Source organism: Mytilus galloprovincialis, chromosome 12 (genome assembly GCF_965363235.1).
Source record: "Mytilus galloprovincialis chromosome 12, xbMytGall1.hap1.1, whole genome shotgun sequence".
Classification (NCBI taxonomy): Eukaryota; Metazoa; Mollusca; class Bivalvia; order Mytilida; family Mytilidae; genus Mytilus; species Mytilus galloprovincialis.
The window spans coordinates 15,475,174-15,547,262 of NC_134849.1; the positions used below are offsets into that span (position 1 = coordinate 15,475,174).

The following is a 72,089-nucleotide window of genomic DNA, read 5'->3' on the forward strand; positions in this document are numbered from 1 at the left end:
TTGTCTTTACTTCCGCCCCCTGCAGTATGGTTTGGTTTATATTGAAGTTTATTTTATGTTTGTGAAACACTAGTTAAGTCCTATGTTGGAAACAGTAACTAAAATGTCAAATGCTGATTTTTCATTACTTTCACCCATTTACCTAGTTTCTTGTTTATTCCTTTCGGTGATTGGTTATGATATCAACCATCACACAGAGGTTAATGAACTAATTAAACTGATATTCTTATAAAGTATTTTATACTTACCTTCCAATATACACAAGACTGTTTCATCCTTTAGGCTTTCACACACTTCACTGTCGTCGCATGGATTTCCAACACATGGGTCAAAATATGGATCCTGTAAAAGAAAAGTTGACCAAAATATCACATACATTATATATAGCATAATTTATTTTCAGAAGTATGCCCCAATCCTTATTAAACACCCACTAACACTTTCCAGGGTAAAACTATATACTATTGAAAGAGTAAAAAACTCGACTACATTAAATAAAACTCAGACTGAGCAACACGAATCCCATCGATAAACCAAAAACTCGGGCTGATGGCCTGTGCTCAGGAAGGATAAGCAGATCTTCTCAACTATATCTATGCTTCTAAAACTTAACACCAATATTAAATAATCAATTTCAATGTTGACGTGTAACATGTAAGTAGCACAGAAAACTCTTCATGGAGGAAAAAAAAAGGAAAATCGCAAAAATACTAAAAATTCAAAATGGAGAACCTCTTATCAAATGGCAAAATCAAAAGGATAACAAATGTCACATTTCTGACTTGGTACATATACAGGCGTTTTCTTATGTAGAAACTATTGGATTATACCCTTGAAATATCATGCATGCAAAGTATGAATGGAAGCGTTTGCATGTGCGAATGATTTTAAAGATTGCTTTTCTTTCAAAATCAAGAGATTCCCCTGATATTAATCTGAATATAAATCGCAATACGACAAGATGTAAATCTTTGGTTGATAAGTAGAATCAGATTAATACGTGATTGTTTTTTATTAGTCTCTGGCTTATAATTTAGCTTGATTCCCTCCTATAAGCAGAGTTTTGTGACAAAAAGTACTTAAAACATTTTATTAGCTTATACATCGAGAAAATAATCTGCTTCATTGATTTGTTTTTTTTGTCAAACTGAATTAACAATAAGATAAAAGTATGTTATGTAGAATAAAATGCCCTACATTTATACGACAGATCGCTATAATATAAAGAGCCTGCTATTAATAAATGGTCTTTTTTTTTTTATATCTAAGGCACTTAAGAAACATAATTTTAGTAGCCATTAGGTTATAAAATTATAAATACGTTCGTATACGTTTCCGTTCATTTCACCCATACTTTTTAATCAAATTTTATGTAATTTGCGCTGTACAATTTTTGGAAGATTGACTGAATATAGGAAGTGTTAATTGTTCAAGTTAAGACATAAAAGTCAAATTACTAAAGTCTTCAATACAAAAAGTAGTAAAAAAATAGGGAACCCATTCTCCTATTAACTGTGTGGACACAGTATTCCTACATTCAGTTGTACCTGCAACTTTAGTTTTGTTATTTTCCCCGCAATAATTTCAATACGATTAAAAAAAAACAACGATCCATGTAATAAAGATATATAATAAAACAACCTAGATTAAAAAGGTGTTAATACATACATCTGTAATATTGAATACACGGGACATATTTCTACTATGAATACGTCTGTACTTATTTCTGTCAAATATACAATTTTTCAAACTAACGCCATTAAGACGAGTGCTAGTAGGCATGGTGAGGGAGACATCTGCCATTTTCTAAAAATATTGCACCAATAGGTATTTCATTTCTTTTTTTATTTTACTTTCAAGCTCGAGTTTAGAAACTTATCTATTACATTATCCGTATAATTACCGTCTTCTCACACACTTATATATAAACGAGAAATGAAAAAAAAACTATAAAAAAACCCAAACACGTCCTGTATAAATGAAGAAAAAAAAAACATAAATAAAAACATTTTCGACTTTTGTTTACATATAAAACAAAAGTACCACTATAAATTATGAATAAAATTATTCAAAAGGACAAGAAAAGTAGAAATCCCGTTAGTGGGAATGGAAATATCACATATGTCATCTAAATGACTATGAGCTTAAAGTAAAATTTGTTTGAAAATAGTATAAAAAATATTATCGTCATTCATTGTGTTGATTGCATATCTGGAGATAACATTGAGTTGTCTTAAAAGAGGGACGAAAGATACCAAAGGGACAGTCAAACTCATAAATCTAAAACAAACTGACAACGCCATGGCTAAAAATAAAAAAGACAAACAGAAAAACAATAGTACACATGACACAACATAGAAAACTAAAGAATAAACAACACGAACCCCACCAAAAACTAGGGGTGATCTCAGGTGCTCCGGAAGGGTAAGCAGATCCTGCTCCACATGCGGCACCCGTCGTGTTGCTTATGTGATTACAAATCCGGTAAATATTCTAATTCGGTAGGTCAAATTCATGAAAGGGAAGGGGATTGTAATTACGACGTAAGGAACATATCCGATATCATTGGTGAAACGGTTATTCCATAACGGTCAACCAACTCGTGATGGCGTCCGTAAAATTTACGAAGGGATGATTTCAACTTCACCATTTGGAACTCTTGGTTTAATAGCTTCCTTGTGAGCAGTAACTCTTTATCAAGAAAATCATGATAGGAAATGCAAGCACGGGAATATCGTATCAATTGGGAGATATATACCCCGTATGCAGGTGCTGCTGGAATGTTGATACTAAGAAATGGAAAGTTCACAATTGGAAAGCTGAAATCATCTCTTTTGTCGTAAAGTGTTGTCTTCAACAGACCTTCATTGTCAATTTCTAGATGTAAGTCAAGATATGAAGCCGACTTAACTGTATCTGTAGTATCCTTTATCTCCAATTCGATGGGATAGATGCGTTCAACATAGTCACCAAATTTTGAATTGTTTAGTGAAAGAACGTCATCTATATAGCGGAAAGTAGAGTTAAAGGATATTGCTAACTTCTTATCTTTCTTCCTAAGAAGTTCCTGCATGAAGTCAGCCTCATAATAATAAAGAAACAAGTCAGCAAGTAGAGGGGCACAGTTTGTTCCCATTGGGATGCCGACAGTCTGTTGAAAAAGACGTCCTCCGAATGTAACAAATATGTTGTCAATCAAGAAATCAAGCATCTTGATAATATCGGTTTCAGAGAATTTTTTGTTTGAATCAGAGTGATTCTTTACAAAGTAGGATTTATCCCTCCCTAAGACAAGATACTTGTATCTACATTGGCCATTCTTTTTTATGAAGCAAAGTAATACCAATTCTTTTAATTTGTCTTTTAGTTTGGAATATGGAATACTTGTGTAAAGAGTAGAAAAGTCAAATGTTTTAATACTGTTACAAGATGAAAGAGAGTTAGATTGTATGTACTCTAAAAGATCTTTGGAATTTTTAAGTATCCACATCTGATTCACGCCACCTCTAGAATAGGCAGTTTCACAATAACTTTGAAGCCCGTCTTTGATTGCTGATAAAATAGATGTTAATAATTTAGAAAGGGGTTTCGTGGTGCACTTGGAAGACCCAGCAATATACCGTTGTTTGTAAGGACACTTATGTAGTTTAGGTATCCAATACAGTGATGGAAGATCCAGTTCTTCATCTTTGGTTGAAATACCAAAGGAACAAAGAACAGACCTATGATTATCCAGGATTTCCTCTTTGGTAAGTGTCGTGAAGGTATATATTGAGTTTCCAAGTGAATTGTCAATACCTAATTCGTTTATCAAGCAATTAATGTAATAACTTTTACAGACAAAAACGATGTTATTTGGGGCTTTGTCTGCGGGGACAACAACATATTTATCATGGAGGTCGGATAGGTGTTTAGCAACATTTGGGTCTTTAAAGATTGACGTAGCATGAGCATTGATGGACCCCTTCAGTTACTTAATTCTGATTTGTATTAACGACCTCACTGCCTTAATCCATTCGGATAGAGTGTCTACGTCTTCCTTCTCGCGCTTAGCCCATTGTCTGGCATAATCCTCGACTGAATCCATCAAAATTTTAAAGTTGTATTTCCAATTGATGGATTTAGGCTCAGGATATTTTGGATCTTTCGATAACACATTTCGTAGAGAAGTGTTATTAACAATGTTAAGGTCACCGGTAATAACGTGACCAGCAGGATTATATGTGAATTGGGAACTAGCACAAGTGCAATCAGGAGGTTTAGACTTGAAGTCGTCAATATCGAGATCCTGCAAAACGCGTTTGTAATTGAAAATTTTAGTTTCAATAGGTTTGGTATAGGTATTAGAAATTATTGGTACAGACTGGTCTTTGAAATAAGGAGGTATTTTCGATTGAACTAATTTATGATGAAGGATTAAACTGTTTACCTTTGGTACGATTGAAAACTGTACGTAGACATTAATATATCTTTTTTATCGTTTATAATCTTTTTGGTTTTAAGTTTGACTGACGTCAGACAGAATAACTCTTTACTAATTATTTAAGGGTATCACAAGGGTATCACAATTTTCGTATATCAAAACATATCAATTGTTACCATGAAACTTTGTATTTTTAAGATTTAACCGTTAACGTTATGACTATCCACATTGAAGTTATGGTCTGATATTAAAATTAGTCAATGAAAAAGAGAATATAATAATAATTAATTTGCCTTGTAAGGATTTTATTTACCTCCATTAAAAAATTTGCAACTCACCGCTTTGTAACGATGAATCTCAGCGTAGACATAACCAACCACATTTTGGAAATAGCCTTCGGAAACATACATTGGTTTCAAATTAAGTTCACATCTATATAAGGGAAGATCTGTTATAGTTGTAAGAATGACATCGTTTCCGCCGGATACATTTTTTAAAGCATGCCCTTGGTGATATGTTTTCTAATGTACGATAAGTAAATCCACGTAGTTTAACATCTCGTTTATCTAGATTTATCTGAAACGTTCCTGATGTACATTGCTCAGCAGATGTTTGGAGGAGTTTATAAAGTAACAACAGACCTTGATAAATACCGAGACGCATAGTTTACAGTCACGATTCTAGTAGATATAAAAATGAAGATGTGGTACGATTGCCAATGAGACAACTCTCTACAAGAGACTAAAATGACACAGAAATTAACAACTATCGGTCACCACACGATCTTTCGAAATGTGTCCTCTCAAATATTCAAATATTAAAACCGTGCCTGAGACTGCATATATATATTTAGTGATAGTCTGCAATATACAACCATTAATTATAAATCAAGTTGTCATATGCAATTACAATCATAATTCCTTTTCAGTATTAGTTAAACAATATCTAAAAGAATAATTAATTACACGGAACCCCTTATTACTTTGTTTATAATAATACTGATTCGAGTTGAGATCTATACATAAATAGGTCAGTAGATTACCACATAAGATATCTTTGACGTTCAACATATATAGGTGATATGCTTACTGATGCAATGCACTAATCATAACATGACGAAAGCACCCGACAATTAAGCACACGTTTGCGATACATTTGATGGATTTAAATATCTTTATTGTTTAGTCAATTTAAAAGCATTTTTAAAACGTTAATATGGGGACGAAGTCCCCAATAACAGTAGAAAATTCAATAAAAAAAAAAATTCGGGAAAATTTCCCGAATTTTTCATTGTACTAATGAACTCAAAATCGTTCAAACCTTTTTTTGTTGCCTTTTTGAAATCCCGGACCGGCGCAGAAATCTACAATGTACTTCCTTTTTCCGGTCTCGTTTGATTGAAACTTTTAGTATTTAATATATATTTATCGGTCTAGTATAAAATAGGAAGGAACGCAATACCAATTTCATTTTTAATAATTGTTTGATATGAAATAAACGTTACCTGATGAAAGCGTTTCTTTGTTTACATTGAACTTGACGTCATAACTAAAATAACGTCACAACGTCACAACTAAATCCGTAACAACAGAACCAAAGTCGGGAACGTTACGGTATTTCCGTTTCTTTTAATTTAAACATGTTTGAATTGAAATAAAAACTAATTTATACAAACTTCGTCCCCATTCACAGTTTATGCCTGCCTCATATTAGATATTTTATCATTCTAAGCATCTGTTGAATATTGCACTTCAAACGAGTTAATTGACAATCAGATATATCTCAATAACTAATCTCGTTATTTTTATAAATATTTAAATACACATTAATGTATTTTAAAAAGTAAAATCACAAAAAAACTGAACTCCGAGGAAAGTACAAAACTGGAAGTCCCTAATTGAATGGCAAAATCAAAAGCTCAAACAAATCAAACGAATGGATAACAACTGTCATCCGCTTGGACAATAGTCAATCAAAACCGAGCGAAGATAAATCTAAAATCAAACATATTATAATGTGGTTTGCTTATTTATTATTCGGACATGGTTTTGAAATAAAAAAAAACGTTATATATTTTGTATAATTAAAAATTTGTTGTTCTTTACTTTTTAACAGTACAGTTATGGTTTAATGAATTACATTTTGAAGTTAATATGGCATAGTATTTCCATGGAACTGAATCTACGAAGGTTTGAAAGACAATGTAAGAAAACTGAAAAGATGATCAAACAGTTGTATATAGAGACTCTTTGTATTTCTAGCAAATTCGTAAGACTTGTAAAAAACTTTATTTGTTCAAAAAAGTCTACCCAGTCTGATCAAACATGGCTGTGTATTTACCTTACCCTACAGAGCCACTTACCCTTTTAAACAAGCGTTTTATCGCATGAGTTCAAAACTAGTATCAAGAGAAAGTACTTTTGATTTGCTCTTAGTAACTACAGACTTTCCTAATATACAAATTTACATTCAAGGAAGTGTATTTTTTACATAAAATGTTGGTTCTTGATAAGTGGTTGTTTTGGTTTAATGTATGCAGTTTAATTTTCTATACATAAACAGAACAGTTTGCCAATGAGACAGTCCATCAAGGACCAAAGGACCTAGAAGTTAACTTTAAGTTACCGTTTTGCATTCAACAATGTGCAACATATATTAGCAGCAAAGTCAGCTATAAAAGGCCCCGGCCTTAATGTATAGTGATTCAACAAAGAACAGTAATGGCCTGATTTATGGAGACAAAATATTTAAAAATATACCCCAAAGCCCTAAATTAGTTGCTGAATCGGTTGTTTAGTAGCAAACATGTCATGCCTGTTCAGGACGAGAATAAGTTAACCACTAATACAATAGATAAGTTTTGTCCCGTTTGAAGGTCGGGTATATTTTAACTGTCACTGAGAACAGAAGGTCAACTGTCAACTTTGGACAAATCAAAGAGTTGATGCAGAGTTCTCAACGTGCAAAGTGCGAGTTACTCTCTCTTTGTCTCTTAAAATATTATATAGAGTTCAACATCCAAATTCTGATCGGACGTTAATGCGTACATATACATCCCACACAACAAAGAGGACGGTTAGGCATGGGTTTCAAGTATTAAAAATGTTTGATGTCACCAAATACTTTCCATAACAGGGACAGTGGTGTACAAAGCATTATAACCACAAACTGTAAACGTCAATTGAAAACGGATCATCTCATTACCTTCGAATATAGTAAGTTCGAATAAAGTAACCACGAAAGAAACAATGTAAAATGAAACAATGATAGCAAAAGTATCTTTTATTTTCCCCTTACAGTAAACTACTTTTTTTCTGCTATTTTAAAATGAATTACAAAATAGTTTATTTCGCTTGACAGTATTTGTCACGCATAATTATGATACACCTTTAATTTACACTAATGTAAATAAATTTTTGAAGGCTTAATTTGTTAAAAACAAGTTAAACTCGTCGCATGTTGAGTTGAATATCTACCATCTCATCCGATTCTGACAATTTAAACAGAGAGAAAGCTAATTAAGAATCTTAATCATCATAATGACTGAATTATAGGAAATAAGTATAAAAAACTTAATTGCAAGCATATTGATTTTTTTTATAAATAATACGAATTCCTAAATTAAAATATTGATTTTTCCTATCGCTTCAGAGGTACTTATATCTGGTGGTTATGCTACACAGTAAAGATATAAAGTACAAAAAAGTCAATGCCACTAACACCTAATACAAAAATGTATCTCAGATCATATCGCTTAAAATTTCAATTAGTTCATGTTCCTAATTGAGTGAACTGTTACATGACCAAATTGGTATCAAATATTTGTTTTGTTTGGAGAATTTAATGAATATGTGAATGTTAATGTGCAAACGGGGCATGGTGTGCTTTTAATACATAATTATATATTCTTATTTCAATTCAAAACAAAATACCGTATATCTGAATAAAATATTGTTTATCGTATTTGTTTTCTCTTTATCAAATATAATGATAAGGAGATGTGAAATATATGCCCATGAGACTACTATCCACTTCATGTAATAAGAAGAGGATTTAAGCAATTTAATGCAACCGTGAAACGTTCAACAATGAGAAAAAAAATCATACCGTATAGTACGGTACAAAAAGGCAATCAGGAAATACACATGAAACATTTTTATTAAGAAAACCAACGGTCTATCTAATTTTGTTTTTTTCGAAAATCAAATATGACAGACATGGAGAAACAACAACCACAGAACTACAACATTCTGGGTTGGGACAGACACATACAGAATGTGTTGGTGTTAAACTTGTTTGTGAGCACTCCATCATCCCCATACCCTAATAGTGGTATAACTGCATAACATGAGACCAAACTATAAAAATCAGTAAAACAGAAAACCCTGGTGTACTAGCTTTTCAGTAATGAAGAAGTATATTTTATTAAAATCAAAATACGTTGTTACGTATAAGAGTACATCGAAAAAGTTGAGATATATAAACACCAAAGATATTGAACGTCAATATCTAAAAATTGATTATTAACAATAGGAAATGAAACATCGTCTCTTTTATTATGAATGTTGGTATTAAGCTTCCCGTTTAAGATATAGATATCAAGATCCAGAAAAGATCAGTGTTCATTGTTAGTATTAGCTTTATTTAACGTCAGTTTGGCAGGACAAATATCTTTAAATGATATAAAAACAAGTTGAATCACAACTGAGAGTTACAATGAACATTTTCCTAAGATTATACACTTATGTTTTAATACGCATATTTATGTCAGACAATTAATATTTTAATCGGTACTTACAAGTCATGAACTAACGAAATAGGAAAATTTGATTTTTAAACGCGCAGGTAAATACAACCTTTAAAAATATCTTGTCATATATATAGTGCGCAGCTTAGCTAGCTATAAATAAAGGCAACAGTAGTATACCGCTGTTCAAAACTCGTAAATCTATGGACAAAAATCAAAATTTGGGTAACAAACTAAAACTGAGGGAAACGTATTAAATATAAGAGGAGAAGAACGACACAACATTAAAATGTAACATACACAGAAACGGACTAAACATTAGACAAAATCCGATGAGAATAACAAATATATCATCAAAACCAAATACATGAATTTGGGATAGAAAAGTACCGTGACACGTCTTATAGTAATGTGAATTCACACTCAAATATAGGAGAAAAAAACGACACAACGGAAACACAACGTTAAAATGTTACACACACAGAAACGAACTATAATATAACAATGGCCATTTCCCTGACTTGGTACAGGACATTTTTATAGATAGAAATGGTGGGTTGAACCTGGATTTGTGGCATGGCAAAAACCAGGTTGAATCCACCTATGTCTACATAAGAACATGTCTATACCAAGTCAGGAATATGACAGTTGTATTCCATTCGTGATGTGTTTGAGCTTTTGATTTTGCCATTCAATCATGAACTTTCCGTTTTGAGTTTTCCTTTGACGTTCGGTATTTTTGTGATTTCAACTTTAACATTCCATGCAGAAAAAATAGAAAAGATTGGTACCAAAACAAATGCAGCAGTACATGGATTTAGATATGTTGGATGATGAATCCCATTATGTCAGAACGATAAATTTGAAGCAAAGATTCTAATTATCAAAACGCATAGGAAATATTCTAATTCCCGTTGATCATATCCCAGAATGAATGTGAAAGACATATAAAAAAAAATCCACACTGACAATGGCTAATGCAATACTTTACTATATAGAGATTTAAAATTTCTTCAAACTTGAGTTTATCGACTTCCCGATATTATACAGTTTGTTGTGGGGTCATGCTGCGGCACTTGCATTGGTATATATATATAGGACACATGACCTTCTGGAATCACACAATAATAATCTGCTCCGATGAGTGGTGTCAAGCATTTTCTCATGTCACTTTAAATTAAAAGGGAACGTCTCCATTTTTTTATTTTTGCAATGTTCTAAAATTTCGTTATTGTGTCGAATCAAGCACGTCTGAAAACTTGTTTAAAAGGAATGTGCATCTGCATTAGTTGGATTGATATCACTTCCCAACTGGTTTTGTTCAGCCAATACATATTCGAATAAAAAAAGGAATTTGCGTCCATTTATTATTGCTTACTGTTTATGTATTGAAAAATGTCGAATATAAAAGAATAAAAAAATCCATTTAACAGATTAACTTTTCTCAATGACAAAAAAAAACACATATTAAACGCTGCAAACATATATATTATCACAAGCTGATGTGTATAACTTTGGTAGACTATCTGTATCGAACATATTATTGAGAAACACACATAGTTTTGATTCAATACATGATAATTAACACTAGCAAACCGCTACAAACATAGCTTGATCACAAGCAGATGTGTAATGTTTGAATGTTATCTGTATCGTACGTCTAATGAAACATTACTATGATATATTAATGATGAGCATTTTCTAATAATGACATTCATGCTATTAATTGACGAAGCACGTATATATGTGTATTGTTTAATTGAGTGCTTTTAATATCGTATTTCCTTTTTAAAATACTGTTGTCTGGAACATTACACTTTGGTATCTTATTTTAGCATGTATCTACTTTGTAAATAAAATATTTTATTCTTCAGTTAATCAAATATCATTACAACATCAAAGATCATATTTCGCTTGCATTTAGTCAGTCAACGGACACTATATTATTAACCATTGTTGATATCACTACGGACATGTTCGTATTTCGATATAGTATTTCACGGATTTTAATTTTTATTTACTTCTTCATATACCGGTGTACTAGATTCATCAATGTCAAAAGTCCGGTTTGAAGTTGATGTTGATGTTGTATTTGTATGTTTTGTACTGTCAAGGTTATCGTATGTTGTCGTTGAAAAGTTCACATGGCTGGTGTCTTCATAATCCTGAGTATTCGACTCTGCAAAAATGCCCTTTGATCTGTAAAAAAGAGGCACATAAAGGTACAAAAAAGAATTAAATGATCAAATAAAAACCAATTAAAACAACTATTTGGATATTCAAATGTGTGTGATCTGTTTCGATTATTATTAAATGGTGAACTTGAACATGTACATATACTGAAACCGAATTGATGTTTACAGATTCATTTGTTCGCTTGTAGTCATTTATAGTCAACTTCGCGATTTGAAGATTGAATAGATGAAGTGAAATGAGAAAAAAATCAAAATCTTGTTATTTTTCTATATGCGAAAGAAACAAAATGTAATCGCTCACGAACATGGCTTGGCTTCCAGTAACACATACAAACTCAAGGATAACTTGACAGCGTATTGTATCCTTTGGATAAATGTATCACTCCTTATGTTTTATATACAAGTTTAAGTTGATATATATTCATTTCGAAACAGTGTAGCAATGATATATACAAATGTCGATTTTTTATCAGCGAGTCAGTTACTCAGATGACGAAACATTTATTATATCATCTTGGGTTGAGTTTAAATCAGATTAAATACGTTCATAACAATGTAATTAAATTATGTGAGTATGTCCTGTATTATGTACAATAATATAAATACAAATAGTAATCACTACACTAAGAATATGATATTGATAGTCTCTTGATTTGAACAGACACAAATATGTGAAGACATGTCTCACAAGCAATAAGATCATACATATTTATTTTTTATATGCATAATTTTTGACAAAACATAATCTTTCAAGTGAAGATTTAAAGCATACACTTTTAACGAGGAATTGACTATAACAACTAATTCACCCAATTATTTTTCAATTTTTAAAAATAAATCATCTGAACATATCCTTAACCAATGCAATAACAACACATTATATATAACTGTTTTGGTGTCAAAACGGTTGTACTCACCTCACTTTACATACAATCAGCACAACTAACACAGCAATCATAGAACATGCACCTAGTACTCCACCAATCACTGCACCTGTTGATTCAAATATATAAACATATTATAACATTCTTTGTAGGGAAAAAATAACTCTCATCTTATTTTGAAACAATAAATATATCCTCCTCACACATATGTACTACCGTTTGACTAAAAATACAATGTGTTTTGATAAAGATGACATAATTTGTATTCCTATATTTTTTCAATTGGTCTTAATGTAATATCCTAAATATGTTAAGGAATATGATGTATAGTTGCGACAAGTTGAAGTGTTAAATTTGTGCAATCGGTTTAATTCTTTAAATTGAAGGTCTTATAATGAGAATTATTATATCATGTTATATGCGTTGCTATGAGGTTCGTATGGTTTCAGAGTAGAAATAAAAGGAATAATTTATAATACAGTTATTACCATAACTTGAATATTTAGCTTCATCTGTATGGCATTCATTTCTTACTGTAACGAAATCTGAAGAAAATAAAGAATGGGTATTCTGTATTGATAGCTTTCATGCAATCATTAAAAAAATAGATTATCAAACTGTTTATTACATTGTTTAAATGCATACAATATTTTCTTACTGAGTATTGAAAATCATATGAGAATATAATCTTTACAGCGCTTATACTGTTTAGAATATTGATATTTGTTTTCATCAGTTGCGTTTAAAGAATTCATGTTAATAAAACTGTATTTATACTTTTCAAGATGAAGATTAGTAATCTAGGACTTAATTTCCAAACGTATTTTAGACAATTGTATGTCTTAAGAAAGAAATTACACTTGACCGGATTAGAAGCATCCGTGATAACTTGTTTAAAAATGTGTAATTATCTTTCAATTCCTGTAGTTTTAAGAGAAAATTTCTCGCAAAGGACAATGCATAACAAGTGTCACCAAACGGCCCTATTTTTCGTGAGTGTGTATGAATCCTTAAAACCCTGTACAATTAAAATATAAACACTTTGGAGTTATTTAATGCCCAAATTATGCCACTTTGTGCAAATATGGACTTGTTGAAATTTCTAGCAGAGCCTTTCTGAGTTGCTCAATTTTAGGAAATATGTCATATCAATTCACAGATTTAGACACTTCTGTAAAAATGTCTCAGCTATGACATACATCATCATGCATATTCAGGTTTATGGTGTGGACAGTGAAATCAATGAAAATCTTATTTGAAATGTTGCATTATTTTAACAGACAAAATAGTTAATATGTGATCATTTTGATATTTAATTAATCGTTACTGGGCAATTATTCTTTCAACGGAACTAAACATAAATCCCTATTTCTCAACTTTAGATACTAAGGCCATCAATGAAATGGACAACTTTTTTATGATAGGTTTGGTTTTAACAAACATAGCCTTCGACTTAAATTCAAAAGTTTTTGCACAATCACTCTCCTTTTTCTTCTTTTTTGAGAAGAACTTGATATGATATGGAATTTTTTTTATAAAAACAGTTGTTTGCATCATGCCTTTCACGTATACTGATTCAAGCTTTTTGAGTAAAGAAGGTTATTTTCAAAAGGAAATTATCATACTAATATTTATAACTAATTTAAAGCAATACTTAAGCGCTTCCTTAAGTTGTCGATCTTTTGTGACCGTTACAGATTATTCGTTTCAAAGATGATGTTTATTTTCCCGAAAGTGACCTACAGAATTATACTTATACCCGGACAGTAACTTAAAACAATACTTAAGCGCTTCCTTAAGTTGTCCATCTTTTGTGACATTACATATTATTCGTTTCAAACATGATGTTCCTTTTCCCGAAAGTGACCGACAGAATTGGACTTATAACCGTTTTGTTTTACTAACATAGGCAACACGACGAGTGTCATTTCACATTTGAAGCAGGAGCTGAATACCCTGCCGGAACACTTGATATAAAACCTCAGTTTTCGGTGGGGTTCTTTTAGTTTGCTTGTCTTTAATTTTCTATGATGCAATTTATGTCCTAATTAGTATTTGTTTCTTTTTCAGTCATAGAGTTGTCAGACTATTTTCGACATATGAGTTTGAATGTTCCTTTGAAACCTCTCTTTGAGACTGCATGTTGTACATTGAGGTCTTTTGGTTGTATGATTATTTAAAAGTAACGAATAATACACATCTTTATATACTCGGACATATTTCCCCAAATAAGAAACAAAAATGCTAAATCATCGTATTAAATGCAAAAGTATATAAAAAAAACGAACTCTAAGGTAAGTTCAACAATGGGAAGTACATACATGTACCAGTGACAAAAGCCTATATAATCAACAATGGGAATAAGTGAATAAGTGAAATACAACTGTGTTTTCAATGTCAAGCTTAATGTTTTTTCCGAATAAGATACTGGTTAACTGGTTTTAAAGCTAGATAAACTTCCCACGTGAACATGTTATATAATAATTGTCTATAGTTCAAAAAATTAAAACAAAATTGATGAGCAACACAATCACACTTATTACGTGCATGTGATTATAATTGGGATTCACCAGCCAGAACTCAGTTAACATTTTTCACGGAAAAACTGACTAAAATTTAACAAACATTCAAATGATTCTAACAAAGACGCCAACAAACAGGTAATCAACAGAGAATCCCAGAACAAAGTTATGATATAACTATCAGTTTTGGTACATGTAGGGTGCATGTAGCTTAGTTTTTTTTATGTTGTTTGTGTATGCTATTGTTTGTTTTCCAATTGTTTCCTTTATTTAGCCACGGCGTTGTGAGTTTGTTTTAGGCTTATGATTTTAAATGTCTCTCTAGTATCACTCGCCCCTCTGTTATATACATAACATAAAATGATTTGTGTTTTACCTTCTTTGCAAGTTAACCATTCTAGTTTTGCAGAACAGTCACGACGATGCATAGTCAAAACATTTTCTCCTTTGTGATCAGATGTGGTAATGTGTGCAGATAGGCATAATTTTGGTGATACTGCCCGGTCACCTAAAAGATAACCTTAGTTGACTATAAGTAATATGTAAAAAATAAAGATAATACATGCACAGATGTATAATCATAATTTATACTATAAGAGCACATAAAGATATATTCAATTCGAGTCTTGAAACGGTATGAATATTTAAAAAAAGAAATTTAACAACAATGTTGGCATACGATATATGTGTTTTCTTCTTTTAACACATTTGACATCCTTAATTGATGTTATAATTTCTTTGTTAAACATATTTGTTCACCATCGACCGAGACACATGATTTTTTGTAGCTCACAAGTCTTTAGTTTTAAACCGAAAATCCGAAGTTTGTTCAGAATCTGCTGATTTACACTCCCGGTCTAGGACCTAACCGTGTTTTCATCGCGACAAGCACGATTTACAAGGAATTAACGATGCGTTAAAAATCATTTCAAGGTCACTAATTAGTCATGATGTTGAATGATTGAAAGATAAATAGAAGGAGCTAAAATTTATTTTGATTCAGGAAGTCAAAAGTAAAAAATAAAACTTCACATACAAAAGCAAGGAAACACAGGTCATATCACGCAAGAACACACCAAGGACCAACGATACCAGCTTTCGACAGGTATTATGTACTGCAATGTCTATCATGATATGTAAGTATTCATAGGTCAATACAAACTTCGGAATAGAAAAAGTATGGAAGCAAATAAGGAGTATATATCCTCAAATTGTCATCACAAGTTTCTTAATTGTTTCACTTAATTAATCGTCTTGACTAATACTGACATGTTAAAAAAGTTTCACTAGTTCGGTTTTACTAAGAAGTTATATGTGAAATCATACAACGGGCAAAATGTTCATCTATTCTTGTTACTTGTTGGTAAGATGAAGAAGATTTATTTAGATGCGTTCGCAAAAATTAGCGATTAGGAGAAAAAAAACCCAATCCCCTCATAGATGCTCATAACGATTTAAACTGTTAACTATTATAGTCAAACTAATACTGGATAGTTATTTACCCAATGTTAGTTCAACTTCTATTTCTTCTCTGAAAACATTTGTCCATGCTGATGGTGTAAATGTTGGACAAGCGTTCGAACTAAGTAATAATTTGTTCTGATTCCAACAATTTTTAAAAGTTTGGTTCTGTGGACGACCCCATAATTGTCCAAAGGACGACGACATACCATCTTCTGAAATTCCATCCATATCAATTGATCAATACAAATGTCATAGTTGGATAACGATATAAAAGTTAATAAATAAGTTCACAAAAATATAAATATATACAAATGTCGAATATACCAATGCAATATATCATTTAAAGATACCAATCCTTGTTGATAAATATTCTTTATGAAAACACGATGCTCTTGAAGTACAGATTCTACGTAATGACGTTGTTTATTTTCTAAATTAGGTGCTAAAGTGTTCTTCTTATTTGTCTTTGTATATTTACAACACAGTTACTGTTTGATTTAATTTGTTTTCTTTATCCATTTGAAGATGCTTTTTATTTATAAATTCTTCCATTGTATAAATGTGATATGGATTTTGTTTTGGTATTCTTGTCTTTCATATTTGCATTATGTGCTTCGTCTATAGAGTGTATAGATGCCGCTTTGCATTGCATGTGTCTATATAAATAACGTTTACAATTTAACACAATGTTGAGTGCTGTATCCCAATTTTTGACATTTTGACTTATTAGTTTTGTTTGCTTTGTTCTTACATTGTTAGCATTATAATGGAATGATAAGCAACTATCAAACAAGTAAGGATAATCTACCTTCAAAATCAGTTTTGATCCACCATTTTTTACATTAGGATTTGCATGTTCAAAGTAATAAATATGACAGATTAGTTAGATCTATTCGTGTTATTTTAATTTGCCATTTGTTAAGGGACTTTCTGTTGACCATTGTTACATTATAGTTTGTTTCTGTGTATGTTATGCTTCGCTGTTGTATCTTTGTTGTGTCGTAGTTCTCTTATATTTGATACGTTTCCCTCAGTTTTAGTTTGTAACCCGGATTTATTTTTTTATTTTTTCTATCGATTTATAAATTTTGAACAGCGGTATACTACTGTTTCCTTAATTTTTGTGTATTTTACTTTTATTTTTTTTTAAATATCACGCTGTACGTACGATAACTATAGTTGTTAAATAGCGTTTGAAATTAAAGTTGAGATTCGAATTATGTATACAAAATAATAGGTGCTAATAGAATTATCAATTTATGTCATTTGAAGCAATTTGTTAAACGTTTCAAGACTAAGACTATCCTAATTTTTGGTCATACGCGTTTCTTTTGAAGTTAATTCCAGATATGCGCAAATTGTAACTTTCTTCTTTCGAACGCAATTTGCAACAAACTTAGCAGCATAAGATTTAAACAAAATATAGAGTTATGTCAAGTCAGAATCAACATGAATGTTTATCACTCACATTCAATCGAAATTTCTTTGTATGGAGTGCAAAAGGGTAAAAGTGTGGAAATGGGTATAATTTTATTCCAAATCAATATCATGTCTAAGCACCACATGCATCGATTGTGCATTGACACGCACTCCAGATGCCCTTAGTGAAAGTACTACTCATGTGGTCGAAATAAATTTGTCACGTGTTAAAGCGAAGACAGAACTCTTCCCTTGTCGATGGTTTTTATCAGGGTCTATCAGATCTCGGCCTATACTTTGCAGTTCTGTTTATAGATACATGTTCAATAGTCTCCAAACTGTTGATATATGCATATAAAAGCGATCCATGATGTCAACAACTCTCATTCCTGCATCAACTATTTCAATAGGTAGTTATTTTCGGGGAGGCGCCAAATCAACCAGCCGGAAAAGTGCGACTGTTTAAAAGTGCCCAGAGATTATATCAATGATGGGTAAAACAAATTTCAGAAACTGCTGTTTTATTTTTTTGATCAGTTTAAATTTGGAACTGTACACAAGTGACACACACAAAATATATAAGATGTGGTATGAGTGCCAATGAGACAACTCTCTATCCAAGTCCCAATATCTTCTAATAATAATTCCAAAGTATTTTAAAAGTTAATTCTTAGAATTTAGTAGGTATTGTCGGTCAATTTTTAACAAGTATTTTGCTTTACAAAAGTCGATACAATGATATGGATTGCATATCCATGAATTAAAGAAAAGTTCCGTACACATGATACAGTACAATAGAAAATAAACAAAAAGATACTTTAAAATTATATGTGCATAATGGGTATTCTAGACGACCAAATACAATCATCTTAGAAAATTAGACCGGGGATACCAATTTTGGACAACTGTCAATATAATGGGTTCTTCAGATAATGTCAACGTTGGGAACTGTGGGAATACTAATTACCAAGTTTTAACTGAGAAGCAATTATTCAGGTGTTTAGATAGAAAGTCGAAGACATACGCATATACTGATTTCGAAGTACGAGCGCACAGTATATATTTTTTGTTTATTGGAATTTTGTATGACTTACCGCAAATACATTCAATATCAGACATGCCTTTGCAGTGTTCTTCATGCATAACTATCAAATCTGGAGGGATGCAACTCAATGTCGAACATAGACCATTGTTTGCGAGAGATGATGTTATAGTACCATTATAAACTACAGGAAGACATAAAATATAAACATAATAAATGTTAACAAATTACAAAAGATGATGTTCAACAACATCGAAGAATTATCCGATATTTGCAAAAATTGAGGCAACAATATTTTACCATAGTTTAAATTTCATATTTCAATTTGGAATTTCTTATTTTAATATTTAAAAAAAATAAAAATTAACTGGACAGACTTATTGAATATGTCGCCTAATTCCTAATTGTAAACATTTAAAACAACGTGTCCAGTATTAAAACTGTCATACCTATAATTTCTGCATACACATATCTTGGATGTAAGTGCAATGTACACTCTTCAAAACAAAGCAAATAAAAAGCATGTCGTCGACCTTTAAAAAAAGTTATTAGTAAATTTCATCTTTTTTTTCTTGTTCGTTTCGAAAAAAAGAGCTGTGTTCCTTCAGAACATTGAATCTGACGTCAACGTAAAAGTTTTTCGTATGGGCGCACTATTTAAAAAAAAATCGCAACTATTTCTCATACCAGAGTAAAATATCATGAATCTTAATTGTGATTTTGGAAATTAGAACAAAGCCAAGGTTGTATATATTCTGCATTGAAAATAGAAATGGGTTTTCAATCCTTCCGGTAAATGTAGAATTTTGATTTGAAAAAAAAAAAAAAAATGTTGGACAATGTTGTATGTATAGATTGCCAGCATTGAAAAACAAATTTGTTTTTAATCTTTCCGGTATTAGTATTTTGTTTTTAAATGAGAAATGTTATGTTTGATCTTATTCTCGGAACAATCATTTTTGTCATAAGTTAAATTTACAAAAAGTTTTAAAATAAGTTGTAAACGCAGTAAAGTCTGATTTTAATTTATATATACCATATACTGATTTTTCATATTTTCTTGCCTTCAGCTTCGCCGAGATCAAGCGAAATCTTTATCGTATTATAAGACAATTTGAAATGAAACAAATGACAAAAGAAAATATTAGTTTTGCTTTTCGAGTAAATACATGCACATATAGTAAATCTAGAATGTATATTGGATGTAAACAGACTTGACAGTGTTCCCTTATAATTAAGATTATGTTGGTCATGTTTTACGGATAGTCCGTTTTGACTCCCAAGCAAAACAATTGGATCGACCCATTTTTATAAAAAAAATCTCCACAACCCCTAACCCATATAGTTGATACACTCATTTCTTTCAATACAATTGTTTGTGGGACAAAAGACTAACAGTATCGTCTAACTCAGTGTTTCGTCAAGAACACGATGATTTAGTATATACAAATGATCAAAACATTGATAACTGTCTTATGGATTCTAATAAAAAATAAAGCGAAAGTAATAATGAAAAGCTGTAGTAGTGTTTTTAAAAACAAATAAATTCACTTTTTTTTTGCTTTTGATCTCAAACAAATTTGCTAATGTTTTTTCGCCATTCCCCACATTTTTCTCCATTTTTCATTCTGGGCGTAGGTTCTATTTATCTTCGTAATCTACAATCGGAGAAGATAAACCGACAAATAAAAAGATGGCCGGATTTTCAAAGGGTGTTTGGTCATTATCAATGTTTCGAAAGAACGAAACCAGAAAATTGTTAAATTTGTAAATGATAGATCGGTTCAAGTTCCTAATTGTGACTTTTTGTATTACTATGGTTCATAGTTTACATGCAAGGCATCCATAGCAGGAAATATCATAGTTTACCCTGTTGAGTTAATTGTCTTCTTCCTTTGGTAATTTGAATTCATTTAGGATTTGTTTTACCTTGGTTTATATTTTCTACTAAATTGATTATGTTTTAACATCCGAACTTACTAATGCCTTGTTCCTGATTTATATTAGTTTAACTCCCTTTTCGACATCATTTAGGATTTCCTCTTAGGCTTAATACTATTTTTCCTATTTAAGTTAGAGCCGTTTAAGGTCCTGTGGACTTATACAGTTTACTCTTCTGTCAAAGTTTGCTCATTTTTCACGTTCTAATTGTATCATCCTAGATGTAAGCCTGTAATATGATAACTTGAAAGATTTTACTGTTAGTATCTATGAAATAGTAGATGCATCAAACATATTGAAAGGTAATATTTACATTATAACCAAAATATTCAGTTGAACATTCTTTATTACACAATCCGGTCGACGATACATAGAACACTTCAGTTGGTCGAAACTGGAGGAGAAAACAATCTGAAAATATACATAATCGTATTAAAGTTACTAAATACACGACCTCGAGCTCTTGAAAATATTCTGATTTAATAACTAGGAATTAAATGGGAAGATTCATCAATTGTTTTGCTTTCATGAATCGATGTCAAAGTTACCAGGATCATAATTTAACACGCCAGACGCGCGTTTCGTCTACTTAAAATCAGTGACACTCGAATCATAACAGTTATAAAGCCAAACAAATACAAAGTTGAAGAGCACTGAGGACCAAAAATTCCAAAAAAGTTGTGTTGAATTTGATTAAAAAAATCCCTAGTTTTTCGAAAAAATCTAAGTTTTGTAAACAGGAAATTCATAGACATGACACTATAATTGATGTTCATGAAATACGATCGTGTAACTTTAGCGTAGATTAATTTCGGTTAACATAACAATCGTTTAACCATCTTTCGTGCCGAAATTAGGGTTGGTTTATTTGTTATAAAAGTCAAAACTCCCTCGAATACTGAATGATATAAAATGATTTCCGACATATGACTTTTATTGTATATTTGAATATTAGGGGAAAGTAGAAACTGCACCAAACTTTCTATTCTAAATAAAACAAAAATAGATACGAGTATATCAATATGTAAAGTACTGATTAAAGATATCTAAATGATAATGATAAACACAAACTATACATGTTTATTGTGGATAACTCATGAGAGATTAAAACTTGCTGTGTCTTTCAAAACAAACATTTGATAAACAAAAGTCTATACAAAGCAGTTAAAACAGGTAATTTATCAAATACATCAAGCTAATTTAGCTTGAATATCGTTTAAAAATAACTTCAAATGGAATACTAGGTTTACTTACCAATTATCTCTATCCAAGGAGTTAACTGTGTAAAAATACCCAATCCTGTCCAAAATTCTTGGCCATGTAATTCTGACAATTTAGTCAAAACTAAAGGATCATTTTCTATACCGGCTGCGCCACACTTATTAATTGCTTCTATTGCTGTTATCCCCGCCGGATATTTCTGTAGGTCAAGTGAGTGACATTTTTTATTTGAATAAATTAACGAAGAATGCAATGTACTTAAAACATGAATTGGGAACTCACGGACTAGTATCGATATAATGTTTAGGAAATACCCATACAATACGCAAGATGTTGTTTGGATACTACACCAACGAATATATATCTAACTTAAATCAGACATTTAATTTGAAAGTGTACGCTGTCTTGCTCAATTGTGCTCTATATAGAAGTTATTTGAAAAATTACCTTTGCATATAAGCTCAGATCGAAATACGCTTAATTAGTTATCAAAGGTACCAGTATTATAATTTACTACGCCAGACGCGAGTTTCGTCTTCATATCACTCATCCGTGACACTCAGATCACAATAGTTATTTAGCCAGACAAGTACTAATTTGAAGAGCATTGTGGACCCAAAAATCCAAAAAGTTGTTCAGAAATATACTAAATATTTATATAGTTAACGGGAACTTATGCACATTATACGTTCAGATGACGTACACGAGAGAGGTCTATGCAGAAACATGAATAGCATGCATTGAAATAAAGTTATAAGTCTTTTAATTGTGTATTTTAAATCAAAACTTACCTTTAACCAGAAAAAGACATAAAAACACTATTGTCCCTAAACTTTTGAATCGTAATGGCATTTGTTATTTTGTTAATGTCTTATCAAATGCTTGCAAACAGGTAGTATTGCTATGTATCAATAACATTCTTTCTTAGTCATGTGTATATTTGTAGTTTCATTTATCTTCATATTATATTGTAAACACTTCCTCGATTGTATTACATAAGATAACAGAACATGTGCGTATTACATCAATTTGTAGCCGATGGAAGTATAAATTTATCGGGATTGATATACACAACAAATAGTTTACCGGGGCATATCATAAAATCATTGTGATAGATAAAATATGTAGAGAGGGTCGATCGGAGTTTGACATATCAAATATACACGTACGTGTCAATTAATAAATTGACAGCTAGTTCAAAAATCTATGACATCTTGATAGCTTATCTAATCATTTTTTGTTAAGATGACTTACTGATACGTTATAAGGCTGTAACCATTTGTTGTTGGAATTTAAATTTAAGACCCTATTTAGCAATACAATTCTTAATCACGACTAAATATTTAAGCATATGAATAAATTCTAACCTTTTATGTATTTTAAAGGTAAACAGAATCAAAATATATCAAATAGTAATGATAAAAAAGTAACTATTCCATCCGATGCTGACGATAATATGCTGTTGTTTTTTTTTTTTAATGTTTTACTAATTTCCCAACGAGTGTATAAAATAAATTGTTGCACCAAAGTAGGTAAAAATTGACAGATCTGTATTTCAGTAACATTTGTTTTTTTTTATAACTCTCTTATCAAACACATTATCTGTTAACAAAACTCTGTTCGTTACCGGTTAATAAGTTAAACAAAATTTTGGAGGATTGCAACACAATTTCATATAGCAGTCCTAAGTATGAAATTGTTCAAATTATTATGGCATATTGTTATTCTAAATTATTTCCCAAAATTGATCGCCCTGAAGATCATAAAAAACATTTTATTAAAATTAAGTATGTCAATAAAGGCTTTGATTTTGTAAATATTGCCGGAATATTTAACGACCATTCTGTTAAAGAACAAATTCTTGGATATTTTGACAATACTGAGATACCTCTTATTTGTAATATTTACAAGAAATCTACCCGGAAATTTGTGTTTAATTATAGTCAATTGTGTAAAGATGTTAATATCAGTGAAAATACACCTACTTCATGTAATTGCAGTAATTCCGAATATATTTATGGACCCATTTCCCATGTTATAACAGGAGGAGATCTTAACATCGTTCAAGACCGAGAGTTAAAATCATTCCTCAGTAAAGGACCTTAATATCGTCCCCCGTCTATTATTAATTGGAATGAGTGTCGTAATATTATCCACGACTCACTCGATACTTACTGTATGAAATGGATAAAACGGGAAAAAGCTGACAAAAAATCTTTAGAATCTTTTTTTTATTCAGTAATGAAGATAGTTGATGTACGTATTCAACATTTTAAAGAACATTTTACTATTAACAATAACCACAATAAACCTATTTCCCGTATCAAACATAAACTAACAGAACTAGCCAAGGAATTTGTTTTTGTCCCGGCCGATAAAGCTGCTAATAATATTATTATTGTTTGACGTAAATTTTACATTAAGGTTCTGAAAAAGGAAATCACCAATTAACCAACATTCCAACTGACTCCATTTTCAGAAAACGAAATCTATAACAAAAATAAACTTTTAGCCACCGCTTTACAAGCAGAACCAAATACAATGAAAGTCCCAACTATGTATTGGCTTCCGAAGCTACACAAAACCCCTTACAAATATAGATTTATTTCGTCTTCAAGCCATTGTTCAACTACTAAATTGTCTATTCTTCTTACCAGCACACTTGGTACAATTAAAAACCTGATAATAAATTGTTCAAATAAGGCCTTCGAATAAATTACTTTTGGAGTGTCAAGAACTCGTTGGCAGTATTTGATAAATTGCATGCTTATATTGGTGATTTTGAATCTGTTCAAAGTTTTGATTTTTCTACCCTGTATACCACATTGCCTCACATTCTCATTAAGAAAAAATTCACACACCTAATTAAATGGCCATTCAAAAAATTAGAATGTGAATATATATGTTCAAACTCTTTTAGGTCAGTTTTTAGTAGCAATAAACAAAAAAACTATGTTAATTGGACATGCTTTGATACTATATATGCCCTTGAATTTTTACTAGATAACATTTTTGTTCGCTTTTGGGATTCTGTATATCGTCAGATTATCGGAATTCCAATGGGGACTAACTGTGCACCACTTATTGCGGACCTGTTTTTGTATTGTTATGAGTTACAATTTATGACAAAAATAAGCAACGACCCATCGAAACAACATCTGATAAACAAATTTAATAATACTTTTAGATATTTGGATGCTATTTTGGCTCTCAATAATGACGACTTCAGTATGTATATTAATGAAATTTATCCTGTTGAACTTACTTTAAATAAAGCTAATACTAACAATGACCACTGCCCTTTTCTCGATCTTGATATCTATATCACTAATGGAAAGCTGAATACTAAAATTTATGATAATAGGGATGATTTTTCATTTCCTATCGTTAATTATCCGTTTTTAGATGGGGACGTTCCCTTGTCACCATCTTACGGTGTTTATATATCTCAACTAGTACGATTCGCTCGTGTATGTAACAATGTTTTAGATTTTAACGAGAGAAATTTATGTATTACTGAAAAATTATTACACCAGGGTTTTCGATATCACAAACTAGTCAAATCATTTACTAAATTTTATCATCGGTATAAAGACATCATTCGTAAATATAGCTCAACATGCAGACTTCTAATACGTTCAGGTATTTCACATCCAATTTTTTATGGAAATATTCTTTATAAAGCACAAAGGTGTCAGTATTCACCTCAGAAACTTACAAAACCTTTGAATAGACTTATTAAGAAGGGATATAATTACGATACTGTTGTCAAGTCATTAAAGATTGCATATTTTGGCGTTAATATTGAGTGACTGATAAGGTCTTTGCATCGGAACTAAACACATTTATTCTAAAAACAGTTGTTGGCATGACACGGGTTATGTTCTTCTCATATATGTTATGATGGTATGATACTAAACCCCTAACGGGAAGGACTGTGCCTGATGTTCATATGATGAAATCATAATCTTTCAGTCAGTTTAATTGAAGTCTGGAGCTGGCATGTCAGTTAACTGCTAGTAGTCTGTTGTTATTTATGTATTATTGTCATTTTGTTTATTTTCTTTAGTTACATCTTCTGACATCAGACTCGGACTTCTCTTGGACTGAATTTTAATGTACGTATTATTATGCGTTTACTATGCGTTTACGTTTCTACATTGGTTAGAGGTATAGGGGGAGGGTTGAGATCTCACAAACATGTTTAACCCCGCCGCATTTTTGCGCCTGTCCCAAGTCAGGAGCCTCTGGCCTTTGTTAGTCTTGTATTATTTTAATTTTAGTTTCTTGTGTACAATTTGGAAATTAGTATGGCGTTCATTATCACTGGACTAGTATATATTTGTTTAGGGGCCAGCTGAAGGACGCATCCGGGTGCGGGAATTTCTCGCTATATTGAAGACATCTTGGTTACCCTCTGCTGTTGTTTTTTATTTGGTCGGGTTGTTGTCTCTTTGACACATTCCCCATTTCCATTCTCAATTTTTACAATTCTATAATATTTGCTATGTTGCCCTGTAATAATCCTACTACTCTTTGAATCTATTATGGTTTTGTGTTCATCCACTACAGTTATTGCTGTCTTCTCAGAAGTTGTAACCATATCTTTAACAGCATCACAATTTATGCTGAGTGCATTTTGATAATTGAGGGTTATACCTCTTACTTTGCATACAGTCTGATTTCCATCACCATAAGGTTTCTGCAATTTGTAAGTGTAGTTTTTAGGGCCGAAAATTAATGTCCGTGATATTTTACCGAGTAAAGTGCAAACATTTATGTTGTACTCCTAAATTGAGCTATATCATTTAAAAGAAAAAGCATTGAATTATCTCTTAAAGATAAATCCAGCTGACAAAATCTTACGTCGGCGATGTGACGTGGAAGTGAGGCGTCAAAGTCAAATAAAATAAAAATAAACCTTTCAAGGTGTCATAACTAGATGGACTAGGATTATAGCTGTTATATGAGATCACTGCAATGCATCTAGATTGGTACCCTTATCCTGAAATGTGACGTATCAACATTGGTCGCATCATCGGAAAAGTAAGACGTGCAACGTCTATTATAGCAGTCCAATCAGTCTTAGTTTTATTATGGAAAAAAATGTATGTTTTTAGAGTACAAAAAATGTAATACTTAAATTTCAATTAATCATTCATCATTGTGAACTTACTTAGTTGATTAGTTTAATGACGCATTCCCGAATTATCACCAAGAACTTGAATTGAAGAATCAACAGACACAGCCCCAACTTTATAATTCACCTCAAATTTGACATACACGGTTATATCAGTACCAGCATCTATGACAAATGAGACGAATTTAATTTTGAATTGATCAAATTCCCCCACCTTAGCAGCAATACACTTACTTCACCTGCAATGGGATATACATTTCCCATCTTTTTCGATATTCAAGAACTTGCTCTTACTCAGAATTTCATCGTCAACAGTGTCTCAGCAGAAAGTTGATGAACCAGGGGTGTGTCAAAGAACATCCCGTCTATTTTTTCAAAAGGTTCATTGGAATGTACCAAGACCTTTTAAGTATATATTCTGTATCAGCTTCACAAATAATACAGGATGGTTTTGAAGTATACATTCTGGATACAGAAGTTGCTTAATAACGTGTTATATTATTCTTTTTATGTGTCTTTATGGATAAAAAATTTACAGTTAAGTCTGTTTTCAATGCCATTCATTTGACGTTGCTCGGTGCTTGTTCATACCGTCATTGTGTTGTTTGTTTTTTATAATTTCGTGTTCACATCTTTCATTTTTGCTTATGTGCTTTTATGTATGCCTTTTGGCGTTTCGTTTATGCATATGAGGTGGCTATGTGCTTGTATGTCCTGTTATTGTGCTATTGTAAAACATTTTTTTTATAAGTGTTTCTCGTGTTTGCTTTTATGCTTTGTCTGTGTTCCTGTTTGTGTTTCTTTTATACATATATGACGTGTTTTTATGGTTTTACATCCTATCATTGTTTATCGTTATTTTACTATCATGGTAAATTTGTGTAATTTATCTAAATTATGTTGTATCAAGCATTCTGATACATTTTTGCGCCTGTACATATGATGAAATCATAATCTTTCAGTCAGTTTAATTGAAGTCTGGAGCTGGCATGTCAGTTAACTGCTAGTAGTCTGTTGTTATTTATGTATTATTGTCATTTTGTTTATTTTCTTTGGTTACATCTTCTGACATCAGACTCGGACTTCTCTTGAACTGAATTTTAATGTGCGTATTGTTATGCGTTTACTTTTCTACATTGGTTAGAGGTATAGGGGGAGGGTTGAGATCTTACAAACATGTTTAACCCCGCCGCATTTTTGCGCCTGTCCCAAGTCAGGAGCCTCTGGCCTTTGTTAGTCTTGTATTATTTTAATTTTAGTTTCTTGTGTACAATTTGGAAATTAGTATGGCGTTCATTATCACTGAACTAGTATATATTTGTTTAGGGGCTAGCTGAAGGCCGCCTCCGGGTGCGGGAATTTCTCGCTACATTGAAGACCTGTTGGTGACCTTCTGCTGTTGTTTTTTATTTGGTCGGGTTGTTGTCTCTTTGACACATTCCCCATTTCCATTCTCAATTTTATGAATATGTTTCATTTCATTTAACACGTTCCTATGCAAACCGCAAACATGTGTTAATCACAATGAGAAAGCGTCATTTTGCCATAGGGCAGCATTATAACAATGTAAAAACAGTAAGTTCACAAAGTCAACATTGGCACTACGATTTTGATATATCATTTTTAAAATCTTTCCTAAATTCATCAAATTCAACATAGAAAAACAACTTTTGATATAACTATTAATACAAACTGAATTCTTTTAAGGACATCACATTTGGAATGAAAAGGAAATGACCCATCAAGCATGCATTTTTAGTTTTTGGATGTTAATTTTGGTCACATTTTAAATAATTTGTATCAGTTTTTAATATCATTAACTTTGGCCACCAGCTTAGATCCAGAAAGTTCGAAGGAAGTATGATGATTGCCGCCATGGGTTTTCGTAAGCTTTACGTAAATAAAAACCCACAAAAACATCATATTCTGACAATCTATACGAAATGTGCTGCATTCGAGCGAAGGTCGGTACTTTTGCTATTTTACCTTTTTTGAAGTTAAAAATTACTTCATTGAAAGCGATTCGTTTACTCAAGATGAAAGGTTTTCGAATAAAAATTATGACCATTTTTGATAAAGTTTAAATTCAAGGTCATAATTGGCTTAAATTAAAAGAAAAACACAACCGTATCGAACGTGGTAGATTATTTACTCATCACTTACAATAACAAGAATGTGTCCACAGTACACGGATGCCCCACTCACACTATCATTTTCTATGTTTAGTGGACCGTGAAATTGGAATAAATTCTCTAATTTGGCATTAAAATTAGAATGATCTTATCAAAGGGAACATGTATACTAAGTTTCAAGTTGATTGGACTTCTACATGTACTTTATCAAAAACTACCTTGACCAAAAACTTTAACCTGAAATTTGCAATATCATTTTCTATGTTCAGTGAACCGTAAAATTGGGGTCAAAACTCTAATTTGGCATTTAAATTAGAAAGATCATATCATAGGGCATATGTATACTAAGTTTCAAGTTGATTGGACTTCAACTTCATCAAAAACTACCTTGACCAAAAACTTTAACCTGAAGTGGGACAGACGGACAAACGAACGGACGAACGGACGAACAGACGGACGGACGAACGGACGGACGAACGGACGCACAGACCAGAAAACATAATGCCCCTCTACTATCGTAGGTGGGGCATAAAAAATGACACGCATTACAGATTTGTGAGAAATTCAAAGCTATCAGCAACTTATAAAAGCATGTGTTTAAGATTAAGATATGCCTAATACAAACTCTATGTCGATTTCATTCTGTTCAAACTTTTTGTGTTCATTTAAATATAGAAACCAATCAAAATATATAGGAAGGTGATTTAGGAGATAACTGTATTGTATTTTAAGCTCCGACGGCATCAATTGGGGATTTGATGGTCGCAAATTAAGTTTACTGGCGACGCGTTAGCGGAGACAGAAAACGGGTATTTGCGACCATCAAATCCCAAATTGATGCCGTCGGAGCTTTAAATACAATATTGTTATCTCCATTCTAATGAAAATGACAGAAAACAACGTTAAAACATGTATTTAAAATCTTTCATATGCCGTCTGCGCTTGCGCGTACGTCCCATAGCATCAATTGTCAATTGATGCCATGTAAGAAATTCACGTTATCCAATCAAAATGAACGTTACAAACGTTGTTGCATTAGAATTTGTAATTTAATGACTTCAGCAAGTTCTTTTTTTGTTAAAACTAGGAGTAGATGAAATTTTCATTTATTCTTAAGAAAGGAGATAGAAACAAAATATTCTTTGGATGTACGATAGATACTTTCTCATAGAGGACAGCAATTTTCAATCTGATAGTGTCCTCAATAATTGTAAATATTAAGTACAAACACCTTCGATTGCATGTAATCTGATCAATAATTTATAATTACACAAAAGGTTAACAGTGGACCTTTAAAATAAATTTCTGCCGAAAAAGATCTTTTTATTTTGAAAGGTTTGCAATAGTTTTGTATGTTTTCAAAATAGGAATCAAATAAATATTTAAGAAATGAATGCGGTTAAGATGCTTTGTCGTATATGTTAGCGTTTTTACGAATATGACTGTCATGGTTTTCATTTGACATATCATCCCCTTCGACCACGGAAAACGAATGGTCATACAGATTGTTTCCCTCATTGGACTTTCTGTTCCCGAAATCTGAGCTATCATATGTTTGAACCTCTTAATTTCGCGGTGCATCATGGCTATGATACGCATTTACGTAGGGACAAATTCTTCGATTGTGTATATCATGTAAATGATCATATTCTCCATATCCTGTATCAGTGTAGGTCGCGTCTGTATTTTCCAGTTTCCTTAATTTATTCACGACAGCATACACTGATGTATTGGCTCCACTAAGCCCATAGATTTGGTTTGATAATGACACTGCACTCGTTCTATCTGATGTATTATTAGAATCTTGGTATATTATGTTTGAAAAGTGTGTCTGATTTGTGTCTTCCTTTACAGATTTGGTTGTTTCCTTAAAGATTCCCTTTGATCTGAAACCAAAAGTTTATTTTATATTGAATATATTTCGCAGATAAAATGAAGACTAAATGATACAAATACCGAGTCAAATATTTGCTTAAACACTTGCATAGTATAACCACATTCAAATGGTCTGTTATATATATATTTACAGTGTATTTATTTATAGTCTCTGGTCCAAAAAATTTTGACAATGAATCAAATTTTTGTATAATGAAGATATAATCCTTAATTTAACTTGACTCCCAAAATATATCAATTTACAGCAAGTTTCAATGAAACACTTTTGGCATTTAAATGCCGTTACCGACGTTCTGGCTACAGCGTTGGTAATAATAGTTTACATTACAATTAATGTAATTAACAACACCTCATTTGGAGTATATATATATATATATATATATGTCATCAATGTCATCACATTTCAACGTTTGATTTGATAAATCTGGTGTGTGTTTTTCTTCTTTCTGTTAACGTTATATTAACCTATACGTGAGTATAACATCTTTATAATGTTTTCTATTGAAATCCACATTTTGCTTACACTGTTCTTCATTTGTTTCTAATGTTCAATGTAGACTTTATACAGGGAGCAGTAAAAAAGGGTTTCAATGTTCCCTTACAAGAAAATAGAAGTAAGCTTTGGTTTGATGTAAATATTTTAAATCGATTTCATACCATACGACAAATATACAAGCCTATCTTAGATAAGCAATACATATACCAATCTATCTCCTATAATATTGGCCATTTCCACTATAGTATTGTGTTACTCGTGCAATATCTTAATATGTAAACATGTGGTGTAAACATAGTTTGAACTTAAGTTGTCGTTTGTAATTAGCAAATATGCATTCAATACTGCTGATACAATCCGCGCATTGTAAAAGTTAACAATACGAAAGGTGACCAAATCATGTTCGGACGATGTCCAAACGATGTGCGTTCTCTTCCCGAACACGTAAGAAGATCGTCAAAAACCTTACGAGAATCAGAAAATGTATGCAAAATAAAAGGAAACAGTTTGAGGCGTCGATATGAAATTTTAAAGAGGCATGTAATATTTGTAGAATTTTACCAAGCGACGCTGGTTCGATCAAAGTTTTGACGAATTTTTATATATCCCTGGCAATCTGTGGTTTATATCAGACTCTGACATTAAGGGGAATAAATACCATGTATTATAACATTCAAATCTTTGTTTTGTAAGAGTTCCAAACTCTATAGGCTTTTGGCCTTCTACATATATATATATATACAACTCGTCTAAACATCAACCCAACAATGTTAGATCTGTAAATGTGCTTACGCAAATTTTTGGTTCTTCCCTCGCCGGGATTCGAACCCCATGCTACTGTGATATCGTGACACCAAATCGCCTGCACTGCAGCCGTCCAGCTAGACCACACGACCACCTGGGCTCTATATTTATTTATAAATCGTGTATCTCATATAAGGCCTCATTTATAAAACAATATACATGTATATTTGGATCAAAGAAATAGTTGGCGAAGGTGAGGAAATGAAATGTTGCCCTTTCGTTTTATATTGCAGGGTTTTCCGTAGAGTAATGATATAAGTGGCAGATAATACATGTAAAGTAAATTTCTTGCATTGGTAAACGTTTAGCAATCAAGATAAAACGTTCACAATCAATATTTTACGACTAAATTCGTTTTATATAAAATAGATAGTTCACGTCAATTTAACTGAGGGTATTGTTTCGCTTAATTTTTGATAACATTTTATAAGATTTAATTTAAAATATTATTAAAACAATGATTCAAAATAACAAAAAGACATTAAAAAATACGCAATAAATTAAAATATCTTATTTGATTAATTAACAATCGGAATGTTTCCAATCGATACTGTCCAATCTAATATAGTCAAAAAGGGTGAATAGGGGGCATAAATATGGTCACTACAGGTCATCGTTCAGCTGGCAGTACAAAAACCTGGCCAAAGTGTGGATTCCGTTCAGTTGTTTGGAATATACAAATACGCAGCCAACTATAAATCAATACAAACTAATAACAATTGTTTTTACCCCGCATTTTTAACTCGAAATAATAATTGAAATATCTTTCTGAAATAAAATCCTAACATATAGCATACGCTTAGAAAAACGATATATATGTATATATGTATATAGTTATCGAAGGTACTGTGTTTTTAATGTAATATGCCAGTTGCGCGTTTCGTCTACATCAGACTCATCAGTGACGCTCAGATAAAAATGGTTAGGAAGCCAAACAAGAACAAAGTTGAAGAGCATTGTTGACTAAAAATTATAAAAAGTTGTGCCAAATACGGCTAAGCTATCTATGCCTGGGATAAGAAAATCATTTGTATTTCGAATAATTCATACTTTTGTAAAACAGTGAATTTATAAGAATGACAATATAATTTGACTACTGTTAATTCATTTTTGTTTTGTATAAACAAACACAATTTAACTTTTGAATAAAAAAAAATGTATTTTAGTAGCTAACCTTTTAAATCAGACTTTCCGTAAACTCATACTATTACCCTAATGACATGTGCATTCATTTTTACTTATACATATTGTCTAAAATAGTTACTTACCTTATTTTACAAATAATCAATACAGCTGATACGAAAAGAATACAACATGCACCTAGTATTCCACCAATCATTGCACCTGTTGATTAAACAAAAAAATACATTTCAACCAGCAATTTCATTTTTTCTCCATAAATGTTGAATTTCAACCTTTGAGATATTTTTAAATGTTTTACCCACAAAATTATTTTCAAATAAAGAAATCTTTCATGAAAATAGTGAATAAACCTCACCAAATTTTTTTTTTCAAATTGTACTTTTAACAAAAACAATTCAAAATTTGGTGACTATGTGGAACGCATCTATCCAATCGAACTAATAAAGGATACTACAGATACAGTTAAGGTGGCTTCATATCTTGACTTACATCTAGAAATTGACAATGAGGGTCGGTTGAAGACAAAACTTTACGACAAAGAGATAATTTCAGCTTTCCAATTGTGAACTTTCCATTTCTAAGTAGCAACATTCCAGCAGCACCTGCATACGGGGTATATATCTCCTAATTGATACGATATTCCCGTGCTTGCATTTCCTATCATGATTTTCTTGATAGAGGTTTGCTGCTCACAGGGAAGCTATTAAACCAAGAGTTCTAAATGGTGAAGTTGAAATCATCCCTTCGTAAATTTTACGGACGCCATCACGAGTTGGTTGACCGTTATGGAATAACCGTTTCACAAATGATATCGGATATGTTCCTTACGTCGTAACTACAATCCCCTTCCCTTTCATGAATATGACCTACCGAATTAGACTATTTACCGGATTTGTAATCCCATAAGCAACACGACAGGTGCCACATGTGGAGCAGGATCTGATTACCCTTCCGGAGCACCTGAGATCACCCCTAGTTTTTGGTGGGGTTCGTGTTGTTTATTCTTTAGTTTTCTATGTTGTGTCGTGTGTGCTATTGTTTTTCTGTTTGTCTTTTTCATTTTTAGCCATGGCGTTGTCAGTTTGTTTTAGATTTATGAGTTTGACTGTCCCTTTGGTATCTTTCGTTCTTCTTTTAACACCAATGTATACGATACAAAAAGACAAAACCCAATATTTAATGTAACAAAAACTTCCGCTGACGAAAATTCTGGTACGAGACATGAACTAAATGTTTGGTGGAGTTCGAGTGGGTATTTAAGATGTTTCATAAAAGTCATTTGTACATATTTTATTGATTGACTATCATATAAAGAAAAGTAACAATAATGTGTTAAATTAACTGCTCCACTTTAATTTGTTGATTTGCTAATTAAAAAGGCATTTAAAACCAAAGACTTTAATCAACACATATTTCGTTAAGCATGGGTCTAAAAATACGAAATCTCAATTTCGTCGAGGTAAACATATTTCCGATGCATTTGTAGAAAAACTGGAAAACAAATTTACATATTCCGAAACGTAGTACATGTATACTGGTGTTATGTTAATAACAATCAATTAAGAACAATAAAGATGCTGTTTTTTCATTTTTTTTTCGGGTATAAATTGACACGTGTATTTAATTATATAATATCATTTGAACAGTATGGTAGACGTGTCATACATGTCTCGATTTGCACAACGTACAACTTAATAATATTGCATACAATCCACAAGGTTGTGATAAGCTAAGAATATCAAAATAAGATAAGTATGACGTGCTCTTTTTGCTTTATAACCAACAGCGTGATACTATTTTCGATATATTTATATTTATCGCAGACTTAGAGATGTACATAATAATGGCTGTTAATATTTACCTACAACGGAAAATCCACATGTATTTCAACCTATGTGCAATCTCTAACATGTATAAGTATACTAAGTTATGTTCACATTATATTAGAGAACCTGCAATCCTATCATAATACATAATAACATATACCAATGCATCAGATCTGTTCAAATAAATAGAATAAAAATGAAACAACATTATACGAATTGATCTTTGCGCAATATCTTCAAGTCAAAACATGACGTCATACGAATGAAAACGGTAAAGTTGAAGATTATTCCGGTATGTGTACGCTTTAAATTTTAATACTATAGCATTAAAATGCATTTTTGAGTAAGATTTTGTTTCATTCTCTTATCAATTTCATCATTCGCACTATCACGGATTTCAGCAAGTCAACATGGCAGCTCACTCCTTTGTCCTGACATGTCAACTGAGGATCAGACAGTAAATAAAAGTTATCGAATACAATGTTTAAGTTAAGAATTATAAGGATTAAAAACGTGTTTTGTTTTTGATGAGTTTTGTTATTTGATTTTGCCATGTGATTATGGACTTTCCGAATTGATTTTCCTCTAAGTTCAGTATTTTTGTGATTTTACTTTTTCCTGGATGTTATCTTAAAAAACGGGTCAAGTAATCCTTAGATTAATTTGAAATGCGTAGCTTTTATCTTACAGGAGACTAATTAGAATAACCATGCATATGCATACAGACAACGGTAGTAAATACAGCAATTTTATCTGCGCTTCAGCTTTTCAAATAATCATATTTGTTCTTTTATAATATTCATTATAAGCGCAAGCCATGAAATTGTTACATAACTTTACAAAACGCAGGATTATATATACACTTTGCACAATGAATGCCACTAATCGAAAATGATCTGGTAATCATCAGTAGCAACTGATGTTATCAACGTTCTTTGAAATTACAATATCTCTGAATCTAGATATACGAGAGAACATGTACTTTTAAAAGATAACATGAATAATTTTTACTAAACAACATCTTGTTGTTTTCAATGCACCAACCAATTGATGTTGATTTATCTTCATTGTTGTTTTGATTATTTCTAAAGTCAGTCTCCCTAAAAGTCTTGCGTGCTGCAAATGACAAAAAAAAAATGGTGTATAGTGACGTTTTTTTTACTAATGATTATAACGTAATAAAACAAATATAATTTCAAAATTAAGAAATTTAAATGATATGACAAAAGATACATATACTTATAAAAGGACATTCAAAGTAGATACATTTTACGGGAATGTTGGCGTTCAGAAGGCTTACTTTCATTTTAGTGTTTTAATTATTGTCTCTAAAGATATTGAGTCAAAAAAAATCTTACCTGTTGGACTAGTTTTATGGCTTGAAGATGTAATCAATGGTTCTAATGATGTGCGTGCATGTGCACCCTTGCTCATTTCTAACGTAAATAGCCAACTTTGTGTTATAGTTTTGGTATTGATGGGACCTGTCATGAACAAAATATATACAATTTGATCAAAACTACACGATGAATTGACAAAGCTTAAAATGAAACACAAATAAACATGATAAAGATACAGGGGATAAGCAAATTATATAGTAGAAAACAATATAGACAGTCTAACTGATATTTGGCATATCAAGCGTTAGCGATCGACTGCTCTAACTATCAGAGAATTGTTGTTCTATATAATTCTTTGTCAATTTTATCAACGTAGGCTTTTTTATTATAGGAATTACTTGCCATTAACTGCATTTTAACACAAACGTAGGAAAACTGGGTTTTCATTTCACTTGAATTGGATTCCAAGTATATTTTATTGCAGTATCAATTATTGTGTATTATCATTATCTATTTTTAATGTTTTGTGTATAACCATAAATTACATTTCAGTTAAAGTAACTTATACTTACCTTGGGTATGCAGACTTTTATTACCCTTTGCAAATGTTAACGACTGGCCTGGTGAAATGTTTATTTGTTTATCCTTGCTCGTGTCTATGGTAGTCAACGTACTCTTTGTTATAGTTTCTGTTACAGAGGAATCTGTCATCGAGAAAAGTAATATAAAAAATATACTTACAACCACTGAACATGCTGAAAGATCGATAAAATACAAACTGACCGACAATTACATAATAAATGAATAGAAATGGAATTGAATATTCTTTCAATAAGTAAAAATTGAAGCACAGGCTGAAGCTACCAATTGAACATATCTAGCGTTGCTTGGATTTTTTTCTTCAGTGCTTAAAATTAAATTGTCAGATCTAGATTTAATACGACATTCGATAAGAACCATAACACTGAACCGTATGAGGCATAAAGGGCTACGTGAAAAATTTGATCGACGAATGAAATGCCTATCAAAAGAGCAACACAATTTGTTCCTGCAAGAATGTCGATTTAAAAATAGAATCACCATTAATTGAAAATGTATTGTCAATATCACAAACCTAACACCATGACAATATCATCTGAACAGAACTTGTCGAAACAAGATTGTGTGCATTTAAGGAACTACGAGGGATTTAATTTGTTTTATTCAAATTTCTAAAAGATAAAAAGAAAAAAATCCTTTTTTTTAAATAGGTGTCAAGGATGAAGAAATAGAATGAAGTGTAGTACTAACATTTCAAGATGAGGTTGGCTAAAGTTGTAACACAACAATACCTTAATTTCCCCTATTTAGTTGCACCCATAGTTTCTGATTACATTTTATCTAAAAAAATGTTACCTGCTATACCCCCTCTTTTTACATTTTACATATAATGTGTTTGTTTTGTTCACACATCGTTGACAATATTGTGGAATTTCATGCGACGGTCATACATGTAAGAGGTTAAGTTCGCTATAACACTTAGTTTTATTTACCCATTTGTTTACAAGAACATGCGTGTAGCAAGCCAGTAATATGACAGTTTCCTTTCGTTTAGTGCGTTTGAGCTTTTGATTTTGCCATTTGCTTAGGTAATTTCCTTTTAAAATTTTCCTCGGAGTTCTGTATTTTTTCTTTTTAGACAAAACACAATTTAACTCTTGCTAGTTTTCTAAAAGAGGGACAAAAGATACCAGAGGGAGAGTCAAATTCATAGATAGAAAATAAATGACAACACCATGGCCAAAAATAATAAGACAAACAGAAAAATAATAGCACAACGTAGAAAACTGAAAACTAAGCACCACGAACCCAAACAAAATTGGGGATGATGTCAGGAGCTCCGGATGGGCAAGTAGATCCTGCTCCACATATAGGAGCCGTCGTATTGCTTATCTTATAACAAGGAATAAGGAAGGGTATTCTAGTTACGACATTAGGAACATATCCGATATCAACTGTGAAACGGATATTCCAAAACGGTCAACCAAGTCGTGATGGCATCCGTAAAATTTACGAAGGGATGATTTCAACTTCACCATTTGGAACTCTTGGTTTAAAAGCTTCCTTGTGAGTAGCAATCCTCTATAAAATAAATCATGATAGGAAATACAAGTCCGGGAGTATCATTTGGGAGATATATATTCCGCATGTAGGGGCTGCTGGAATGTTGCCACTTAGAAATGGTAAGTTCACAATTGGGGAGCTGAAATCATTTCTTTTGTCGTAAGTGTTGTTTTCAACCGACCCACATTGTCAATTTCTAGATGTAAGTCAAGATGTGAGGCAGACTAAGTTGTATCTGTAGTATCCTTTATCTCTAGTTCGATGGGATATATTCGTTCTACATAGTCACCAAAATTAGCATTATTTAGTGAGAGAACATCATCTATATAGCGGAACGTACAGTTAAGGGATATTGCTAACTTCTTATCTTTCTTCCTTAGAAGTTCATGTATAAATTCAGCCTCATTTTAAGAAAGAAACAAGTCGCCAATTTGAGGGGCACAATTGGTTCCAATTGAAAGTCCGACAGTCTATTGAAAAACACGTCCTCCAAACGTAACAAATGTGTTCTCAATCAAGAAGTTACGAAATGAAGCATTTTGATAATATCAGTTTTAGAGAATTTTTTATTTGAATCTGTTGGATTTATCCCTCCTCAAGAAAAGATACTTGTATCTACGTTCGCCCTTTTTTTTAATGAAACAAAGTAATACCAACTATTTCAATTTGTCTTGGAATGGGGAAAACTGTAAAATGTAGAAAAAGTCAAATGTGTTAATACTATTGCAAGATGAGAGAGTCTTATATTGTATGTATTCTTAAAGATCTTTAGAGTTTTTAAGTGTCAACATCTGATTCACGCCACCTCTAGAATAGGTAGTTTCACAATAACTTTTGAGCCAGGTTTTGATTGCTGATAAAACATATGTTAATAATTTAGAAAAAAGATTTCGTGGAGCACTTGGAAGACCCAGCAATATTCCGTTATTTGTAAGGACACTTTTAGTAGTTTAGGTATCAAATACAGTGATGGAAGATCCAGTTCGTCATCTTTGATTGGAACTCCAAATGAACAAAGAATAGACCTATGATTATTCAGGTTTTCTCTTTGATAAGTGTCGTGAGGGTATATGTTGAGTTTCCAAGTAAATTTTCAATACCTAATTCATTTATCAAGCAGTTTATATAATGATATTTACACACAAAAACGATATTGCTTGGGGTTTTATCTGCGGGGGCAACAATGTATTTATCATGGAGGTAGGACAAGTATTTTGCAACATTTGGGTCTTTAGAAATTGACGTAGCGTGGGTATTGATAGACCTAAGTCTAACTTAAGCTTCTTAATTCGGATTTGTATTAATGACGTCACAGCCTTAACATGCTTAATCCATTTGGAAATAGTATCTATAAAAAAAAAGATGTGGTATGATTGCCAATGAGACAACTCTCCACAGGAGACCAAAATGACACAGAAATTAACAACTATATGTCACCGTACGGCCTTCAATGTCTTCTTCCTCGGTACTATCCCATTGCCTGGCATAATGTTCGAGTGAATCCATCAGTATTTTGAAGTTGTATTTCTATTCTAAGAAATGAAGCATTTTATAGTTGTATGATGCGACATTATCACCATGATAATGCACGTATGGCTACATTGCTGATGATGATTAAAGTTACAATATTATAACAAAATGTATCAACAGATGAAGTATCACTAGAAAATCTAAAATCTATAGAAACTTCGACAACATTTGATATTAAGATGTGTCACAGGTATTTAGTTCTAAAACAAGAAAACAAAACAAACAGTAAGCAATTGGTTATGCTATTTAATAAACAGAAATAAAACAAAACATGTAATTTCAACCGTTTGAAGGAACTGAATTAGATTGAAATTAATTTCTTCTAGTTGTCTGCCCATAGACCGTTTTTTGTATTCCCGCGCTTCATGGAATATAGCCATTCAACACGACAGGGCCGACTCGACTAGACGTGTTTTTCAGATATAGTAAATAGGGATTCCGATACACTTCATGAAGAAATATCTTTGCGGACCGTTTTAGACGCAGTTAATCGTCAAAAGCAGGATATTGACACAAAAATAAGCGAAAAGATAAATAGTTTGCGCGACGAAATCCATGGTACAAACCAGAGTATGAAGTCTCAAGTTAAGAAGTTGAAGTCGGACTCCAAGTACAAATGGCGTAATGAAAGTAACAAAATTCAATTCAATTATAATACAGAAAGCATTGAAGATTAAACCCATGCTATTTGGGCTATTGACAATGGCAAAGTTGATAATGCTAGAGACATTGTTGCATCCTGCACAAATAGGCTTAAATATAGAAAATCGCAGAAACTTCTGATGTTCGCCAGTACGAGGCAAACCCAATTGCTAGCGATTCTGAAAATGATCCCAAGATTATCAGGGCTGAAAACAGGGTCATTAGGTAGAAAAAAACTAAGAGCAAACCAGAAGCTTAACAGCATCACATTCATGCCACCGCTTGCTCTAGCTTCAACTCTCAACAGCCCTTTCGAGGGTCCAACCGTCTTGGTATGGAGGTTTGCCGTATGCCCAGGACCAGTACGCTGGAAAATCTCAAAGGGGACCATGCTTCAATTGTTGGTCGTACAAATACCGGAGAGTTAACTGCCCCTTCAAAAACAACAAGACAGCAGCATCACACAAAAGAAACTAGCTTTGTAAAAGATGTATATAATTTTGACATTAGGTCTTTAGATAATGAGTATGCTCAAAATTTCTCACATGATTATTACGAATATGAGCAAGATGGTACTGATATTATTGTTAAGGGCAGGCTGAAGGACATTATACAATTTTTGATAAATATTGGTGCTTATGACTATATAATTAATACTATAAGACATGGTTATAAGATACCATGTTATTCTATTCCTCCGTCTACGTATTTGTTCAACAATTTATCAGCTTTGAAAAAATCCGATTTTGTACATACAGCTATTCAAGATTTATTACATAGAGGTTTAATAGTTCAGTATGACAAACGACCCTTTGTTGTTAATCTACTTACTGTATCAGTTCAGTCTAATTTAAAGAAAAGATTGATACTTGATTTGTGAGCGGTAAAAAAACATTCATGGAAACCGAGCATTAAATTCGAGGACATGAGGAGTGTTCAACAGCATATTAAATTGAATTATTCCATGTTTAAGTACGACGTTCACTCAGCTTATCACCATATTGACATTTTTGAACCACACACAGAAGACTTAGGTTTTTCATGGATCATCAATGGCTGTCCTACATTTTTCAAATTTCTTGTTTTACCATTTCGTTTGAGTACAGTTTGTTTTATTTTAACCACACTGACAAGGCCGGTTGTAAAGAAATGGCGATCTGAAAAGTAATTGTGGGAACCTACTAAACATTCGGTTTGGTTAGGTAAATTTATTGATACAGAAAATGGTTTTTACAAAATACCCGATAATAGAATAGATAAGATGATAATTCAATTGATGACATTATATCTTGTTTAACAGGGCGTAAAAGCGTGTATGTGAAAAAAGTTGCATCTGTTGTAGGTCAGATAATATCTACATATTTAGTTATTGGAAATTTTGTTTATTTAATGACTAAACATTTAACTATAGACGTGAACACATCTGTGTCTTGGTATTCTTATATTAAAACTTCTGAATCTAGAATTTAACAGTTACAATTCTGGAAACTGTATATTAGTGAAGTTAATGTAAACATTTTTGTGTTGATGAATTATGTCATAGTATTATCTACATTGACGCTAGTGATACAGGTTTTGGCGGTTATATTGTAGAAACACCACAAAACATTGCACATGGTATGTGGGTTGATTCAAAACGTAGTAATAGTTCAACTTGGAAGGAACTTTCAGCGGTAAAGAAAGGTTTGTTGTCCTTAATTAACATTATATCCGGAAAAAAGTTAAATGGTTTACAGATAACCGAAATGTTGTAAGCATTGTAAGCAAAGGAAGTACAAAAACTATTTTACAGAATATAGAGTTGGATATATGTAGCGCATGTTTGAAGTACAATGTCAACATTGATATAGTTTGGATACCTAGGAAACTAAACGAAAAAGCTAATTTTCTTAGTCGTATCGTTGATCATGATGATTGGGGAATATCAAATTACATTTTTCATTTGATAGAATCTTTATGGGGCCCGCATTATTGGTTTGCTTCAGATGACAATTTCAAGTTACTGGTATATTTTTCTAGGTTTTGGAATGAAAATTCTTCTGGTATTGTTGCGTTCACAGTAGATTGGTATGGGGTTAACGGTCTTTTGTACCACCTGTATTTCTTATACCACGTGTTATAAATTACATGAGACAATGCAACGCTGTAGGTACATTGATTGTTCCTTGTTTGCAATCCGCAAGTTATTGGCCTATGTTATGCCCAAATTGGGGCGATTTCAAAGATCAAGTTATTGCATATGTAGAATTACCAAGCGGTAAGGAGTTTTATACTCATGGTAAAAGCAAGAAGGCCATTTTTGGTAATACTGATCTTACATTTAAGATGTTAGCTTTGAGTCTAGATTTCAGAGGATAATACTGATATGTATGAAGGTTGTAAACCTATTTTGTTTATTAAGCTGTTTATGCTTATCTGCATTTTACAGATTATATGTTAAAGGCTGTGTCAGTGCCTTGTTTGTGTACTAACATTACAATACATATCTGAATTGGTTTTAATTTTGGCATTAAGGCTTTAAATAGCCTAGTTGAGAACTAATATACTAACAAATACCAAAGCTTATGATCAGCATTAAGACTATTGTACATAGTCTTGTGGGATGTACTAACACGTATTTTTCTGTTGATAGTTTCTTACATTTAAGATTCTTTTATTGTTTAATTATTGTTTATACATGTATTTTTGCAGGCCTATGAATTTGAGATTAATTGTTTACCAACAGCTGTGCATACCAATGTTGATGTTCTTATGGACTTACTTTGCGAATCTAAAGCTGAAAGTACCGTTAAAACTTATCATGCAGGATTGATCCGTTGGAAAAGGTGGCATAACGGTATACATCGTTGTGATATTTTACCGGCAAAATCTTAGCACGTAGCCCTATATTTTTCTTTATTAGTTCAGAACAGTCACACTGCTAGTCCGGTTATTTCAGCATTTTATATTTGATTAGTCAAACGTCTCCTACTGAAAATTTAGTTATGTAAGATGTTTTAGAAGGTGCAAAACAGCGATTAGCTACACGAATTGAGAAAAAGGAAGCAGTTACTCCTGAGCTTCTATCTAAAATTTATAGTTCGTCATTTAAGAAATATAATGTTATGTCACAGCGTATTATATGTGCGTGTTTACTTACTTATTCGAGATTTTTGAGAGTGTACGAGCTATTAAATATACGGAGATGTGATCTCATTTTTTAATTAGGTTATATATCTATATCTATTCCGAAAAGTAAAACTGATATTTATCGTGATGGCAATCCTGTGGTTATAGCCTGTATGGATTCCAATATGTGTCCAGTTAAAAATTTAATGTTATGTTTGTTGTGGGCTGATATTTCGTCGGAATCAGAAAAAAGAATTAGGTTGAAATTAATTTCTTCTAGTTGTCTGCCCATATACCGTTATTTGTATTCCCGCGCTTCATGGGATATAGTCATTCAGCACGACAGGGCCGACTCAACTAGACGTGTTTCTCAGTTGTTTTTTTTTTTTGTCTTGCTTATGTGAATTTATTTTATGTTACTGTGGATTCATTTATTTTCGTGGGTATCAATTTTCGTGGATAGAGAAAAAAAACAGACGTTTCGTGGTATACGTAAATTCGTGGATTGCTGATTACAGCACCAAAAAATTAGATACGTAATTCGTGGATTTCCTTTTGATTTAGGAGATCAAATAACCTCCTTGGTTTGATCAATAATAAAACAAAACAAAAAAGAAGGAATTCATTGAATTGTCAAAATCTTCGCTTGGTCATTCTAGGTTAAAGTGCTCATTGATAACTTCGATTACAATAATGGACAGAGACAACTAATCAATTGTTTGTTTTACAATTTATAAATTCTTGTCTCAATTCTATAAGGCATTCAAAACTTTATGATTAGAGGCTCATTTCCCTAATCACGATATAATAAACAGTGATATAAGTATAAGGTGTGAAAATAAATGTTCCTGTCATAAACAATATTACCTACGGACAATATCTCCGTACTGAATCCTATTGATATTTAATCACTGGTAAATCAAATTATGACACGGTAATTAACAACTTGCAGTTTTAATCAATTTTCAAAAGTAAATTATCACTGATATTCGATAAATTTATTATAGATTTAATCAAATACTTGTATCTTCTTACAATGTTACAATGTTTATCGCTAGTCAACACTATACTAGAACTGCCTAACATAACCAGACTCCATACACATTTCTCGGGATTATTCTTCGTTGAATTCTTAAATTCGTGGTTCACTGTGACCCACGAAACCCACGAAAATTGGTATACCACGAATAAAAATGAATCCACAGTATATGAAATGTTTTGATTTCAGTAGTAATTATAAATTACTTGACTATTTTTTGTCGACATGATATTATGTATTATAATGTGCAATTAAAATCAGCACATGGCACCGTCGTGTGGGTATTCAATTTGAATTTTAGTTTGGTTTTTATTAGTCTTAAGTGCTTAGGGTTGGGTAGTCTATGGGGGTAGTAATTGTAAAAGAAATCAGTTATTTGACCTTCACGAATGTGAATTGAAGCAAGTTAATTACTCCTCATTATATAATCATTGATTGTTTGGAGGTCGGTCACAATCAGTTTTCCATTGTTAAAATATGATTTCAAAATTAAATCTGTTGATTAGCATGTATGTAGTATTAAAGGATAAATATAGACAAAGATGTTTCTCGAATAAACGAAGTCAGTTATTACCGCGATGATTACAAATGGCTAGATATAGTTCAATTTTTGTTTTCGAACATTTGCTTTCTCGGAGGATGGAACTCAGATAATTATAATTCATGAAAGAGAAAAAGTCATACAACATAATAATTTTTTTTAATCATTATTTTTTCATTTCAATCAATAGAAAAAAACTTACTTGTTTTGAAAATAAACCAGTTTTTATTTTCACTGCACCAGTCCTCTGATACGTTTAATACCCTTTTTCCGTCAACGACAATAAATACTCCGGAAAAGCATCTCACGGGGTCCTCGTTTAAATCTATTTAAACAATACATAAAATTAATCGAAGTTTTATTTATTAATCATTTATTTTCATCTCAACAATTCATTTGTGTAATTATCAATCACCAATCTGTTTTAGAATACAGGTTTTGTTGTTATTTCGGTTTATAGACAATTTGAATATACCATTGGGATTTATTCATAGACATATCATAATCGACTACTTATTTTATAAACATATGTATTTATGTAATTGTAAGTTGATATATTTGCTCAAAAGAATATTCAAGCTGTTATATCAGTTGATAAAACTACAAATTGTAATTCCGATAATTCCCATCTGTTTCAAGCATTAACATGACACATTTTGTTCAACTAAAGAAACCGAAAACATAGCATGATTTTTTCATTTGGATTAAGAACACTTATTGATACTTTTGAATGTGAATCATTCTGTTATACATATGTTTTGTTAAGCTGTATTTTTTTTTCAATTGAGTTAATACTGTTTCATATATTTCATATGTTCTTGGTAGGCTCTCTCTCTCTCTCTCGTCATTGGTTTGTGTTGCTTAGTCTTTAGTTTTCTATGTTGTGTCTTGTCATGCTTGCGTACCATTAATTATCTGTTTGTCTTTTTTTCATTTTTAGCCATGACGTTGTCAGTTTATTTTCGTTCTATGAGTTTGACTGTCCCTCTGATATCGTTTGCCCTTCTCTTGAACTAACTATTATGTTTGTACAAAGCAGGAACGTTGCACCAACAAGTGAGAAATAATTATTTAACTGCATTGCATATAAACATTAGCATGGAGAAAAAGGGAAATATGTTCTGAGTAGTAATAATGAGTCCACGTAGGTTGAAGTTTGCAAAGTTACCTTTTGTTTTTATAATTTCAATCTCCTCGCGGAAAACATTTGTCCAAGCTATCACTCCACTTTTTTTATCTTGACTTTGACAATAGTTGGAAGCTAGTAGTAACTCGTTGTGTTGTATGCACAAATCCAAGCTTCCGAAATAATCTAGATCCCATTTTTCTACTTCTGATCCTACTAACATTAAAGGTAGTGTTTTTGTTAAAGTCAGATTAATTTAACAGTGCAACTGTTCACAAGCTAACTCGTTTTATATTAGAACGAATAAAATATATACTAATGTCATTGAACAATTCCATTTCATAAAAATATGAAGACTGTTTTAATTAAAGATCAAACGGGAAGGACGAATTTAAACCTCAGAAATTACAAAGCAGAATGTTATGCATGAATATTTCTCAAATGGTTTTTTCCAAAGATCCTCTGAATTATTTCGTTTTGTAGAACAAGTCACATTTAACATTAAAATAATATAATGAAAATAAGTATTTTTCTGGGTAGGTATATATCAAATCATTTCCAACGTCTAATAAGGACTAGGGATGCTCTAGAGGTTATGTAATTATATTGAATCCATCACTGCAACGAGTGTATTACGAGATCTCTGCATTTTAAGTCGAATATGTCAACCCTGGGTATATACCATTAGGTTACACATCTATAAATATTATAGTTTTGTACATGTTTAATCACTTATGAAAGAAATACTATTGTCATATTTCAATTTCTTGCACACAATGGTAATAAATATTACTAATTAGTAATTAAAACCAGGTATACATTGTATGCAACTGTCATGTCTTATGTAGACGAAAAGCGTGTATGGCGTACTAAATTATAATCCCCTTTGATAACTTATTGAACTGTTGGCAATGTTTTGATATTTTGAATGGGTAAACTCAGATGTCTTTCTAGAGACTTTATTTCCACTCTGGCTTGCAACTATATGTAAAATAATTTTTCATGGTTTTGTTTTCCCCATTAAAAAATTACTACATTTATTTTAATATATAATGTCATTTCAATTTGTAGAATAGGCAGTGCATTTTTGACTTATGAGTAGGAATATTCATTTGGAAATCATCCGCCTATATTTTACTCTAAACGGTACAAGCAAGCATATCGATGACAATACTTGGCGAGTTCACTGCAAAAAAATGACAGTAAAATTGGACAATGTTGGATGCACATGTGCTTCAATTGAACCAATCTCATAAGTAAATAACTGTAACAGTACACAGTTTTGAATTAAATGTTATACAAAATATGGCTTATACAAATCGTGCATTATAAAAAAAAGTTGATGCAGCTGGTAAGCAAATTATAGTTTGTTGCTCTAAATTTTATTTTTTACGGGATAATGTCACAAAAATAAACTTTAATTTCACACATTAATCACAACATTTGTATCAGTCCCCGAGGGTATCATCAATTCAGTAGTCAGGTCTTCGGTACTGACATGATTTAACAAACTTTACAAAAATTATCCGTTTATAAATTTTGAAATTATTAAGAAACTAAGGTTTCAACTCCCTCGGGCAAAGTTGGCTCAAGATGAATTTGGCTATCTTTTTTATGTATTTTTGGCATATAGCTCTTTAACGATTTCGGTACTTACACATCTTCGGATTTCAAATGTTTGGCTTTGCGCGTTCCTGATGAAGGTAAATCCAGAAAAGCGCTTCGGCCGGTAGAAATTGTTAAACGTTTTGTTTTCAATTTTTTACATCACCGGGTCGATACCTCTGCTGGTGGACTATCAGTTCCCGAGGGTATCATAACCTCAGTTGTCAGTTCTTCGGTACTGAAATGATTTAACAAACTTTACTAAAATTGTCTGTTTATAAATTTTGAAATTATTAAAAAACTACGGTTTCAACCCCTTAGGCAAAGTTGGCTTTGAATTTGGCTATCTATTTTATGTATTTTTGACATATAGCTCTTCAACGGATTCGGTACTTATACATCTTCGGATTTCAAATGTTTGGCTTTGATCGTTCCTGATGAAGGTAAATCCAGAAAAGCGCTTCGGACGCAAGAAAGTATTAAACGTGTTGTTACAAATTTTTGTATTCAGCAATTCCTCGAATCGACATTGTTTCTTTATTTTTATTGGATGTTATCATTGCAGTATATAAATGCAACCAAGTTTATATATTTATGTTTTTATTCTAAATTTAAAGTATTACCACATCTACCAACGATGCTGTTGTCCACTGAACTGCATCGCCTCCCTTCCAAGCGATTCATCAAATGCTTAGGCGTATTACACGAATCACAACATACGGTTGTGCAGTTTCCGGGGTCTGAAGACATACTTACTAGACCATCATAATCTGTAAGTAAAAAGAGATCCGTCGTCTTTCAAACATATGCAATTTGAGTAAACTACTCTTAAGAGATCGTTAAAATAATTAAAGTATGAAGAATTGTCGTATAAAGTTATGGGAAAAAATTATAAGGATGAGTTTCAACATAAAATATTCGACATTTGGACATGAAATTGATTCTAAAAAAAACGAAAATATCTATCAATTACAATACAAAGATACAACGTGTTTATACACCTAAAAAACTTCGTTAAATGTTTTGCTTGCAGATAATATATATATACAAATGTATTTTGCTTACTTAAATGATGTACCCCAAAAAAATTTAATTTAATTCATTATTCTATCATTTATTTTTTATTACAATACACGTAATTTTCTCAGTAAATTGTGTTTATAAGATATAACAGTGTGTGTTCTCATTCAAGCCTGTGATTTATGCCTTGTATTTATTAATAACACACTCAGGTACTCATTGTGTGCAATAGGATCAGCTTATGTAGTATACAAGAAATATAATGATTTTTATATCAAGGAATACATGTACACGCATTAACCGTGTTTACGAACACGAAGAATAAGATAATAAAAAGTGAGCACGATGTAATTAGTAAGTAAAGAATATTTGTTTTATATATTGACTTGAAAAAAAGGGGCGAAAAATACAAGACAGCCATTCAAATTATTAGATCGAAAAAAAATTGACAACGCCATGTCTAAACAAGAAAAAAACAAACAGACAAATAATAGAACACAATACACAACATAGACAACTAAAGACTAAGCAGGAACCCCACCAAAATCGTGGGGTGATCTCAAGTGTTCCGGATGGATTAGCAGATCCCTTAAAAGACTTGAACTGTACATTGTTTACAATTCTTATATCAGATATAATTCTAATTGAATCCAATGTTTTTTCGTTCGTCATTGAAATTAAACCATAGACTATAACATCACATATTCAGACTACAAATAGTTGAATATAATCTAATTAGCACTTTACTGTACCATAGTTTTAGTATTCCAATTTTCATGTACTCAAATATAATATTTTAGAGAAATTTTAAGAAAACAAATCAGTATGTGATATTAAAAATTCACTTAATCATACGATACAGTAAAACGGTTCACTAAAACATGTACACGTTAATATCATTGTCTTTGTGGACAAATGTCAATACATATACGTTAGTTATATTGATGTGACTTACCCTGATATACGAAAAAATTGACTGAACTGTGACAGCTTTGCATAGACTTTTGATAGATTCCATTGATGAGCTTCGGCTGACAAACACAATTCTATAAACCAAAAGATAAGTATAGTATCATATAAATGTACAGCATGCGAAATAATCTTGGAAGTTGTGAACTTTTTATAGATATTAGAAAACTAATAAGTGTTAGTCTAAAAGAATAATTCAGAAGATTATTTCATAATGTGACATGATCATATTTAACTTTACAGGGAAAGATTTTACTTCGAATTCCAATAACAATAAAGTGTACTTCACTTACGCTCTGATTCTTTTTCCTGTAACCAAAATAACTTCCTATGTGCATGATGTTTTCAGAGTCACATTTGTGTTTACACATTCCAATTGATGACACTGAGTGAAACGGGTTATCTGGATTTTCCCAAATTTGATAACACCCTTAAAGAAACAAATGTGAAATCATTAGGTTCATCGATTTCTTCTATTTCAATATTCTATTTACTGTTTAAAACCGTTACAAAATCTCCTTGTGAAACAATAATGTAAATCCTCAACGTGGATGTCACTATCAAGATATAGGCTACTGCGCCAACAATACATTAAAACTCAAGGACCTTTTGGTAAGACGTTAACACTTACAATCCTTTTTTCACAAGGCGCAAAACATACTTTCCTGCATGTTAAGATCATAATTTTACGAAACAAATTATGAATGTAAACATTCTATATCTATCACGGAACACCGTACCGTAAGCGGTTTTTTAGTTACTAGCATAATGACTTTTCGAAACTATTTTGAGTCTTGATGTCAGGCTCTATTTGTATAAATTGACGTATAAATTGAATACATGTTTTTTTGTGACTCTATATGTCAATTGTATTGTTTTTTTTTTCTTTTGCTAAAGCCCCAGTCCCACTAGACCACGATCGCTCCACGCTCTTCGCGATCTAAAATAAATTCGGTATGAGCGGCATAAAAATGTAAATTTTCGTTTCTTTCACGATGATACTACGTCCTCATTACGCTTCTACAAAATCCCGCTACGATTATACCACGTTCTCACCGCGCTTATTCTGCGACCTCACTACGCTTATTAAAATCTTTATACGCTCATCACGTTCTCACTACGACCATACCACGATTTATCCGATTGCAACCACGCTTACATTGCGATTATAACACGTTCTTACGACGATTATACTGCGTTTATACCGCGATCTTACTACGTTCTCAGCAATAACGTCAACATCGTGTTCCATATCAATACAGTGCCATTCCTTCTATTTCTGATTAATACGTATATTTCTCGGAAAAAATACAGTCAAGCCATAAAAATCTACTTGAACACGTAGTCGTGGTGGTAGGGGTTGATGTAGAGGTAGAGGGAGCTCTAATAGTAACAAATCCTGACCAAGCAGAGATGTCGGACCGACCAATCCAGCCTAAATCACAACCTATTGCTAAAGCTCAAATGACGATATTTGAGTGAACGATATCAGAGATAACTCAGATGTGTCAATAGATATTGGAAGATGTAATATGAGTGCCAATGAGACAACTCTCCATCCAAGTAACAATTTATAAAAGTAAACCATTATAGGCGGAGGTACGGCCTTCAACACGGAGCCTTGCCTCACACCGAACAACAAGCTATAAAGGGCCAAAAAATTAGCTAGTGTAAAACCATTTAAACTGGAAAACCAACGGTATAATCTATATAAAAACGAGAAGCATTGTTTGAGCCGTTAGAGAAAATGGACAAGCAGTCCTAATTAGATACAGACAAACGATACCTGGACCAAACTAATATATTTTATGTGAAAATGACAATGAGAATGATGGTCGTAGTATGAACGTAGATGGTCGTACGTAGAGCGTGCTATAATTATACAATGGTCGTGAACAGCGTGTTGTAATCGTAGTGGAAGTGTAGTTGCGTCGCGAGGAGAACATGATTGTCGTAGTGAGGTCGTAATGACGTCGCTGTGAGATCATAACGCAGTGTCTCCGAATAGAATCACGCTTTCGATACGCTTTCGCTACGATGGTATAGCGATCTTTGCGATCTTACTTCGATCTTAGTGCGCTCTCACTACGTTTCTACTACGACCTTATTTTGCCACGACCGCACCACGATTGTTTTGAACATGTTCAAAGTTGGCCACGCTCATCACGATCTTGAAGACCTCACAACGACCGCGATACGACATAACTGCGATCATCATGAATTTGCATTTTTTTCACAGATCGTAGTTAGATCATGGCCTAGTTGAACTGCGGTATTATATTTGAACTCAACTAATTAATTTTTCATGTCATCAGTTTTTATTCTTTTTTTTCCCAGTTGTTGTCACGCGTGGACTTTGACCTATATCTTATTCTAGCTCATTTCAGTTCAGAGCCTGCAATACGATACAGCTGTTGATTATGCCTTTTGATTTTTCCTCGGAGTTAGGTAATTTTGTTATTTTACTTTAAATACTTTTAAAATATGTTACCAAATCTTAATACCGATTATTTCAATCCAGGGTGTTGGTTCCTTGTAGATAGCCTGCCCAATCCAAAACTTTTGTTCGTCTTGAATGACGCTCGTTTGTAGGTAGTCATGGCGGTTTTCTAAATCAAAAGGTTTGCATATATCCCTAGCTGTATTCCAAGTTATGCCTGGAACATGATGATGGACTATTGTTTGCAATGATCGTCCTACATAGATATAAATTGGTTAACATCAACTGTACCAATACTTAAATAAACATGGATAGTTACACAGAAATAAGATATGATCATTTATTAACAAGGTTAGTGGATAATGTATGAAACTTCCCATGTATATACCAAACTGGTCCATTACAGACTAACAGGACTTTAAAACAGGGTCATTACCAACAAACGGGACTGTTAAGAAAAATAGGGCCGTTATATTAAAAAAACAGGGATATTGTGATAAAAGAACAGGACCATTATAAAAAAAATGGCCTGTTAGGAATAATCAAGGTCATTACGATTTGCAGTAGTAATCAAATAAATAACATGTATGACGGAAATGAAACAGCATTTTAAATTCCAAAGAAACAATACTGAGTATCGTATTTGACCTAGTTTTCAAGTTATTTCTCATTTTATGATGTGTATATGTCGTGTACAAGTTGCAATTTTGTACAGGTTATAACATGTACAAAAATATTGTACATGTTATAACTTGTATAATGTAAAAATACAAGCTATAACATGTACAAAAGTACCTCATACATGTTATAACCTGTACACAATATTGCTTAAAAATGGTTTTAACTTGTACAAAATTAAAGATAAATCTTAATGAAATAAAATATACTTTTAAATTCACCAATGCATAAAGAACAACAATAAATAGGCCAGAACGTGTGTTTTTCTGTAGAGGACAATCATCACAAAGTTTCAGAAATATATATTTCATGACTTATGTTGGCAAAATTAGTTTTCATGTAATTGTATGTTTTATATAGTCCATCATGGCTTAAATAAGTGTTACACTATTTACTAAAAGCTTGCATTTCCTCAATGACAATTACATTAGATACTAGAAACTAAATTCTTCCAAAAATTTAAAGAACGATGCCTAATAATTTTGGGTAATATCTAAATAAAGACTAAAACAATGTCTATATGCTTACTCTGTAAAAGCAAGAGAGAGCTGAAATAGTTTTCATTGGACCATGCTTCATTATCAATATCTTTAGATCTACTCTTCAACATTTTTTGCCTTCAGCATGACTTATGTAAATTTATAACTCAATTTTTTTTTATAAACTATAAGATCATTGCATGAGGCGAATGTCATTTTAATGTTTAAAATATACATCCTCTACTTTGAAAGCATGTATTTGTGTCCTGTGGATGTTGTCTGCTCCATGGGCTGGTTGTTGTCTTTTAGACGTATACCCCATTTCCATTTCAAATTTTATTTGTAGACACATCAGTCCTGGCTATCCTCTTATATCTTTTAGTGTCAACTAGAATAAAATTACTTTACTTTTGCCTTCAAAGCGGACACTCACAATTATAATTCATCAAATAAAGATATGTCCAAAGATAGTCATAAGAGGATCATAAGACATGTCCTAAGATATATCTTATGACAAGTCTTAGGAATGCTTCGTAATACCGACCCCTGGACATTAACTGTATCAAAAAAGGACAAAACACACTAACATGGAGAAATAAAAAAAAAGTTATGAAAATATTATTGAGGTCAATAACATCTGTTGCGATAATAGAAACATATCCTTATTTTCCGATTTTGTACAAGTTAAAACCATTTTTAAGCAATATTTTGTACAGATTATAACATGTACGAGGTACTTTTGTACATGTTATAACTTGTATTTTTGCATTATACAAGTTATAATATGTACAATATTTTTGTACATGTTATAACCTGTACAAAATCGCAACTTGTACACGACATATACATTTATTCAATTCTGAGTTTTAAAATCACAAAATTAATGTATTTTTATGGCATACATTGCTTTGAGTAGGACAACAATTATTCTGTATTTAAATTTACCTGTTATTCCAACACGTCACTTTTAAGGTGTCTTTTTAGTATTGCATTTGGTGTAATCAGATATATATACAATTGTTCCACAAACAAAAATCGGTTTGGTTTGTTTAAAAATATCTCATTTAATGTTTGGTTAGTAAACGTAATGAGAAATGGGAGTTATCAAATTGACCCTGTTATTTGTCCTCGGTAAGTTATAAGGCCTTGAACGCTGTTATGTCTCTATGCATCATGCCATTGCATGAACAGGGCCATTATGAGAACAACTTTCAATTATTACTTAACTATTATGTAACCGATTCCAATATGAACACTTTTTTGTTTAATGTTCTCTTTATTACTCATCCAAATGCCGTTGAAAAAATTGGATCATTAATATCATCAAAATCATCATAATGAAACGAACACAGATCAATAAAACTATTCTCTGTCATGGAAATTGTATGAAAGAGAACATTTTGTCGTCCTTGTTAATACATTACACAATTGACACAAATGACTGACTAATGTTACTCTCCAGTATAAACAAATATATCTTAACACTAATAGTACATGTATCTATATTGTAATGAGATAAGAGGATAAAAATTTCGAAAACTTACCATAAGGAATCCATATAATCAGTAGTAGTACATTAAGCATATCAAACGGCTATATTTACATAACTTGAATCTGATTTATCATTGTTTATAGTTTTGATCACACGAGGAAGTAGACAGTCGGCACGTAACTGATAACGACACAGCAAACATTACATTTCATTTTTAACAACGTTTTTAATTTGAGGTTATCGGATATAAATAGACTTATGAAAAGGGTTTACAAGCAACACAACACAACTATTTTATACTATCGAACGCATAGTTGATACGTTATCTAATTGATAATACTATAAACGTTTGTCCCTGTGTCAAATATTTAAGGTTTCAGTTGATGATCGTTATGAAAACGTTTATCTAGGCTATAATAAAAGATCACAACAAGTTATCCAATTTCATTGTAAAGCATTCAACCTCTTCTCGAGAACAAATATGACTTCTACTTTACATTTATTGACGGAAGCCGCTTGTAACCTAATGGAAATATAAAAACATATTACTTGTTGATAATTTTTTCCTGAGTACACAGATACACAGAAAATTACATTGTTTGTCATTGACAAGCTTATTGTATATAAAAAAGTAAAAGTTGATCATGTTTAATGATAACATGTTACATGTAACATAGATAAGTCGAAATGAAACGTTCCGTGGAAAATTCAGTTCGGAAGCTTGAAATATTTGAGTTTTGATTGGTTAATCAATAAATTGTATTCACTGCCGTTTTTACTCAAATGATCAAATAATTGAGCTACATCTTGAATTTGAAACAATAGGCATGCGGAATCTTCAGATGTTAATGTGGATGCCTTTACAACACATTGTTAGTTTAAACAGAGAGTTAATTTCGTGATGAATATTTTTCGGCTTTAAATACTTTACCAAAAAAGCACTTTAACAAAATTACATTGGAACAACTGAATGTACTCAGATTACAAGATAAGTGCATATTGATGCAAATGTCTTGCAAAGTTGTCTGTTTACATAATTTAGCGCCGCAACAAGCGGAATATGTCAGGAATGTTATGAACTGTATTCTCTCATCCCCTAATTATGAATGTTCTGCTTTAAAAAAAAATTAATGCATACATTACAGATAATGAACACCTATAAGTCCATCAAAAATAATTCGAGATTACCAACCCGTAGTCCTTTTTCGTCGCATTCAGTACCTAAACAATATCTTTAAAGTATCCAAGTTACAACTTGCTATCCCTTTCAGTACAAACGAACACTGCCTGTGCATTTAGGTTTAAGAATGAAAAATAATATGTGATTGTTCTCACGCGGCAATTTGATTGTGGTGCATCACTTTGTATTTACCAAGCAAGGAAAATAGGAAAACAGTGCGTGTTTTCGAAATCATATGCTTGTTTATTGTCATTGACACTGACTAGTGGTATTACCTTGGGTTGCGTTAATACATAAGTTTTGTTTTACTACTTTGGTACTCCACTGTGTCACTGTTTTATAAATGGCAAATTAAGAATAGTTAACATTCTTAACCATTCCCATTTAAAGTTTATATGATTGAACTGTCACATTATTGCAATATAAATAGACACACTATATCTGCTTTTTAACAATTATTACACAATTTGGCAACTTATCAGTCAGTCCATAAGTCAATCAACTTTAAATCAGTCTAACAGTCATTTTTCAAAGATAAATACTATTGAAAAACAAAGAGATCAATGTTGCTGCACCGTTTTTAATCGACTCAACTTTTCCAAATACAAATATTTATAGATTGTTAATAAACATTCGTTATGTTTTCCACCTAGGGACTTTTATTAATAATAAGTTCGTTAAGGACAATCAGTTCTCTTTTTTATGTATTTATTTATACATGTAAATATCTAACGCCTGTGCGCCTGTTTATATCTTCACAATTTAAATTAATCAGATGTTAAAATAAAAGTTCGACCTGTTTGTTCATTCAAATCATAAAATCATAAAAGAATATTAGTTTTCATATTTTTGTTCACGGATAAAATACGAATTCTTTTAGTTGACAATAACCAACTTCAATGTTTATTCAAATATGCAATAAGTTTAAATGTGCAGCTTTGCGTGCTAAACTTTTAACAATTATGCATCAAAAAGCAAAGACTGCTAACGGTCATGTAACCAGATATTGAATACATTTTATAGATAAAGATCTACACTAGTGCAATCGCACAATAAAGATGTTTTTCAGTTATAGATTAAAGAGATATGTAATACGTCGTTTTACATGTATAAGCATATTTTCTTGTGGCGCAGATCAGTCAACGAAACTGTAATCCCTTGTTGGACTTTTCAAACTAAGATCCTTTTCGATTTGGCAAATTATCATGCTCATACAAATGATGAACACGTACAGAACTTATATGTACTAGAGATAAAACGTAGATTTCCATTTGTACACATTTGAATGAGGTTAGAATATTGGCTTGCAATTCACCAGCGATGTTGTGCTAAACTTGTTTAGACGACATCGAACTCTTAACTTCTTGCAAAGAAAATAATATACATATTATGTTAAATAAATTTATGAAACTAAATTTAAAAAGTCTGTGTCACTCAGATGCGTCATCAACAATAGTGATGTCACTGTAAAAGTCATCATGAAAGGACAATGACTTCATAAAAAATTACCTAGCAATTTCGAACTCTTTTGATGTTTTCAGCAATATTGGCTTATTTGTAAATCTTCTCTTGCTTATCATTCTGCCTAATGAATGTATCTCGTAGCTATTATAATTCGCAAAACAATAGAAAATAAGTATTAAAAAAGGACAGAAAACTTGAAATTTAAAAGCAATGACTTTGAAAGCCAATCGTTTTACAGTTTTTGTCCAGCCTGCAACTGGAAAAGATATAATAGTGATTCGGATGCGACAACGGCATAAGCTAACATCTTGAAATCATTATATTTTAGAAGATAGAAGACCTTAATGCTTCATTCTTTGTATATAGATATGTGACGAAGTTTCCTTACGTCATATGTTCGTTGTTCTAGCCTCATTTGCGTTGTTCAATGACTACATCAATGAAAGTTAAGAATGTTTGTAATGCTAATGTTTTTCTTATTTCTTATTATGAGTACTAAGATAACTATATTTGGTATGGTCGCACCGTGAAATGACGTATTGTTATGCGTTTACTTTTCTACACTGGCTAGTGGTATAGGGTTCTTGTGTATAATTCGGCGTTTAGTATGATTTCCATTAATACCACTGTTCTAGTATACATATATTATAAGGGGCCATCTGAAGGACGCCTCCGGGTACGGGAGTTTCTCGCTACATTGAAGACCCATATTGGTGGCCTTCGGCTGTTGTCTGCTCTATGGTCGGGTTGTTGTCGCTTTGACACATTCACCATTTCCATTCTCAATTTTATTGGTATGGTCCTACCTTGAAATGACCTCATCCCCGTCAGACAGTCTTCATTTAACATCGACCTCATGTCATGGATCAGTGAACAAGGTTGAGTTTTCCTGGTCAAGTCCAGATATCAGATACTATAAGCAATAGGTCTACTATATTTGGTGTACGGAATGATTGTAAGGTATACTTATCCAACTGGCAGTTGTCATCCGTCCTAAAACTCATTTTAATTGTTCAGTCACTGTGGTAAAAGTTCAGTTTTTAAGTTTTGGTCTTTTTATCTAATACTATATGCAATGGGTCAACTTTATTTGGTGTAAGGAGATTTTGCATTTATTCTGATCTTCATGGTTCATTGGTAAATGTTTAATTTTCTAGGTTAAGCTGTTTTTTAGAAATTATATGCAATAGTCAACTATATTTTGCGTATTGAATGATTACAAGGTGGACATGTATTTCTAGTTTGGTTTGTTTATCTGACCATGACCTCATGTGTTGGGATCTTTTTAAGCTTATTTGATACTTGTAGTAAAGCTTTATATCTAGGACAATGAACATAAAATCAATGGTTAGTAAAGATTGCGAGACATTTCAGCGTGTACTCTTGTTTTTACATAGATGTATAGCTGGATATTCAAAACATTATTAATCAGATTTTCTCTTTTCACAACAACTTACAAAAAAAAGACTTGCAGTTTACCCACTACATTCTCTCTGCATCACTGTCTGTGGTCTTAACTTACTGGAAAGGTAATTTGACATGTTTCAAAACTTGTTACCCCATTAATAAGTAATTTTTGGAGATGATGGTTGAATTCAACCAGATGATTTAAAATCATTTTTTTCTATGTTGTATTTTTGTCTGCCATGTTTGAACAGCTATTTTCCACTATTTTTCAAACATACCCTTTTCTATCAATACCTTAAGAGAATTATTAAGAGAGGCGAAAGACACCAAATTCGAATGCATAAGACCAAAATATCCTGACATAACATAAAGGACAAAAAGACAACCACAGTACACAGTTATATTATATGAATTGACATTTGAGTGAATTAAATACACAGTAGTCAGAATGAGTTTACTTTGACTATGGATATTGGTAATGATTAAAATGTTTGTGTTGATTTAAATGATTGAGCATCTTGTAATATATATTTCTGATTGAACTATCTTGGTAAGTTATTTCACATCATATTAAGCTTCTTTTATAGACGACATAACCTATTTTAAGCTTTCAATTGGTGATATTTCTCTGGATAGTTTTTTTTATGTCGGTTTAATGTTTTTCTGTTTCTCAGACTCGTTTATGTCTTCATATACAGGTGAGCGAGATTCATCGTGTTCACTCGTCTGAGTTGATACAGTTGTTGACTTCTTACTTCTTGTATTGTTCAGGTCTTCATATATTGTATTTGCAAAATTCACCTGTCTAGTATCTTCGTAATTACTTGACTCTTTAAAAAATCTCTTTGATCTGTAAGCCAAAAACATGTACATGTACAAAAAAGAAATTCAGTGAACTGTTAAATGACACAACAAAAAGACGGCCATTTAAATCGCAAACATTGTAATGTCTTGATGGTTTTGTTTTATAAACCTACAGGATAATATAACAAATATATAATCTGCTATAACCATGATAACGTCTCACAAAACTAATTTTCTTATTAACAAATGTTGTACTGTGTAACACTACACCATGTAATAAAGAAAAACATTTGAAGATACTCTTAAATATTGCATATTCATATAATTTTCGTTTCCAAGGACTCTCATTCGCTGGGAACTTCTATAAGTAGACATTTGGACATATCTCAACCTTATTCCTTATCAAACATATTCATCATATTCATGTCTACCTTGAGCTATGTGTGTTTGTCCTGTACTGTGTTGATAAATATTACTATATTTATGTATGTATAACCGATGGCATATAGGTATGAAGTCCTAAATGTTTACATGTTTTTTCGAAAACTGTTGTTTAACAAGGTAAAACCTGTATTACTTCTTTGAATATGGTATATAAAATTACTCGGTATATCGTTACACAGGGACATTTAACATTTTAAGCGACTGTCATACAACTGATAGTTTTAGCTAGCTATACAACCAGGGTCAATTCACCATTTTCTACTTAAGAAAATGCCTGTACCAAGTCAGGAATATTACAGTTGTTATCCATACGTTTGATGTGTTTGAGCTTCTGAATTTTCCATTTGATTAGGGCGTCTAATTTTGAATGTTCATATGAGTGCAGTATTATTGTGATTTTACTTTATACATATGTGTCAAGTCTTCAAATCCAAATCTAAAAAAAAATGTTTAACCCCGCCGCAATTTTGCGCCTATCCTTAGTCAGGAGCCTCTGGCCTTTGTTAGTCTTGTGTGATTTTTAATTTTAGTTTCTTGTGTACAATTCGGAGTTTAGTATGACGTCCATTATCACTGAACTAGTATACATATTTGTTTAGGGGCCAACTGAAGGACGCCTCCGGGTGCGGGAGTTTCTCGCAACTGAAGACCCATTGTTGGCCTTCGGCTGTTGTCTGCTCTATGGTCGGTTTGTTGTCGCTTTGACATATTCCCCATTTCCTTTCTCAATTTTATTGTAATAAAAATCCAGACTGGATTACATTTACTCTGTAAAATTGCACTGTGAGTTCTTCTTTTCATGGAACTTTTATATTACCGTTTAAATTTAACCCAATTTCCTTTTCCATTTAAAAAAATTCTTTTTAATAAAAAACTCAATTATTTCAATCTTATTATTTATCTTAGTGAGTATCTAACTTTCAATGAATTGATACTGACCTTATTTTACACACAATCAGCACGATAGATGCAGCAATCATAGATAATGCACCTATCATTCCACCAATTATTGCAACTGTTTTTTGCATTATATTAAATAGAAGATATTATTATCAGATATATACATGATATAATAGTACTTTGATTGTTTCAAACGTTTATTTTTTTCTTTGTTTTATACATATGACGTGGCTCTGTACTTATACATCCCAGTATTGTGCTGCTAAATTTTTGTATTCTTGTCTTTCCAGTTTTTGCTACTGTGCTTGATCTATAAGCATGATTCTTCTTTGTTACATATTTTTGGTTGTTTTTATACAATGTAGTTATTAAGATTATAACACAATGTTGACTATTGTACCCCTTTTTTCTGAAATATTACCTATTTCTACATTGACTAGAGGTATAGGGGGAGGGTAGATATCTGACAAAAACATGTTTTGAGGCTGTTCCAAGTCATGAGCCTCTGGCCTTTGTATGAGTTTTGATTGTAGTTTCTTTTATATATTTGCTGTTAAGTTTGAACTAAGTATCACTGAACTAGGATACATTTGTGTTTGAAAGGGCCAGCTCAACCACGCCTCCGGGTGCAGGATGTTCTGTCTCTATTGAACACTCATTGGTGGACTTCGGTTGTTCTCTGATGTATGGTCTGGTATTGGTGTCTCTTTGAAACATCACCCATTTCCGTTGAACATTTTGTTATTTTATTCACACATCGTTGTCAATTTAAAGGAATTAACCGACTAGCATACAGGTCAGATGTTAAGCAAGCTTAAAAAATATGGTATGCGTCGTCCCTATTTCTTGATTAAGGAAACACAACTATATATGAAGCTTTGAATAACAATGTACATTTGTTTTACAAAACTGATTTATACTTTGCCAAAAAAGTTTAACAACACTTATTTTTCATTTGAATGTTTTCGTTTCTGAAAAAAGATATCATCTGTAATTTTAGTCAGTCGTCCTTTTTTTCGTGTGATCGATTTAAACATGACAATGCAAGATCACATACTGCTCGGCTGACGATAAATCTGTTCAAAACGAACAACATTAACGTTCTTGGTTGGCCAAGTCATTTTCCAAAACTCAATCCAATCGAACATGTTTGGGGTCTGTTGAACCGAAGCAAAAAAGAAAAAAATAAGGTGATTTCCAGAATTTCCATAACTATAAAATGCACCGATTAGGGAATAGAATGCAATTCCACAAAGGCAAATTCAAAAGAATCTCAATGGAATGCAAAAACACTGTTAATCCGTCATCGATGCACGTGGAGCATGGACGAGATAATGACTTTAATAACATTTTACCAATTTCCACATGTTGACCCTTCTGCGCTCCATGCAAAGAAATTTGAAGTGAATGTGAGTGATAAACATGCATGTTGCTTCTGCCTTGTTATACATGTTATACTTCCATTTTGTTTTAATCAAAATTATATGTTATTTAGAATAGAATTTCATAATTTGGCTCAGTAAATATTGTACTCACCGATAACATTTGACTTATTTCCATTGGTACAAAGATCTGTTTGGTTATTGGTTTGGTCACGGTTTTTGTATGCAATTCTTTCTATAATGTTTAAATTGTAATGATTATTCGTGTCAAACAATGATTTTTATCTTTATTTTTAACTTATGTATTCTTCTGAATCGACTTAATAATACACCTGTGCCGGCCTAATGTGTACATAATCAGATTTAGAAGACATCTGTCTTCACGTGTGAACACTTTGTAAAAATGTGTAACAGATGCAATATCGAAGTTTTTGTGATACTAGATTTGTCGTCCTATAATCGAAATTGACACATACGTTCAGATTTGCATGGCGACTGCTTTATCAACACCATGCTACGATTGGTTTGTTGGGAAATCATGCAATTATTATTTTTTAATTGCTCGTTGTTAATTCAAAATAAATTGAAAGGACTGAAAAATTGTAAGATAAAGATCTGAACTTAACAACACAATTAAAGCCTATTGTTTGAGTACTTGTGACGCTGGTAGTTCTATAAGTACACATTCTGTGATAAGAATATCTTTCGTATTTAAAGTTGAAATTCTTTTTCATGTTTACCGATAGTAATGTATTAAGTTTCGAATGAATATAACAACTATCAGTATTTTGTTAGCTAAGTTATCAAGATGAAACAGACATACATGGTTCATCTACGAAACGGTGTAATTTTGCAGCATATTTCAATGTAAACCAAAAACGCAGTTCTTCCTACTGCGTGTTTATATCCATAGTAGTCATTAATTATCAAGGACATTTGTTTAATATAGTGTCATTAGTTCAAATAAACATGTGTAATAAAACGCATCGGAATATTTATAAATGATAGAATAAAACACGCTTATTTGTCAATGTTCATATAAAAGCATGCAGCATCATTATGGTGCGATGCAATGTGTGTTTAAATTAATGATTTTGCTCGATAAGAACCCACATACATTAGTTACTTACCAAAAGGTATGCCACTTGTGGTTATATCCTTTTTTACTGAAGACAATAGGCTTACTAAGTTTGTCATAAATATAGGTTTGGTTTCACTAAATTTGAAGGTAGGTGAACTTTTATATTTGGAATAACTAGTTGTGCTTACTAAATCTAATGAAAACAAAGAAAACAAAATAAATGACAGGATTCGCAAATAGTTTAACGGGATACTTTAAATTACACAAAACTCCACCATCCTATCAATATTTTTTTATAAAACAATTTTCTAATAAATACTATTAGTTTAGTGCATACAATGATATATCAAATCGGCGACAGTTGCATTTACGCATTTATTATGTAATGATCGTTATTTCACTGTTGTCGATGACGTGCTTATTTCTTTTGTTAAATAATTTTTGTCCAACAATATTATATCACAAAATCAATAGAACTTAAAGGTTTACTACGGAAAACACATATTCTTACTTATTCCTACAAAATGACACAGTTGCCCTACTACCGACTTAAAACGATGAACACTGTTAACGTATAAAAACACCAATAAAGTTTAATTTGTCATTGACGAATTGACATTAGCACATACTTACAACTTCTCGTCCAATCAAATTGCCTGAATTTGCCTTCTAACTTTCATGGTACATACTGTTTCCGTGTACTAAGTAACTACACATGAATGACCACAAGGGTAAGATGTCATTGTATCGTGATCAAGATATTGAAATAAAAATTGCTATAGGCTATTTTGAAAAAAAATGTTGTGTTCCAAATTAAACTGAATAGTTTGTAATAAGTTTTCAAATTAATTTTTAAACATCCCACTATGTAATCCTTGGATCTAGAATTATTTTTCGCAATTAAAAGTTTCTTTCATTTAAATAAAGAGTAACAAATATAGTTCTTTTTAACTTGATTAAAGTACAATGCCATCTAAAATTGTCATCATTTTTTTTCCATGTAATTACTTTGTACCCAAAAATAGAGCTAACCATGTGAAGGGAAATTAAAGCAATTTGATCTATTTCATCATGAATTGATTGGTTGTTGGTTGCTTAATGTCCAGAATGATTACATAGAAAACCTAAATGGTTGCTGCTCAAAAGTCAACCTTTGAATGAAAGGTTAGAAATAAAAAGTTGATAAGATATTCTTGACAAATCAACGGCCGTCAAATCAATGATCTGTTGTGGAATATCTGGATCACAAACTTTACAAATGACTGCCATAACCACAATCACGTCCTTTTTTGTTAGTTTATCACATCATCGAATGCGAATAATTATCTGATATTTTTCTTGACATAAATTAGGCCGTTAGTTTCCTCGTTTAAATTGTTTTACATTTTTAATTCGGGGCCTTTTACAGGTGACTATGCGGCATGGATTTTGCTCTTTTTGAAGGTCGTACGGTGGCCTATAGTTGTTAATTTCTTTAACTTGTGTGATTTGGCCTCTTGTGGAGAGTTGTCTCAATGTCAATCATACCAAATCTTTTTTTTTAAAGATATAATACACATGGAAATGTGTTAAATCTCAGATTGTTTAAAGTAGCAATGTGCAGAATTATAAATCTATCCTTCATCAAATAGTATTAAAAACGATTTGGGATTATCAATCTTGCAATAAAAAAAAAGGTTTAACTGTAAAGAGGCCTTAAATATTTACAAGAAAGAAGTACTTTTTGTTTAAATAGGTAGTTTTGCTTTATAATTCTGAACTGAAAAAAAAACATGAAAAGGTAAATATTAATTAAAACCGGCTGGCTAAATATGTGTGGATATATTTTGAATAATATTATTGACTTTTCGTCAGTTATTAGGACTAAGTCAAATTTCAATTCAAATGAGTATTAATTCCGATCAAACGACACTTTATTTCAGTGATTACGGTTTATGTTTTCTCTATGATGTCTCTATATGATTGCCTTTGTAATACAGTAGCCCTATTATTCGAAGAATTGATTATCATAAGTACATGTGTGAACAAATGATACAACACACTTTTTGCATATTGATGACGACTAATGTTTAACTGAAATCTGAATTTGACTTTTTTTATTCCAGAAGTAGCTTTTTGTAAATATTTTTTATACCTTTTATTCAGTACAAAACGTGCTCCAAAATATGTGTACTATAAAACATTAGATTACAAATAATTGAATGTATTCCTTTCTTTTGAATTTTTTTTTGTAAACTGACAATTTTACAGAAAATAAATGATAAAAGATTACAAAATTATTAGCACTTACCATTTCTACAAGCATACCTATGTAAGGTGTCATTGCATTCTTTTTTTGTTTTAAGGAGTTTCCATTGACTATTAATTTGCACCAGTTGACCTGCTAAACATTGCAGGGGCTGATCAATCCCACCTTCGGCTGGAAAATGGATTCTGTTAGTTAAAGTCATTTTTGAGAATCGACAAGATTACAACGACATAAAGTAAAGTTGTCATTACATTGAAACGGTTGAATATGAAAGCCGCTAGAGTTCACTTTGAAACAATGCCAAACATGTATCGCGAAAATAATGAGGGTTTTTCAACCTTCATTTGTAACTGTTTAATAATTACATTTTTTAACGTTGAAATTATCAGCATAATGCATTTTTTCTCTCCTAAATTCACTGCACGAGCGATGCTGGGTTTTTACAAACTATACGAAACATACACAAATGTCACTTTGCACTACATCAGTGAGGCTCTATGACATTTACAAATGAAATAAAAAAAGAAAAAGCAAAGAACATGTAAGAGACCAGGCTTTTTATTTCTATCGCCAGATATGTATTTGACTTAAAAAAAATAATCAGTGATCATCGTATTAAAAAAGAAAAATCCATTTACAGTAAGAAGTTGTTGATCATAAAAGACGATTACTTCCAAAAGGTTTTAACAAATACTGCTAAGGTTATCTACTCGTGGGGTAGAACATCCTCAGCAATTCGAACAATTATATGTCTTATATTATCTAATATATTAGTATTTTCATATGAATGGTAATTAATTTCATTTCAACACAGAAATGCTAATTACTGAGTAATATCATCGGGAGAGAGGATACTTCTTATGCATTTCTGTCTTTACTCGATCGTGCCATGGTCTGCCACCGTATTTTGCAATCAACAATAAAGATAAACATATCCTATTTACTACGCTGAAGTATGATAGTTTATCTCTGTTGATTTCAGTTTTGTCTAGTATTGTCATACGAATTTGGACATGTTTTCGCATCTTAACTGTACCTGCACTTTACTATCGGTGTATTTCAAAATGGACAGCACCAGATGAATTTGATTCATACTAAAAGTTATCATCGTCAAAGCAAATTAATGCAATACTTAACATTGATATGTACATTAATTAAAGAAACCAAGAAAATAGACTCTGGATCCAAATACTTTTTTGCTTATAGTTTATCATTTTGTCCATAGATCAGGCTCCTAGTTCTCTTGTTGAATTGTTTCCCATATGTCATAGATGATCATGTTATATTATCTCTTGCGGTAGTTCTTTTGCTTATTGTTGAAGGCCGTACGATAACCTCAAGTTGTTAATGTTTACGTCATCTCGCTTTTGATAGAGTGCTGTATCATTAGTGTATCTTCTTTTCACATTGTCATTCATGCGACTGTTGTGTCTCCAGCAACGACTTATCTAAATTTATGTATTGTAGTCATGTAAAACTCAATTTTATATTCTGTGACTCTCTAAAACACTTTTAAAATGTTAATAGACTTAAAATTAAGGGATACAACTACGTTTTACCAAATCTCATGCAACATTTATCATTTTACCGGTTCTTGATTTGTTTTTTTAATGTTGACCGTTTTACTTATTGCCTCAGTGGTCACGAAGTATCGTGTTTTGCTTGCATGGTCTGAGGTCGTCAGTTCGAAGCTCGAGTGAATCAAATCAATCATTAAAGAATTAATATTTGTTCCTTCTATGCTTTGCTCTTGGCGTTATGAGTAAGAGAAAATACTGTTCCTCAAACGTATAAAATCCGGCTTATAGATTGTCTAGTAACCAGCAGGATTAAGATTCATATCGTATCAATGTGTTCTAATTCTGAATATGCATTTGATTTACCACCGAATGTTTAACAACCATTTACAAGCCCATTAACGTCATACTTTTGATTTTATTTTGTGGACGGGCCTCCTTCATTATTTATTTTAATCAGCATTAATAATGAGTATCTGCATAAGTAAATACAAGTTTTCCAAACATGTGTACTAGTAATGATAGGTATACATGTGATACCAATTGTGGAATTATTTCTAGATATAGTAGTTACATGTATAGTGTACCAGAAAAAAAGTAGTGCTGGGTGAGGTACCAGTGGTAGTAGTTATATAGATGTAGGGATTGTTAAGTAGCTGTAATAACGTTAGTGATTGCTTATTCTGTATTTATTGGTATTTAACGATTTGTTAAAAAAGACAAACATAGAACTCATACTAGTGGCGTTTTATCTAATATGGTGCAAAGGTTGCAGTTGAAGTGTTTATAGGTATATTGAACTAGTAGTACTAATAGTAAATTAAGTAATAAGGTTAATAGAAATGCGGAGGAGTTGTGTAGGAAGTAGCAGTATGTAATAGCACCAGTAGCAGTAGCCATAGTTGCAGGAGTAGAAGCAATACTAGTAACTATTCTTGTTGAAGTACTTATAGTCTAAGTAAAAAGCAACGTGTTTCCATTTTATATGGATATGTCGAAGCAATGTCTGTGTTTGATGTATAATAATACCTTTTGTAAGCTGATATTCACAGACATCACGAAAAACGTTTGTCCAAGATAATAAACCTTTATGTCTATTTTCTGCCAGCGTGCAGTAATATGAAGGTGCTAGTAACAGTGAGTGTTTGGACATGCACACATATAGACTGTCTTGATATGTCTTTCCCCAAACAACATAATTCGTTTCAAGATTACCTTTATGTAAAAAGAAAAATAAATGGTGAAAATATTATCATATACCTTCTTAGATCGATATGGATTATGCATTTTGTTACACAATAAGCTATACACCAAAAAACCAAAAGAAAATAAATAGCATCAAACTTTGCCATATACTTACGATTAGCATGTTAGCAGTTTCCACTATTATTAAAAACGTCGTGATGATCATCATTTCAAAGACTTTCTTAATTAATTGACAGTTGAAAGATACAAAAGTGTAGATTCAACTCAAGCCAAATCCGGATAATCAATAGGAGCTTTGATTGAAGTAGATATATACAGTATTCGTTAACTTCTTATTCCAGTGGTTTTATTATGAATTTTCCATTAACTAGCTTTAAAACACAATAACTATTTGCTTAGGTATAGAGTTAGAAGCCTGTAATTACTTGGTTGTCGTTATTGCTGTACATCACGGTTGTTTGTATTTTGTACATAATTAGGACCGTTATATATTTTTCATGGCAGTGTTTTGTAAAGCTTGTTATTGGTCATATTTTTTGCTCATTGATAAAGGTCTTATTATAAACAATAGTTGCTAACATCTACGTCATTTAGTCTCAGGTTGAAAGTATGCCACATTTTGTTATATGTATATTGACCACGAAACATCCCAACTATTTGTATGAATGGGACGTTATCTTTGTAGACTGATCAATATACATTTGTAAGGAAAAAACGACATAGACCCAACGATAGGATGAATGACATCCGGTTGTATGCTAATGACTAGATAACAAGACATTTTGCGATCATTTTTATGCAATCTTTCCATTCCATTGTTTCTATCAAAGTCTAGATTGTATTGTTATATATAACGCGCGTCTGGCGTTTAGAATTGTGAGCCTGGTACCTTTGATAACTAATTATTGAGACAATTGTCAATAAATTAACCCCATATTGAGAACACCTAAAACCCAATCAAGTCATGACTATTGACCAGCGGTATACTACCTTTGCATTCATCTAAAAAGATATGTATTCGGAACTGGAGTGTTGAAATTCTATATATGCTACTTCACAACTGATTGCTTAAGTCTTTTGTCTAGCCCAAAGAGTAGAGATTTCAACACTTTGGAACTATTTGCCAGACCTTTTAGATGCAATAGGAGTCAAAGACATCGAAAATTGTTTCTTTAAAAAAGTATGGATGTTATCTTTTTCGAAATAAACATTGCTTAACACCTGTGATTGAAATCCGCGACTACTACTGCCAACGCTGAAGAAAATCCAAGTTTGTTTATGTATAGAATTACTTTATATCTTCAACTTCGTCCTTTATTTTTACTTTTTAATTGTGTTTGATTCGATCGTTACTGATGAGTTTTTTTGTAGACAAAAAGTGCGTCTGGCGCAATAACAAAATTGTAATCCTGGAATCTATGGTGAGTTTATTTATAAGTTTATAAGGGTTAAGATGCTTGTAATATTATCAACCAAAAATATGTGTAGAAAATAATACCTTATAACTTCAACAATAAACAAAGCGCACATACCAAACATATTGCAAATATTTTAAACCAGTTATCATATTTATTAGATGTAACATCCAAGTATCTATATTGTATATCTTCTCCTTACAAATATCTTTCCGCAGTTAATGTTGTTAATGTGATACCTTACCATGGTTATCATTAAACAACTTATATAGCTGTAAACTAAATGCCCGAAACATCGAATTATCTAGGCCATGAACAAATTTCATGAGGATGACTGGTGCAATTGAGGACTGTGAAATAAAAATGAGAAGCAACACAAGCCAGATTATCGTAAACACTAGTTATTTTATCTGAAGTGTTCACGAGGTTATCTGTCATGCTTTCAGATGCAAGTACATCAACAAAGAACATTGTGACTGCTTTCATGTGTCGGTTTGTCCTCTCTCCTAGGCAATTGGGTTGTTTTCTAGAGCATAAAGCCTCTTACATTTTAGTATAAAATTGAGAATGGAAATGGGGAATGTGTCAAAGAGACAACAACCCGACCAAATAAAAAACAACAGCAGAGGGTCACCAACAGGTCTTCAATAGTGCTTAGATTCACAAAATAGTATAAGGAAATCACATGTCAAAAGTAATTTCACAAAATTACTGAACTCCGAGGAAAATTCAAAAGTCCCTAATAAAATTGCAAAGACATGGATAACAACTGTCATTTTCCTGACTTCAAAAACGAAGAAATTAAAAAAATCTTTCATTATGGAAATCTCTCATTTTCGTACTGAATATCTTAACTGCACAAACGTTTCTATAAATCACAAAATATTATATAGCCTGAACATCAATATAAGTTGGAATCACGTGTATTTTTACAGTAAAATCAAACAGTGAAGAGCAATTTTATACCGGTTGTGTCTCGGTATTAAACAGATTCCGAAAGATTTAATAGAGCCAGTGGAATATTTACGATCAAGTCTTTCATTGTTATCAAAGGTATCAGGATTATAATTTAAACGCCAGACGCGCGTTTCGTCTACATAAGACTCATCAGTGACGCTCAGATCAAAATAGTTATAAATCCAAACAAGTACAAAGTTGGAGAGCATTGAGGACCCAAAACTTAAAAAAAGTTAAGCCAAATACAGCTAAGGTTATCTATTCCTGGGATAAGAAAATCCTTAGTTTTTCGTAAAATTCATGGTTTTGAAAACAGAAAATTTATTAAGATTACCATATAATTAATATTCATGTCAACCCCTAAGTGCTGACTACTTGGCTAATGATACCCTCGGGGACGAAACGTCCAACAGCAGTCGCATCGACTCACTGGTGTAAATATTTACCAAAGGTAACAGGATTATAATTTAATACGCCAGATGCGCGTTTCGTCTACATAAGACTCACCAGTGACGCTCAGATCAAAAAAGTTATAAAACCAAACAAGTCCGATGTTGGAGAGCATTGAGGACCAACAATTTCAAAAAAGTTGTGCTAAATAAAGCAAATGTAATCTATTCCTGTGATAAGAATATCCTTAGTTTTTTCGTAAAATTCATGGTTTTGAAAACAGAAAG

At 32.0% G+C, this 72,089-nt stretch overlaps 1 protein-coding gene and 1 long non-coding RNA gene across 3 annotated transcripts; both read right to left on the reverse strand.

Moving 5' to 3' along the window:
* Positions 1-30,530: 30,530 nt before the first annotated feature.
* On the reverse strand, positions 30,531-55,593 carry LOC143054019 (uncharacterized). Of its 2 annotated transcripts, none has more exons than XM_076226864.1 (12): positions 55,460-55,593; positions 52,823-53,014; positions 50,612-50,748; positions 50,305-50,395; positions 48,953-49,099; positions 46,767-46,937; positions 45,801-45,923; positions 37,208-37,339; positions 36,654-36,779; positions 36,340-36,411; positions 33,595-33,670; positions 30,531-31,016 (listed from the first exon to the last, which is right to left on the reverse strand). In XM_076226864.1, the coding sequence occupies exons 1-12, from the start codon at positions 55,497-55,499 to the stop codon at positions 30,695-30,697; spliced, it is 1,629 nt and encodes a 542-aa protein (XP_076082979.1). In that variant the 5' UTR covers positions 55,500-55,593; the 3' UTR covers positions 30,531-30,694. The 2 variants fall into 2 exon arrangements, with proteins under 2 accessions (XP_076082979.1, XP_076082978.1); XM_076226863.1 differs by having other exon boundaries at positions 46,767-46,940.
* A 4,251-nt stretch (positions 55,594-59,844) lies between these two features.
* On the reverse strand, positions 59,845-68,992 carry LOC143054020 (uncharacterized). The gene is made up of 6 exons (XR_012971544.1): positions 68,864-68,992; positions 66,360-66,488; positions 64,119-64,262; positions 63,143-63,223; positions 61,646-61,721; positions 59,845-60,308 (listed from the first exon to the last, which is right to left on the reverse strand). It is a non-coding gene; the product is annotated as an uncharacterized LOC143054020 (long non-coding RNA).
* Positions 68,993-72,089: the final 3,097 nt, after the last annotated feature.

Excerpts from the sequence above, each read along its gene's own strand:
- LOC143054019 (XM_076226863.1), bottom strand. The coding sequence starts at position 55,499 with ATGCTTAATGTACTACTACTGATTATATGGATTCCTTATG. Across the intron at positions 50,749-52,822 it reads ACCCTGGATTGAAATAATCG|GGTGTTATCAAATTTGGGAA; the intron begins GTATTAAGATTT and ends TGTTTCTTTAAG. Across the intron at positions 31,017-33,594 it reads TTGATTATTTGTAAAATAAG|ATCAAAGGGAATCTTTAAGG; the intron begins GTAAGTAACTAT and ends TTTTGGTTTCAG.